At 33.3% G+C, this 60,948-nt stretch overlaps 8 protein-coding genes across 22 annotated transcripts in view; 3 read left to right on the forward strand and 5 right to left on the reverse strand.

Annotated features, from left to right (window-relative positions):
- LOC101213266 (pentatricopeptide repeat-containing protein At2g22410, mitochondrial) overlaps positions 1-3,667 on the reverse strand; it is a 5,571-nt gene extending 1,904 nt beyond the window's left edge. The window contains exons 1-2 of one of the 2 annotated variants that reach the window (XM_004139064.3): positions 634-3,667; positions 484-548 (exon numbers count right to left, since the gene is read on the reverse strand). In XM_004139064.3, the coding sequence (XP_004139112.1) occupies positions 1,248-3,293 (2,046 nt within the window). In that variant the 5' untranslated portion in view covers positions 3,294-3,667 and the 3' untranslated portion in view covers positions 484-548; positions 634-1,247. Of the gene's footprint in view, positions 1-204; positions 549-633 lie in introns of both variants that reach the window. The other variant, XM_031880299.1, reaches the window with a different exon arrangement.
- A 1,979-nt stretch (positions 3,668-5,646) lies between these two features.
- Positions 5,647-6,984, forward strand: LOC101211081 (cytochrome c-type biogenesis protein CcmE homolog, mitochondrial). Its single transcript, XM_004138977.3, has one exon. It carries the CDS (start codon positions 5,914-5,916, stop codon positions 6,691-6,693), a length of 780 nt encoding a protein of 259 aa, XP_004139025.1. The 5' UTR covers positions 5,647-5,913; the 3' UTR covers positions 6,694-6,984.
- An 8,714-nt stretch (positions 6,985-15,698) lies between these two features.
- Positions 15,699-18,549, forward strand: LOC101211329 (zinc finger A20 and AN1 domain-containing stress-associated protein 4). Of its 2 annotated transcripts, XM_031880285.1 has the most exons (4): positions 15,731-15,900; positions 16,028-16,095; positions 17,005-17,075; positions 17,664-18,549. In XM_031880285.1, exon 4 carries the CDS (start codon positions 17,676-17,678, stop codon positions 18,192-18,194), a length of 519 nt encoding a protein of 172 aa, XP_031736145.1. In that variant the 5' UTR covers positions 15,731-15,900; positions 16,028-16,095; positions 17,005-17,075; positions 17,664-17,675; the 3' UTR covers positions 18,195-18,549. The 2 variants fall into 2 exon arrangements, with proteins under 2 accessions (XP_011660127.1, XP_031736145.1); XM_011661825.2 differs by lacking the exon at positions 17,005-17,075 and having other exon boundaries at positions 15,699-15,900.
- Positions 18,550-19,659: 1,110 nt separating this feature from the next.
- LOC101211742 (protein slowmo homolog) lies at positions 19,660-23,527 on the reverse strand. Of its 6 annotated transcripts, none has more exons than XM_011661829.2 (5): positions 23,170-23,527; positions 22,996-23,047; positions 22,840-22,917; positions 22,150-22,219; positions 19,660-20,512 (listed from the first exon to the last, which is right to left on the reverse strand). In XM_011661829.2, the coding sequence occupies exon 5, from the start codon at positions 20,495-20,497 to the stop codon at positions 19,940-19,942; it is 558 nt and encodes a 185-aa protein (XP_011660131.1). In that variant the 5' UTR covers positions 20,498-20,512; positions 22,150-22,219; positions 22,840-22,917; positions 22,996-23,047; positions 23,170-23,527; the 3' UTR covers positions 19,660-19,939. The 6 variants fall into 6 exon arrangements, with proteins under 6 accessions (XP_011660131.1, XP_011660130.1, XP_031735993.1 ...); XM_011661828.2 differs by having other exon boundaries at positions 19,660-20,536; XM_031880133.1 differs by lacking the exon at positions 22,996-23,047 and having other exon boundaries at positions 19,660-20,536.
- A 5,219-nt stretch (positions 23,528-28,746) lies between these two features.
- On the reverse strand, positions 28,747-42,037 carry LOC101211977 (xanthine dehydrogenase 1). 3 transcript variants are annotated; one of them, XM_031883476.1, is made up of 15 exons: positions 41,650-42,033; positions 41,349-41,493; positions 40,654-40,753; positions 40,449-40,557; positions 38,588-40,093; positions 37,631-37,873; positions 36,971-37,285; positions 35,797-36,036; positions 34,879-35,163; positions 34,538-34,759; positions 34,285-34,446; positions 31,884-32,018; positions 30,568-30,804; positions 29,666-29,839; positions 28,747-29,128 (listed from the first exon to the last, which is right to left on the reverse strand). In XM_031883476.1, exons 2-15 carry the CDS (start codon positions 41,482-41,484, stop codon positions 28,886-28,888), a joined length of 4,107 nt encoding a protein of 1,368 aa, XP_031739336.1. In that variant the 5' UTR covers positions 41,485-41,493; positions 41,650-42,033; the 3' UTR covers positions 28,747-28,885. The 3 variants fall into 3 exon arrangements, with proteins under 3 accessions (XP_031739336.1, XP_004139029.1, XP_031739338.1); XM_004138981.3 differs by having other exon boundaries at positions 41,349-41,502; positions 41,650-42,032; XM_031883478.1 differs by lacking the exons at positions 28,747-29,128; positions 29,666-29,839 and having other exon boundaries at positions 30,620-30,804; positions 31,884-31,993; positions 41,349-41,502; positions 41,650-42,037.
- Positions 42,038-42,920: 883 nt separating this feature from the next.
- Positions 42,921-46,814, reverse strand: LOC101212218 (pentatricopeptide repeat-containing protein At1g08070, chloroplastic). 5 transcript variants are annotated; one of them, XM_011661832.2, is made up of 3 exons: positions 46,261-46,814; positions 44,377-45,161; positions 42,921-44,271 (listed from the first exon to the last, which is right to left on the reverse strand). In XM_011661832.2, the coding sequence occupies exons 2-3, from the start codon at positions 44,651-44,653 to the stop codon at positions 43,100-43,102; spliced, it is 1,449 nt and encodes a 482-aa protein (XP_011660134.1). In that variant the 5' UTR covers positions 44,654-45,161; positions 46,261-46,814; the 3' UTR covers positions 42,921-43,099. The 5 variants fall into 5 exon arrangements, with proteins under 5 accessions (XP_011660134.1, XP_031745768.1, XP_031745752.1 ...); XM_031889908.1 differs by having other exon boundaries at positions 42,921-44,882; positions 46,271-46,814; XM_031889892.1 differs by having other exon boundaries at positions 42,921-44,935; positions 46,271-46,814.
- A 1,449-nt stretch (positions 46,815-48,263) lies between these two features.
- On the forward strand, positions 48,264-53,358 carry LOC101212624. The gene is made up of 5 exons (XM_004138984.3): positions 48,264-48,599; positions 50,355-50,669; positions 51,153-51,354; positions 52,344-52,572; positions 52,828-53,358. The coding sequence occupies exons 1-5, from the start codon at positions 48,501-48,503 to the stop codon at positions 53,075-53,077; spliced, it is 1,095 nt and encodes a 364-aa protein (XP_004139032.1). The 5' UTR covers positions 48,264-48,500; the 3' UTR covers positions 53,078-53,358.
- Positions 53,359-54,912: 1,554 nt separating this feature from the next.
- On the reverse strand, positions 54,913-60,033 carry LOC101212860 (nuclear transcription factor Y subunit A-1). 2 transcript variants are annotated; one of them, XM_004138985.3, is made up of 6 exons: positions 59,794-60,033; positions 57,834-58,112; positions 57,234-57,349; positions 56,966-57,037; positions 56,142-56,303; positions 54,913-55,704 (listed from the first exon to the last, which is right to left on the reverse strand). In XM_004138985.3, exons 2-6 carry the CDS (start codon positions 58,099-58,101, stop codon positions 55,513-55,515), a joined length of 810 nt encoding a protein of 269 aa, XP_004139033.1. In that variant the 5' UTR covers positions 58,102-58,112; positions 59,794-60,033; the 3' UTR covers positions 54,913-55,512. The 2 variants fall into 2 exon arrangements, with proteins under 2 accessions (XP_004139033.1, XP_031735950.1); XM_031880090.1 differs by lacking the exon at positions 59,794-60,033 and adding an exon at positions 59,531-59,776.
- Positions 60,034-60,948: the final 915 nt, after the last annotated feature.

Below are 60,948 nucleotides of genomic sequence, written 5' to 3' on the forward strand. Positions count from 1 at the left end.
CTATTACCTACAATAACCAAAAATAACAAATATTAAGTTTGAAAATTCAAGAACTCGGATGTTACCAAAGTTCTACTTCTAAGTCGAATCTTAGGATCCTTTTTATGAAAAAAAAAACACCAAAAAACAAGTAACAACAACGAAGACTAAAAGGTTTTTCACGCAAAGTTTGACTTGAATATAATGTTCTAGGGTTGAACTTACCAAAATCAAATGTACAAGAAAGTTCTGAGAACAAAATAGAACTAAGTATATTTGCACTTTATCTCCCCTCATTTTGCTTCATGCAAAGGAATTCAAGAAAACATGGTTAACACTAACAAGTATAAAAAAGTTAAAAATTTGAGATGCTACTACCATGTTGAGCACGTAAACCTTAATCATCATAACCCACCAACCACCATTAGATGGAAGCATATAAATAAAAGTCGCCGGTGACTTTGCTTTAAAAAAGATGAGGCAAGAAATGAGCTGAATACGAACCTGACTAACATTTCAGTTCAACTGTTTGAAGTTCTTCCCAAGTCCATACCATGCTTCAAATATAACTGAGCAAAGGAATGCAAGTTAAAAGTCAAGAAACTGAAATGTCTGGAAGGAACTCATTACATACATTAAAGAACATTTTCGTACCATTCAGAAGATTCTTCAAATCAAGATCTTCCTGCAGAAGCACTTTTTGGACTACTAGAGGTAGAACTTCATCATCATTAACGAAGAGAATCATATCAATTTGGGTGTGTTTGGCACAAGGTGATGAGAAGTAGAAGTTGTGAACTCCACTCTTGTGGATCCCACTACTAAAAAATATCAATTTTATACCTTGTCAACTCATTACATTATGGGTCCAAAAGTTCAAAACTCCCTGTAAGTTATAACTTCTTGGAACTCACTATTCAACTCCTTGCCCCAAACATCCCAAACTAAACTAGAAAACTTTCTTTTATTAACTAACCTTTTCTAAACTGGGTGACGAAGGGCCCGGCTCCTTGTATTATACTTATAGCCCATCTCTCATTAATCTTCAGATAGACATCACCCACTCAAGGTCTATCTGTGGGAGATATGAAAGGGTTTAAGTCTCAGAGGCTTGAACCCAAGACTTCAAAGGATATGTCCAAATTTTCAAATCCTTATAGCCTGGGAATCCTTCGGGGTGCTAGACAGCTATCCATGATTGTTCTTTCAAGCACAAGCATGTGAGAGCGAGCTTGGTAGGTTTCTCAACTCAAATCTGGTAACCTAGATTAACACCAAGAGGAAAATTCTTTGAATAAAGAAGGATCGACCTCAATAACTTCAATCTGTCTTGTTAACCGTGTCAAACACTCGTAAATTTTCTCCGATTGAGGATGTGACTTGTCACGAATTATAAAATCATAAACTAAACCATTCATCTCAATTGAACTACAACCTGGTGTTTTCTCTACCCCTCTTTCTTCCATCATCTTTCTTACCTTCCTTGCCTGCTCCCACATATTAGCATCACCATACATATTAGCAAGCAAAACATAAATTCCACCATCATGAGGATCCAACTCAAGAAGCTTAGAAGCGGCTCTTTCTCCCATATGAACATTTCCATGAATACGGCTGCCAAAGAACAATGCTCCCCACACTACAGCATCCGGTTCGAAAGGCATGCTCCTAATAAGCTCTTCTGCTTCTTCCAAGAAGCCAGCCCTACCTAGAAGGTCCACCAAACAAGAATAATGCTTAAGTTTTGGGGAAATACCATATTTAGAGGTCATTTGGTAAAAATAGTCTCGTCCTTGATCAACCAGACCACCGTGACAACAAGCTGATAGGACCCCAATGAAGGTGATCTCGTCAGGCACTAGTCCAATGCTAATCATCTCTGAGAAGTAAGATATGGCAGCATGTGGTTGTCCATGAAGTGCTAGACCACAAATTATAGCTGTCCATGTCAACGAGTTTCTTCCTGGCATCTCCTCGAAAACCTGTATAGCCTTTTTTATGTTCCCACACTTAGCATACATGTCAACTAGAGCAGTTCCTAAGGCAACATTCATAGTAAGATTATGTTTATCAACATAATGATGCATCCAAATTCCAACATCAAGCGCTCCAAGTTGAGAGCATGCAGATAAACAATTAACGACAGTAATCTTATCCGGGGCAACGCTGCTCGCCTGCATTTCATGAAACAAAGCCAAAGCCTCCTTACTACGCTTGGCTTGAACAAAGCCACCAATGAGAGCATTCCATAGCACAACATCCTTCTCTGGCATCTCATTGAACAGCCTCACAGCACTTTCCAACAACCCAAATTTGGCATATCCAATAACCATTGTAGTCCATGAAACAACAGTTTTCTTTGTCATGTTCTCAAATAGTATTTTCGCAGCCTCAATATTCTTACACTTAATATACATATCCATCAACGCATTGGCAAGTGGAACGGTCAAATTCAAACCCATTTCTTCAATGGATTGATGAAGCTTTCTTCCCAGAGCTAAATTTTCAAGCTGAGCAGAAGCTGAAACGACACCAATCATTGTGACCTCATCTGGCATCACATTCAGTTCCCCCATCTTGTAATAAAGATCAAACGCCTCGTCTGCCAGGCCACACCGAACGTATCCATTGATAATGGAGTTCCAAGAAACCAAATCTCTCACACAACTTTCATCGAACAGCTTGCGTGCAGCCAACAATTCTCCACATGAAACCAACACATGAATGATTGCATTGTGCACAAACAAATCCGAATCAAAACCCAACTGTATTACATGTCCAAGAATCTCATTAGCAGTCCAACTCAACGAAAAACCGGCACAAACTTTGAACAACAGAGGATAAGTATAATTATCAGGAATCGCACTACCTTTTCTAAGCATATTCCTATACAAAAGAACGGCATTTATGGGATTTTCACTCTCTACATAGCCCCTAATCGCCATATTCCAAGAAAAAACATTTAGATTTGCAGCATTGTTGAGAATTTTGTCACAATAGTCCAAATTTCGCCATTCTGAAATCGCACAGAAAGCAACGAGGCGACTCAGAGCAAACCCATCTGAGATCAAGCCAGTTGAAATCATTTGGGCGTGAATTTCCTTCATTTTCGCCATAGAAGTGCATGCTTCTAAGAGGGAGAGAAGTGGGTTGGATTGAATCAGAACGTGAGATGCGTTCCAATTGGTGGGTTTATCTTTGTGATGTGGAAGAGAGCGAGTGTGGAGTAGGAAAATGAAGGGGATTTGAAATGTTGATCTTGGGACGAAATGCGGATATCTAAAGATGAGATTGCTGACACTAAGATTGATCATGAAGCCCAAGTTGAAGGGAGAACAATACGAAGGATGCAAATATGGTGGAAAACGATTGATTGAAGAGAGAGTTCCTACACGTTCGAAAATTGGATCTTCTATTCTCCAATGCAACTATTAGAAACAAAAAATAATTTGTTACAAATATTGGACTGAGAGACTTTTTTGACATAAATATTCATATCCAAAATTCATCATATGCCTTAATGCTTCATTCGAATCACAACCACGCCTGTTCACAACTCTAAGACCGATCCCAAACACTTAATCGAATCTGAATATTTACCTAAAATGTGTTCAACCTTGTTGGACTTTAATCAAATACTTAGACATTTACCTAAACATAACAATAAATGAGTTCCAAGAGTTCAAAATAAAACATTCGAACTCAACTCAAATCAAAATAAGAGTTAAAGCAACAATTCTTGTTAGATCGTGTTGCTGCGCAATTGGCCAACAAGAAATGATATGTTGAGAAGCTTTAACCCTAGACTTAAGAGCCTAGACAAACCACGTGCTAGCTCGGCTTGTATTTCTCTTGACGATTTAGTATCTCTCCTTATTGAATCAAAACGCTTAAATTGATCACTTGTTGTCTCACCTTAGGTATTGCAAAACATCTAAGGATCAACTCGCAGGGACTTGTCACATATCCGCCTAATGATTAGTTCGTCTAGTCAAATCGCCTACTGCGAAATAATAATAAGTTTTTTAAAAAAAATCTTAGTCACAAATCATGCTTTCTTTAAGATATTTTGTGGCTTGTCTCCCAAGGATAAAACAGTCGTGTTCTTCAATCAGTTTTTGCACTGAAAACTAATTGGAATCTCAACACTCAAATTGACATTTTTTTTTGCTTGAAATCTCACTTTTCTTTGTTTTTCTCATATTTTAAAATGAAGAATGAAATGAGTTTATAAAGTGGAGGAAAAGAAAAGAATTGTTGGTAATAAACATGAGATTTATTTGTGTAAACATTTGTAATTAAAGAAAGAAACGTTTGTAGTTAATGGAGGATAACATTGAAATTAAATGTAAAACGTAATAAAGATTCTTTTATAACACGAAATTGTCACAAAGATTTTGTAGAAAAGTTACAAAGATACTGTCATTATTACATCATATCGTCTAACCATCTCACCTAGGATGGTGGCAAATGTGTGAAGTATACAACAAATCTTGTAGTCATCTCGCTAGGATGACATATTGCGTGTGGAGATTAGTAAGGCTAATCGCCTAGCTATCTAGTCTGGGATAATGGCATCACGCAACTTATTTGTTTATCTTCTCCTCTCCAAAATCACACTTGGATGAATATTTGATAATAACAACTTCTTAAAAAAAAATCATCAACGGATCTTACTATAAAGGTTGTGAATCATGTTGGTGTTGGGGAATGCTATCAAAGTTCCACATTGGTTAAATAGGAAGATGATCTTTGGTTTATAAGGAAGGATAATTATGTCAAAAGTTATATGCCTAATATGAACAATATCGTACCAACCTTAAACATGATGAGTAAACTAATTGGATCGGGAAAATCAAAATGTGAGTGAAAATTTTAGGAAATTAGGACGTGAATATATTTTTAAATGTAAAAGAATTTGAAAAAGTCATCAATAAAATAATTTTATTATTGAAACCTATAGTGATTTTAACATTGAAAAGTACACAAACTAAACGAATATATAGTATAACCTTTTACAAAATTTGATGGTGTTTATTATCAGCTGGGTTTGATTCTTTACCTTTTTTAAGACCACTTTTGTTGCACAACAACTACTCCTTTTCACATCATTATTTTTAATGATAGAAAGTTAGAATTCCAAATCTTTAAAAATACGACCATTCACTAATATTTGACTCGTATTCTAAAATTTGTAGAAATAGCAAAACTTAAGTCCAACACGAGATTCACTATTGATATATACACTTTATTTATCTGACACTTGATATACCTTTAATATACACTAAATATTCTTACTTAAAAAAATGTTTAGATGTTTCATATTTCTATATATTTAGAAATCGTTTGGAATAAAAGATATCTAAGTAAATATTATTAACTATCAAAGAGTCTTCAATTAACTACATTAAACACTATTTCAAAACTTTCAATAATTTGTCACCTTATCAATTTTTATAATTGTCTACACAGTAAACACATACATGTTAACCTAAACTAAAATAATTTACACACAAACACAAGTTATTCTAATCAAAGTATAATAATTAACTTACCCAATAAAAATGATCATAAATCAGTTTAGCATTAAAGTTGAATGAACTTGTTTTTATAGTTTTGTTTGAATATGAAGTCAGTAAAATGTTAGACTTGATTGAAAAAGAAAATCATTTTATTGAGGAGAAAGTTGATTGATTTTCCAAAAAGTCGAGTTCTTTGTCATTCACCAAAAGCAAAAATTTCAATTTTCCATTTTAATTCAACGTTTGGTTCCACAAAGGAAGAAGAAAATTTTCCATCCGGTCTCTTCTCCACGGTGTTCCGTTTGCTCCTCTCACCCGTCTTTGATTTTGATTTTCCGAATCCTTTACCAAAACCCTAAACCCTTTCAAACCCAAATCCAAATTCTGTTTTCAGCCTTCAATCAGTTCTCCAATGGCTACAAATCTTGCTCTCCGACTCCGATCACGCCTCCTTTTGCAATCTTCATCTCGTTTCCGCACCACTTTTCATCAATTTCAATCCCCCCACATCCCCAAATCTTCCCCTCTCATCACCTCTGCACTTTCCGATCTTCGTCGAATTCCCAATAACCCCATCTTCAATCTCTCTGGATTTCGCTTCTTCTCAACTGCACGGCGGAATCTGACCCGTCCCAAGCACGTCGATATCGGAGCTCGTGCCAGGCAACTCCAGACGCGGCGGCTCTGGACCTACGCTCTGACTTTCAGCTGCATCGCGGGATTTGTCGTCATCGTTCTCAGTAATTTTCAAGAGCATCTGATGTTCTATGTGACACCCACCGATGCGCTGGAGAAATTCTCTGCGAATCCCTCAAAGAACAAGTTTCGTCTCGGTGGTTTGGTACTTGAAGGCAGTGTAACGCATCCAGCATCGTCTTCTCAGATGGAGTTTGTGATAACGGATTTGATTACTGATATGTTGGTTCGACATCAAGGGTCGTTGCCGGATTTGTTTAGAGAGGGGCATTCGGTGGTGGTGGAAGGTTTCCTTAAGCCATTTACCGATGAGATAAGGAATGAGATCTCTACGAAGAGTGTTTCGGGAAAAGCGAGAAGTGAGAAATATTATTTTTCGGCTATTGAGGTTTTGGCAAAGCATGATGAGAAGTATATGCCGGCGGAGGTTGCGGCGGCAATAGAGAAGAACAGGAAGAAGATCGAGGAAGGAGAATTGGGGGTGAACCACGCTTGATTCAATGGGTACAATTGTTCTAAATTATTTTTTCCCCCTGATATTTGTTTCAGTATACATACAACAATATCTTTGGAGAACATGATGAATTGTTGTACTCTATAGTTAGAACTTGCTTAATCAAAATTCTTGTGAGGTAGTATATCCTTTGGGTAGGGTGAGAGCAATTGATTTTGTTTGAATTTGAGGCATCTGGTCTGACCTACATCTCAATTTTTCCTTGTAATACCAAAATCTTTGGAGATTCCTTATAACATTGAATAAAATGAAATTACTGATGGATGTTATGTCTTTTTCTTACAATTTCCTTTTCATTTTTGAACTGGTTTCTTTATTCTCATATTCAGATCATATGTAAGCATCCTTTTATTCTGACAAACCACCAGAGAGTGAAGGTTGTATGCAATTATCCTTGCATTCAGATGTCCTAATTTATAATCGAAAATTATTGATACACGATGAGAAAACGTCTAGCATAATTTATATATTCAGATGTATTTCAGTGTATTTAATACTTTTTGGTGATATACAAATTCTTATAGTATGTCGTTAGAGTGGTGTATTGTTGTATCCTTGTCACTTTTTTTCCCTCTTGTGTGTATGTTTATGGTTTTTTACTTTCTAGACTATGGGCAGTGTTTTGAAAAGCCATCTCGGGCATGCGCCTATGCTCAAGGGGTGGCTCACAAAATAAGGCACACGCCTTTTGTGAAGCCCCAAGGCTCAAAGCCCTGGGCTTTGGGGCTTTTTCATTTCTTTTAAAATCAGTAATAATTAAAGGTTTTCCTTCTTTAATAACTAAAAGAATCAGGTTTACTAAATGCAAAAATTCTTGTATTTAATATTTTTATATGTAGTGCACCTTAATAAAAAAAAAATAATAATAAAAAAAAAAACTGCGCCTCTCTGTGCACCTTGGGCCTGTTACGCCTTGGGCATTTAAAAACACTGATTATGGGGTTGGAAAAGTGAATGGTTGGTTTGCAAAGGAGAGAACCTCAGTTTCACCATCTTTCTAATTTTGTCTTTACTTCGGCTTATCTAGCATTTTTTACCAGTATGATCTATAAATGGTTCTTATATATGGCTTTTCAATGGGGCACTATTTGTGGTATAGTTTTTACATTTTTATCTATTTCTCTATATATGGTTATGGAAATTCTTTTTGTCATGAAATGGTATACTTTAGATTTTGTTTTGAACCTTCTCTTCTATTTGCTCTAGTTTGGTCACTTGTTTCTATTTTTATTTTTATTTTTGCCTTCGTAAGAGAGTTTCCCACCAGCTTCTTTCATGTAAGGTCTCACATATTTATCTAATTTCTTATTGGCCTATGAAAGAAATTACCTTGAATAATTTGGCAAAAGAGTTTCAAAAGAGGAATTCGTTTGAAAATTCAGTTTCACTAGGTTCCATAACTTCATATTGCTGAGAATATGTTGTATTGATAGTCAGACATGCTAACGATGGCTGGGTACGAGTCAAAATTGTGCTCTTTTAATGGCCTTACAGAGCTTTCACTTCAATTTCTGTTACCATTTAATGCTATCAGTTCAGATTGAAGAGTATTTTTAATCATTATTTTAAGCTTTATTGGATGTTTGGTTTTTCCTCTTTTGATATTGCTTGCTGCATTAGATCCTATCGACAAAATAATAATTTGAAATAATCCTATACGTGGCTCTCAGGCATCAGGTTTCGGTCTCTCTTTCTTAAACACAAAAATTGATTTTAACGCAAGATTCTGAAAATTAGTGGTTGAAACTTGAAAGGCCCGTTGTTCTCCTCTTGCACTTTATCTTTACGTTCAGCTGTGCCTATTGAAAATGATGTGCTTTCTTTTTCTGAAAGTTACTCATCTCCTTATTTTATGCATTGTTTGAGCAACAATAGATAGATAGATAGACTGATAGAAGTGATTGAACTTAGATTCATACTGTTGTATACTCCTCTGACTCAAGTGGGTTGCATTATTTTATCTATTACATGTTTTAGAACCTTGATTACCAATATATGTTTCTCTAGGGTCTTATGATTGTAGCTAATCATCTTGACTCTCAAGACACTTGCTGGTAATTGCGAAATTTTGATTTAGTTTAATGGTATTTATTGATAGTAAACCTCTAATGATTACCGATTAGATCCTTTAGGGAGTTCCTATTCTTCTGTTTGGTGATTTCAACTTCAGTACTGCATTGTTTGGTTTGTTGGAACTTTGACAGAAACTCTTTTCTTCTCTTTATAATTGTTCTTTGTTAGCACTACCAGATTCCTATCTGAGTGTTATCATCCTCTGAAACATATTTTTCTTTTTGGAGAAACTCAATGTCAAGAACAATTCTTTATTGACAATACCCCTGAGGTTACAGACCAAAAGCATGTAGAATCATGCCCCAAATATATGGCCAAAAATAAACAAAAAATAGTGCCAGTACAATGACAACAACACATACATACAAAACATATAAAACCAATCATACTGATCAATGAGAAAGCAGGAAGATCTTGTATCTAATGCAAGAGAAGCACAACGAGGGAGATGAACATTGATAGCAGAATTCCACCATTTGAAAACGTCACCTGAAATCCAGTCCCAGCATCCATAGCAGGTAATGGTGCAAGTCCTGCACCGTCTTGAGCTCTGGCCACTGCAAGCAGGAGCACCAGAGTCACCACAAACAGCCACTTCGCCCTGTGAATGCTGAATCCTGCCATTGATGTCTGCACAGAAAACTCGAATTGAAGGTAATATATCAAATTGCTGCCGGAGATAGGAGTGAGAGAACCAATATTTATACAAGCATATGGGAGATGAATTAGAGATTAAATTGTTAGTGATTCATGAATTTGAGTTAATTGATTGTGATGTTGCTTCTTAGATGGCTTACAGCTCCATTTGAAGATGACATGTCAGCTTACATTGCTGCTCACAGGGCCCTATAATGTCTCTCCCACAGCTAACTTGAGTAATTTTGTGGTATCAGGTAAGCATTTTTGTGTTTCTTGTGTTTTGCTCCTCATTTAATGCCACTCTACCTTAGTACTTCTTTCCTTTTAATTAAACTTTACTTAATAATGGCCAGTGAACTTTGTATTCATCTTTTTGATTTTATTGCTTTAGATATTATTGAATGTAAATAGAATCTTTTTGTACCATGTTTTTTGGTTTGCAGCTTCAGTATAGTTGTTACTAGATTTGGAAGGTGCTGAAAACGCAAAGCTTAATCTCAATCCACTAGGGTAAATAAAACCTTGCATTGAGTCTAATACCAATTTTAACATTTCATCGTAATCCTTATTACCTTCTGGTCTCTTAAACAAACCATTAAAGTCCGTCAAGTTTTAGTTCAAAACTATACTCTTCATGTGTTTGGTAGTGTATTAATTTGACCATTGCATTTTGAAAGATGCGTATGTCTATCTCATATTTGCTCACCCAAACGCCCAGTTACACGTTGATACGTAACAAATTTTTCGTTCCAAGTTTTTTTTAATAGATTTCTCTTTGTTATTGAAGGGGATGCCTGGAAAGTTGTACAAAACTATTGCTCTTTTGTCTGATTTTTTTCTTCTTTTTGTTTTGATATTTGAGCTTTTAACACTTTAGGAGGCGTTTCGAGTGCAAAGCGAGGAATTGTAAAAAATAACAGATTTGACAAAATATTTATAATATATAGCAAAATTTCAGATTCTATCGTTAATAGATGTTGATATACTTCTCTAAGGGACATTGATAGAAGTCTATCATTTTTTAATCTAAAAATTTACTATATCTTGTGAATATTTTAATTTGTTTTGTTATTTTTATAAATGTCTCTTTTTTAAAAACATAATTTAAACTATAACTTCTACCCATTTAATTCACATGCTATCAAATTTTATAATATAATCTCTTTTGTAGAAATTGATATGTGATTTTTGTTTTTTTAATTATGTTATTTATTTAATAAATCTTAATAAATAAATAAATATGTATATTTATTGGTTTTGATATTTAGATTTTACTGGGTTACTTTTTGTCGTAACTCTTTTGAAAAAAATCATAGTTTTTTAATAGGAGCATTTTAAAAATAGAAAGATAAATTAAAATATTTAAAGTTATAGCAAAATTTTAGATTTTATTACTAATAATCTTTTATTACTATAGCATATCAATGACTATCATCTGGAGTGAAATAAAGAATAGATCTGTCAGTATTTGGACCAGAAACCATAATCAAACTATGTTCATTGATTTTACCTAGATTTTGATAATGGACCAGTTGCAATTTTCCGGCTTTTTTGCTTCTAAATAGGACTAAATCGAATATTGGTATTCTACGATAATTGAGTGAAAAAGAAGGAATTTTCATGATTTCTTGCTACTTTATAGGCCCAAAACCTAGCATTTTCTTGTATTTCCCTCCGTCTTCAATCTAGCTCTTCAATCTAGCAGATTCATAATTCTTCTTGAATTCGAGTTATTCAATCAGAATTCTTCTTTCATTATCGTTAGATTTTATTACTGATAATCTTGTATCACTATAGCATATCAATAACAGAATTTGTTATAGGTTGTAAATATTTTTTAAAATTCTCATTTTTAATATCATAATATTAAAATAAACTAGTGTTTTAATCTTGAATTTATTTATTGAAAAATTATAATTTTTTTTCAAGTTATATTTTAGAAATAAAAAAGATCATAAAGTTTGAATTTTAATTTTTATTTAAATGGTAACACTTTTTTCAAAATGGTAGTTTTTAAATTTGAAAGATAATTCTATGTATTTGAGGCAGTTAAATTGACCCTCGGAAAAAAATGAAAAATGTTAAACTAAATAAGTGATTTCCATCCATATAGCTTAAATAAATATACTATATATATATATATATATATATATATATATATATGTATATGTAGTACAAAGAGAAGAATGCAAATGAAGTTCATTTTATATGTATATACACACACTAGTATTATCCTCTAAACTCTAATTTTAAATACAAGAAAAAGAAAAAGAGATCATTATAAAAAGATAACTTAATAATGATAATAATAATTTAGAAAAAACATCATAAAGGAAGAGAGACTATTATTGTTGTTAAGTTAGAGACTATTTGGAATAACTTTAAAAAATGTTTCTCTAAAATATATTTTTATTTAAAATCTATTGATAAAATCTTACGTTAATTTTGAAAAATGTTTCTCTAAATTCATTTATCACTCCCTGAGTTTTTAATGTTTTCTTCTCTAGGTACTAATCAAGTTCCAGACTTTCCTTGAGCATCTCGCCACTGATTGTAGATTTCTTTTTGCCTTGTATGGTTGTATATTCATATTTTGAGTCCATTATGAGGTTAGCTAGGAACGGTGACGGTTGTGTTAAGGAATGCACTTTTAAGAAAAGTGTTGTTGGGTGTAATCCTTGTAACTATCCTTAAGATCGTATTTAAACTTTGTTTGGGAGTCGGGATTATTTTCGATGAGTGTGTTGTGAGATACACTCGATGACATTTGTGTTTGAAAAGCATAGAAGTGTGATTTTCTTTCTTTTTCAAGTTTGGCTAACCTATATTTAAGGGAAGAAGTTGCCGAAATTTCGGTAGAATTTCACAATGTGTTCCATAGAAGTTAAGTTGGAAAAAGTTGTTTTAAAAAGTGTTTTCATAAAACGTAGAACAAAGTGTGACATCTATCAATACTTATAGTAGTGATGGAAACTTAATACAAATTTATCATTGATAGAGGTTGATAAATGTCAATCAATGATAGGTACAGATAGAAGGTTATCAATGAGTATTAGTAATAATAACTGTACAAAAAGATACAAAGGTGTTGGCATTTCGACACAACTCATCATCCGACTTCTTCCACTTCACTTTCATTCTTTCCTCTTGATTCACGTTCACATTTCACAGTCTCAATCAATAAACCAATAGAAATTCATAATCAAAGACAATACCCAACAATGGAAAAAGAAGAACCACCTAACTATTGAAGAAGAAAAACCTAACTACTGAAATTAATACATAATTGATTTTGTATTAATTTCAATTACATTCTCTTTTTCTTGTTTCTGGAAAAGAGTGAACTATCGCTATTTTATCCTTCCATGACGGCAATCCATATCCATACCCACAACTGTTCATCAATTCTTCCCCTATTAGTTCTTTTTTTCTTTTAACATGCTTCCTATGTTTCTTTTACACCTTCCAGTTATGGTTATTGATCATTATTTTCTAATCTGTTCTTATTTAGAACCGTAATATCCAATTGTGTTTAGTTTAGTCAAAGAAAAAAAATGAAAGATACCATTGATGAAGAAGAAGAAAAGAAGCCGCGCGTGAAAATGAAAAAATGGACTATAGAAATCTAAATATATTACGAACATTAGATGTCAATTAATCACATACATTATTTATATATTTCATTTAGAGTATGTAGACTTTTTTCGTCTTTTAAATGTTTTATACCGTGTAAATATTTTGTAGTTTGTTATATTTTAAAATAGACCTCTTAAATTAGTATATGTTATTTTGTTGAGAAAACTTACAAATAAATTAGAAAACTATAACAATTTAGAAAAATACGAATTAAAAAAACAACAAATATGATACATAAGTTTAAAAAATTATGTAGATTTGTGACAATCTCATAGTAGAAATTCTAAAGAAAACAAATACACACTTATCAAGTATTCTCAAACATTTTTTTAAAAATAAATATAGTTATTTAACGAGGATATTTTGTTTGGTTCGTGATTGATTTTCATTTTTATATTTTCAAAAACAAAAAATACACCAAACATAAAAAGAAATAGCTCTTGAAATAGACAATTTTAAAAAACAATTAATTGTAGTTTTATTTTTATTTTGTTAACATGAGATACTCTATTCCATTTTCAAATTTAGTTCGAGCACAAATTTTTAATTTTTAATTCAATATTTTAAAAGTTTAAATTGAAACAAAAAAGTGTTTTCAAATAGGATGAAAAGAATTTTCATTTTTATTTTGTGTTTAATTCCTTATCTTCTAATACAATTTTAGAATCTCTTACGAAACAAAAGCTAAATATTGTAGGCATGTTCAATAGAGTTTTTAATTCTCGTATTTTGTTTTCGTTTCTCATTTTTTAAGAAACATACGTGTTTGATAACCATTTTCGTTTCTTATTTATAAAATTTTAAGAAACACTTAATTAAAATTGTGCCAAAAATGGAGAAATTATTGCTCTTAATTATGATTCCATTTTATTCTATTTCCACAGTAACATAAGTTGTTTAGTTGGCTCAATCAATGGAGATTATGCCTATATTCATTTTTTTGCTTGTTTTGGTTTAATTTCCAACTTTGATCTTTTTTTTTTTATTTCTTTCTTTTTTATATATATTTATTAACTTGTTTTATTATTATTTTTCTAAAATTTAGATAAATATAATAAAAGTTTTTTTTATTTTTGGTAAATTTACATAAATATAATAAAAGTAGCGTATAACAATTTAAGAAAAGTTTACACAAAATCGTACAAGAGACATTTCCCTGCATGGTTTACGACCTGTCATCCTTACTATTCTTAAAGGCTTATAAAGTGAAAGTTCTACCAACACGAGTTCTTTTAAGTCTTTCTTCACATAACTTTCATGTGAAGTGGTGTATCCATGATTAACAACATAAATCATATGTAGGAGGGCACAATTAACAAAAAATAATTGTAGTGAATATGTTTTGAATCCAAGACCTTGAAATTTCAAAGGGGGCACAATCACTATACCAAAGACAGAATATAATAAAAAAAAACGCATTTTTTAAGATATATTGTAATTTTGCACTTCAAAATTAATATTAAAATACAAAAATCAGGAATGTGAGGGAGACACATGCCTCCCTGGCTCCTTAATAGATCCGTCCATGTTCATGTCCTCAGGATCCCTCTCATTCAGATATGGTACCGGTTCATTCATGTCTCCCTCCTATTCTCGGGCGTTACAAGATCGTTTAGACTGGGTACAAATTTGTTTTTCATGAGTGTAATCGATTAGTCGTAGAAATATTTTTGTTATTTCACGTTGTGAGTTTTTTTCTTTTTCAAAATTGTGTTATACAGTGTAAATATTTTTGCACTTTATTCTATTTTTTTTAAAAAAAATCCTTTATTAATTTTTAATAGTTCTTAATTCATTTTTTCCTTCCTTCGTTAATTTTTCATATTTATATGTTATTATAACCTTTCAAATTTAAATTGTGAATATATTTATTTAAATATTTTCTAAATTTTAAACTATAAATTTCACATTTGCAAAGTGCATGTATATATATATATATATATATATGTGTTATTTTAAATTTAAATTTATTATTTTTAGTACCACCATAATTATTTAGAATTTTACATTATATAATTTCTTTTTACTAAGGTAATCATTTATGTTATCTTAATATTTTACGACTACAACAATTATCTAATAATATAATTGAGTTGAATTTGAGTCAAAGACGATAAATGAATTGAATGATAAATAATATTTCAAATCAAATTTAAACAACATATATGCTTAATAAAAATGATTGTATTGTAGTTATTAATTTTACACAGTAGTATTTATATGTACTCGACGATGTTAATGTTTTATAATTATTTTTCTATATTTTAATGAATTCTATATATTTTAATTTTTATATAATTAAATTATCTTTAAACTAAAAATTAAGCAAAATATTAAAGAAAACACACACAAAAAACAAAAAAACAAAATATATTTTCAAAAGAAATTTTTTTTGCTTCTTTTTCTAAAAAAGAGAGAACAGAAATAATTATCAAATGTAGTACCATTTCTTATTTTTTAAAAAAAATAAAAAAATAGAAAACGAAAACGTCGTCAAACGAGCTCGTAAGAAAACGTCGTCAAACGAGCTCGTAAGAAGATTCTCAGTAAGTCAATAAAAAATCAACATAATTTTAATTGTTGTGAGAGAGGAAGGATAGTTTTATTTATTTTATCCTTTTAAAAAATGTAATTAAGAGTAGAAATGAAAAGATGAAATTAGATATTAAAAAAGAAAAAGTTGGGTTCTCGTGGTCGCCATCAATCAGTAGCCACAGTTGTTGTTCCCTCCGGAGAAATTCAGCCAATTCGAAAATGGAGATGACGACGCATCACACAAACACATAGTTCTCTCTTTCTTCCCTTCTTCTACCTTCCCCTCATTCACTTTCTTCTTCTACGGTTAGGGTTTCCAATCCCCTTTCTCTTTCCTTTCCAATTTTTTGCATCCTTCTTTTTTTTTCTTGGTTTCTCTTAATTTTATTCCTTTTTTTTTTCTTTTTTAAATTTCTCCTTTGAATTACTACAGGGGTTTGCTTGCACGCCAATTTCATCTTGAAGATCGATCGAAAACCCTTGTTTTTAAGGGTTAAAGGGGTATGATAATTTCTTTTTTCCTCTTCTATGCCTGTCTTGCAACGTTTCTACTGATTGAATAACTAGATATGTGTTGGTATACATGTTTGAATATGGATGTTATTTATGAGCCTAGTGCTGGAAGTATTGATATATGTGTGTGTGTGTGTTAGGATTGTTTCACTCTTGAATTTTGATTGTTTAATGCGGACTCTGTGGGTTGTTGATGGTATACTGATCGAGGCTCCGTTAGAGATGATTTGGGAAGTGTTTAATTTTTCATTGTAGATTTGGATTTTTTAAATCATAGTTGGTTGGTGTCATTTTTCTGTTATGAGTTTATGTTTTTATGAGTACATGAGCCATTTGATTATGGTTCAGTTGTGGATTCAAGCATCCTTTTGTTGTTATTTTTATAACCCACGACATGTTTTGGGATCGAAGGTTGATTGGGATGGATAATCTGTTGCTTTGGAGTTAAGATTAAATTTTTTTTAAAAAAATTTCTGATGAGTATTGTATGAATTTTTTATTTAACTCAAGAGTGTTCAAGATATGAAGACTGGGGATTGGTGGCATGAAACTATAGGAGCATTGTTGGAATTTGTTTTTATCTCTATAGTTATCAATTAAATTGAGGTCTTCTTGGTTTTTAGCTTTTGATAGTTATGCTGGTTTTCTCACAATTCTTTACCAGTCTTCATCTTTCCTAATAAACACTTGAATTTTTAGCCCAAAAAAATATATTATTTTTATAGTTTTTAAAACGTGGCTTGGTGTTTGAAAACACTCCGAAAAAGTAGATAACAAAACAAAGAAATTGATTGATGGAATTAGTGTTTTAATGTTTAATTTTCAAAAACCACAAACTCAAAACCAAACGATGATCAAATGGCGCCTAAATCTCTTGATTCTTTTGGTCATCTTTAGGTATCTTGGTTTCTGCTGTTGATGTTGGAAAGACAATTCGTGGATAAGATGTGAATCTCTTTCGATACGAAGTTTTGTACCAATCTTAGGACAACCTTTTATGGCTACTTGTTCATACTTTTCTTCTCTTCTATTATTTATGATTTAAACCTCGTTGCAAGTTTTATTCTTCCTCAAATTCCAATTTATAATTTGTATAGTTTCTCCATTTTCCAGACTTGTAGTTAATGGCATCTGTGTGACCTATGAATGAGATTAGCCTAAGAATTATTCTTTACCTTTCCATACCCCTAATTAATTTATAATTTGTATAGTTTCTCCATTTTCCAGACTTGTAGTTAATGGCATCTGTGTGACCTATGAATGAGATTAGCCTAAGAATTATTCTTTACCTTTCCATACCCCTAATTAATTGCATTACCGGTACCTCAAACATGCATAAATAACATTCTGTGTTCATTGTCATATGTATGGTATAGAATTTGATATCCTCGAGCTCGTACTAGTAATAGCAGCTGTATTTGATATCAATCATGGCATCATCCTGATTCCTAGTACAGTCTACCTATTGAATGAAATTATGTGTAGTTTTAAGCATGTGTATCTGTCTGTTTCCCACCCAAAAGGAAAAGAAACAAATTAATGTAAATGTGTTGCAGGAGATTGATAAGATGGAACATGACGAGGCAAGCTGTCAAGCTCCCCCTGAGGGTCCCTTTCTATGCATCAACAACTGTGGCTTCTTCGGAAGTGCAGCTACTATGAATATGTGTTCTAAGTGCCACAAGGACTTGATGTTGAAACAAGAACAGGCTAAACTGAGTGCTTCGACTCTTGGAAGTATCATGAATGGATCATCTAGTTCTAACCAAAATGAAACCTTTGCCACCGCTAGTGTGGATGAGCCAGTTAGCTTGGTGGAGCCTAAGATCACGTCAATGCAGGCATCCCCCATGGTTGTTTCTGATGAGAACAGTGGAGCGAAGCCAAAGAACAGGCCTGGACGTTGCAACAGTTGTAACAAGCGAGTTGGATTAATGGGATTTGACTGTCGTTGTGGTAACATCTTCTGCGCCGTTCATCGTTACTCTGACAAACACAATTGCCCCTTCGATTACCGCACTTCTGCTCAGGATGCAATTGCTAAAGCCAACCCGATTGTGAAGGCAGAGAAGCTTGATAAGATCTAAGTGCAAATCAGGCTAAAGGTGGGTTCGAACCCTTATAATGTGTTGATCATTGTCATCATCATCGCCTAGATGATTTCTGCTTTGCTGCATGCATATCTTGTAACCTGTTGTGTATTGTTATATTTGGAGGGGAGGGTATGGCAAAATCGTTGCATCTTTGCATCTTTGCAGTCTGAAAGAAAATGTAGGAAGGCAGTAGGCCGGTTTCGTTATTTTTCTTGTTCTTACAACGGTTTAAAGTTATCAACATTAGCGTGTTACGTTACTGTATCGTCATAAAGTGTCTTGAGGAATACATATATGAATGCATGCTGTCCTTGTTTGATTTGTTTATGAGCATCAGTTGCACTCTAAATTGTTAACTGAGTGTGAATTTTCTTCTCGGACATCTTTACATGGTTGCCTCAATCCGAATCAATAACAAATAAATTGGTGTGGTTAATCAGATTGATTCAAATGACGGTAGTATTGTAATGTAATCACTAGTTCTTAATCTTGGTACGTGATAATTTCTACTAATGCTATACTTATAGCAGTAATAAAAACCTGCTTTGGTATTAATGATGAGAAGTTTGTGTGTAATTTTACGTCTGTATATTTTAGATATCTTAGAAGAAAAAAAACATCATTCACCAATTAATTTGCTCATTGGGATGTAGAAATGAATGGATTGATTGAACTTCATGTTGTTGCTTTGTTTTATTTGAAATTTTTATATATCAAAATATTCAAAGCCTATTTTAATCCTTTTAAGAGTTTGCTGTTATTATTATTATTTTATTATAACACCCAAAAACCTTATTTTTATTTCTAATAACAAAGTATAACCAAATTGATCAAAACTCCATTACATAAATTTTATTATATTTTATAAATAGTTTTCTCAACAATTTTTCAAAAAGTTTTTTTATTATTATTATTTTATTTGAAAAAAAAGTAAAAACTTAAACTAAAAAATTAAGGAGAAACAAGCAAAAATTTCAAATACATCAAACTGAGAATGAAATCAGTAATTAAACAGAAAAATGTGGAAATCAATAGTTCTGTTAACTCCTTCCCTTCCGTCCCTTGAATGCTAAAATAGAAAATTAGCAACACTAAATAAAAAGGAATACTAATGCAAATTGTGAAACACAACCAGAATTCTTAAGAATTTATAAAAGGCTAACGTACATTTACTTATAAAGCATGAAAGTTCTTTTATCTTTTCTTTAAAAAAAATGAAAACACAACAAAATAGTTGCAAACCATTTGAAACAAATCAGTTAACTTCTTGTTTAAAAATATTCACCAATTCAAAAAAATCAGCATGAAGTCAATTTTGTTTGAAACATCACTTTCAGCCATTGCTCAAACTTTTGCAATACTAAAATATGAACAAAAATAGAACAGATCTGAAGCTTTTTTCCTACAGATGGAACGAAACAACAGCAGAATATCATAGCTGATGCTGCCAGAGAGCACATGAAAAAAAAGTACATATTCTGTAAGCATATTTATTAGAGGTTATGAGGAAAATCAAGGTCATTTTACAAGCAATCAACTAAAAGCTGGAAGATGACAGGAAACATCAATAGTACATGATGCTCTATAATTAAATCTCATCTTATCAAAACTTGGGACGAGTTCTAATATGATGCTTTCTGCTTCTCCATGAGAATTATTTTGGCATAAAACACCTTGTCTCTGGAAATATTCTTATCGATCCCTTTGAACCGGTGCATAACAGGGAGAGGAAGTAAAAGTTAGATTGCGAATCCACTTGATTCTGCTTCAAGATACTTACAAATCCTCTCCATCACTTCTCTACCTTTGGCACTGTTTTGGACAAACTTCTCGGCACACCGTTGCTCCACTTTTTCAGCCATCGATGCCAGTGCTGACAATGGCTTGATTTGAATACTAGTCTCCTGTTTGCAAATAGTCCATCCGTTCGGATTTTCTGGGTGAGGTTCGTACCTAATTTTTTCAACCACTTCTATGAATTTCTGGAGACTAATATTCCGAGTGGTGAGTTGCATTGATTGTGACCGAGCATCTACGACAGTAGATTCAACACAATGGCAAATATCCTGACCAACAATTTTACGGACAAACCATGGTCCAGGGGCATGGATGGTGATAGCACGAGTTGTATATAGCTTCCCAGATTCAGCATCTACCTTTCTGTTCAAGGTATCAACTTCAAGAATATGTGACAATGTACGCTTGTTTTCAGGATCGGCAAATTTACGCCAAGATGCACAAGTTACCCGTTCCCACGGGTGCTTGTAAGTGTACTCCTGAGAGTATGCTTTAACCATTACGCTGTTCTCAGACTGCCAAAAGCAAAGTTAACTAGTCTGCATATGAACAAACCGCTAAATTAAATGTACACCTACTAGTTCAGCAGAGAAGGAATGGAAAAGGGAAAATAAAAACATCAATGAAGATAATGAATATGTACCAGACGTTAAAATCAGGACAGAAGAGAGCACATACAATGTAACATTGATAAAAAAATAATAAACCCTATACATCATCTAAGACAGCAACAAGGAAAAACTAAAGAACTTGGGCATCACCGGTGCATAAGTCAAATAAATGGGAACAGTAAAATTTTATTTGATCAAACCACCAAAAGTTATTTAAAATTCATAATAGTTCATTCGCAGAAACAGATTTTATAGTCAAATTGTAGTTTTCCCTGTAACTCAACACATTTTCTGAAGGGAGGTGTTGGCGTGTTGCTTCTAATAATCATTCGTGTAGTTCTGTTCTTTCACTATTTGTCCAATACATTCATTCAAGTGATTCTCATTTTTAGAGAATAAATAAAGTACCAAACTGAACAATTGTTTCAGATCAATCCAAATAATGATATGGTACAAAAAATGTTATCCATTCTTCGAACAGCAACAAAAAAAAATCCACAGTAAAACATGAAAATAGTTTTGAAACCTAAGATGCAAGGAACATAGTTAACAAACTTGAAGATTTTGTGAATCTAACACCGTGCCACACTACTCATGTTATTTTCTCACTAATAAACATCAACAGTTGTTTGTAGGGACATGTGAAAATATAACGCAACAAATCAACTTGGCTTTGACTTTTAAGGGTAGTTTAACACAAGACAGTCTTCCAACTGCATCTAGCCATTAGAAGAGAGAAAACATTGGTAATAAAAACTGAAGTAGGAAAACGGGGAAAAAGAGAAAAGGGAAACATATCTTCACCAATTTAACAACCGAAAGAGGAAGAGAAAAAAAAAGAAAAAGAAAAAGAGGACATCACTTCTAGATTTTGAGAATCTAACACCATGCCACACTGTTCAAATTCCCATTATGTTATTTCTCGCTAATCAATATGGATAGTTCTTTGTTAAAACTTGTGCAAATATACCATAACAAATCAACTTAACTTTGACTTTTAAGGGTAGTTTAACACAAAGACACTTTTGAAACAGCATCTGGCCATCACAAGTGATAAAACTGTGATAACAAAAACTGAAGTAGAAAAGGGGGGGGGGGGGGGGGGGGGGGGGGAACAGGTGTTTTCAACAATTTATCAAGCTCAAACCAAATGGCAAATACACTAAGTCAAAAATTTGCAAGTAAAACTGTACAACAAACAGTGATCCATCAAAAGAAGTGGCAGTCATCCATATAATTCTTTTCAGTTTTTTTCACCCACTCTCAATAACCACAATTCCATCCTTTGAATTTGAAGAGAGGAAATACAAAACTGGTCCAGTTTCCAGTTTCACAGGCAGCTAGCGCAGGTAGTTGAGAATTCAAATCATTGCTGGGTGGGTGCATATGAGAATCGCAATCTCAACAGCAATTACACAGAAATCCAAAGAAAGCAGTATAAAGGTAAGAAAACAAAAGCCCTAAAGATGAGCTTAACAAAATGGAATCAAAACCCATGTCACAGAAAGAGCTAAAGAGATGAAAGAAAAAAAAAAGTTCACCTGAGAAATTGAAGATGATGGGGTTCGTCAGCGGCAGGAGAAGGCAGTTCCAATGGGTCAAGATCTCAACCTTCAAAATCAAAATCAACAAAAAAGGAAAGAAAATTTCTTGGTAAATCAAAGGTTTGAGCAAGAAGAAAATCATATTAATTGGAGAGACTTCAAATAAAGGGTTTAGTGTTTTTATGACAAAATTGTCTGTCACACCTCGTTCTGGTTTTTCCACACTAACCTAGATTGAGGCATGAAAGTACCAATCAAAAACTGAAAACACATTTTTTATAAAATTCAAGCCATACAAATTCTTAAAATGATGAAGAGTAAACACATCATTTAAGTATTAATTAAAACACGAATAAAGAAGTTTAAGCAAAGGTAGTTTCAAAGCCATATCATAAAATAACACATATATAGATTCTACATAGAAAGCTTGAAAATGAACTACTAGCCATCAATAACGCAATCCCCGGGATAATAAACTTTTCCAACTTCAGATTGACTTGAAAACAATGATTGGGGTTACTAAGTAAACATTACATGGCAAGATGACACAACAATCTCCAAAACACTTCATTATGACAACTCAAGCTATCGATCTTTAAGTATGGTGAACAATGCTTTAGAATTCTCCAAGTCTCCAATCTTGTGGTAATGTCATGTCAAAACTAAATGGATATTCACGAAACTTACCCAAAATCTTATCGAACACTTATCAAAGTAGCCTTAATTCCAATGCACAGCACTCGAACAACCTTCTAAGTTCGAAATCTAGCATCCAATACCATAGATTATTCTACATTAGTACCAAACTTAGATGGGTGCTCGTCACCCGGCTTAGAATCTTACCCAACGCGTGCCAAAACACTCAATTTCGCATTTCCTAACGGCTGGACAGCAGCTAAAATCTCCCAAGAACCCAAATGTAACATCAAAATGTAATGGATATTGGAAAATAAAATCCGAAACTTAATGGGTAGTCGAAAATCTTCCAGAAATCCAACTGAAACAAATAAATTTTACCCCAAATCTTAGATTCCGTGTGAGATAGCCGGAAAAGAACGAGGCTACTGACGATTCGGCTAGCGGGATGACGGCGAAAGATGGTTAGGTGTTGAACGGCTCGACTGACGACGAAATCCGTGGAGGAAGTCGGAGAGAGCGACGCCGATCAAGGCCGGTTGACCCTTGAAATCGGCCTGAAGAGTTGCGGTGCAGCGTGGTGATCGTCGTCCGGTGAGTCGAGCGGCGCAACGGAGGTCGGATTTCGGTGGGCGGTTGAAGAACGATAGAGAGGAAGTTGAGGTGAGAGAGTTTGGAGAGGGGAGCTGTTGCATAGCACGAAGAAGACGAAGAAGAACTCTTCTTTCTCCGTATTATTATTTCCCTTTCTTTTATTTAAGAATAAATAAACAATTAAAGGAAAAGACTATAATACCCCCTCCAATCTTAAAACTAAACTTCTCTTTTGTCTTTTTCTTAATTCTTTCTAACCTTTTAATTGTAATTTTGTCAATTTTGAAACGTTAAATAAAAATTCAAAAAAAAGATTGTAAAGTCACGTAACTTATTAAATTAATTAACAATAAATATCTAAATTATGTTCTCATTCTACAGATTTAATTACGCTATATGAATCTTACATGTCATTCTCTCACGTTTGTGATAAAAGTCTATGGTAACAGATTTTACAAATCATTCTTCGTATTAATTTGAAAATCACAAAATATTATCGTCAAAATTTAGGATAAAAAACTTACTTTCGTTGACGTTTCTGAATTTACAAACCACCGAATTTAGGACACCACTTGGATGAAATTGGTTTGTTGGGAAGAGCAAAATACTTTTTTTCTTAATTGAAAACGGTCTTATTCGTGATATTTATAACTTTATTTCCTTTTTGGAATAGGAAAAAGAGTTGGTGATAAGAGTGTGATTCTATTAATTTAAAAAACATTAAATTAATAGATATTTCAAATCTACTAATCTATTAACCACTAATCAATCGGTTAATAATTAATTAAATCATATTTCATTTAAATCTTATTTAAATGAATATATGCATGATATCTTATAGATTTATATTAATATAATTAATTAAATCATATTTAATTAATATTTAATTTAAATCCTAATATCTTACAGATTTATATTAATTTAATTAAATAAAAGTAAATTATTAATTAATTCTCCAATTAAATTAATTGCTAAATTAAATATCTTATATTAAAATAAATTTGAATCATATTCAAATATATGTTTTTCTCATAACCAATAATTTAAATTTAAATCCAGTTCACATTAAATTAATATTTAAACTCATTCAAATATTTTATCTCTCATAAATTAATTTTGAATCATATCCAAAATTAAATTTATATAATAAAGTTTGATAAACTTTATATTAATAATGTATCACTATACATTAAACTAATTCTCAAAGTAAATTTGAACATTTCAAATTGCAACCAATATAAATAAATCTCATTACTCTTTACGAGCTAAGAGGGGGCCTAATGGACATACAGATCAGAAGCTACAACGATATAAGACTAATTGGCTAAACTCATTAATCAATATTCGTTAACTGTGTGTACACTTCATTAAAGACTCACAGTTGAACTTTTCTCACTATAGATATATTTATGTGTCCATGGATATAGACCAATGACAGTAAGTTAGTCCATTTACGAGTGTTCGTAACACCAGTTGGGTCAATTTGCCATTTTATCTATGGGTTACGTTTAATCTTTAAATACTAGTGCTTCTCTAATGAACAATCTGTTTATGATCCTACCAATAAACAAAAACCTTCCTCGTGCCATAAAGAGGGTAAGGGCTCTTTGTTCAAGTCTTGAAAACACTATTTATGGGGAAACTCATCTATTTACCCTAAAGTAGGGAATGAGTGAATTTCATCTTGTGTATTTATGTTTCCATCTCCCCACTTAGTCTTGTCCTCAAAATGATAAGCTTATTGAGTTGGTAATTTGGTCATTCTCACTCATACAAATCAAAGGACAATCCCTTGCGAACAAGAGTTCATAATACACTCAGGATTAAGACTAAGTTATTTAGGTCATCCTAGTGAAATAAAAATCTAACTAGTTAACAGAGTTACATCTAGTGGTTACTATTTCGCGGTTCAGTCTTATTTCATAGGATACCTTCACTCGCCTGTCAACTACATGAACGCGTTGGATCATTGTGTTTGTATCAAATACAAAGTGAGTCATATCCATAGTGTTACCAGGATAAGGTATCCAACATTATCCCTATAATATAGATCATTTAAGTTGATCTCGAACATTGATTCTTGTATGTATCTACATACTGTTCAAGACTCATTAAACGACTTAGGATGTTAGTTTATTGGATTTAGGTTATTAAGACAAAACTAATAATTTAATCAATAACAATTATTAAAATAATAACATTTTATTAACAACGGTCAATGGATTATATTTACAATCTATATGTTTTAGAACATAAATCCTAACAGTCACACCATTGAAGTATCAAGTCACAAAAACCAAAATAGAGGAATGAGGCACCAAAGGTCACTAGTTAGCAAAATTAATAAAGATTTTCATATTGGAGTATTGTTGGTTAAGGTAAGTATACACAATAGTTATTGGAGTAATATCAGAAATAGCTTATTTAAAAAAATTTATTCAATAAATAGTGAGCAAATGATTTTTGTGCTTGACGGATGCATATTAATTGTTACTCATGGAAATTGTTTTGCCCTTGTTTTATCACGTGAAGATTAAGGGATGATTGTAGAATTTATTTTTACTGGTTTTTAACACGTGCGATGCACGCGATATTTATGTTTCATTTTTATTTCATTGAATAACTTGATTTTTTTCTTCGCAACAAGTTTTTTTTGTTAAGTATCTCCATTTTCAATTGATTAATTTTTCTCCCAATTGTTGTTTAAGATTAAACTCTCATAAACAGTTCTTAAAATGCTATATGATTGTTAGACAATTCTACTTTGTAACTGTTAGAAAAATAAATTTAGTTTTCCATACTAAATTACGTAAACTTTTAGAGAAGAAAGTTGATGAATGAATAAAAGGTACAAATTAAGAGAATATGACAAACTAACTCAAAGTTTTTTTTCTTCTTATATACGTACATATTTATATATTCTTAAGGATATCAATTGATGAGATTTTTTTTTATAAAAATACATCAACTTCATAAATCACATACTATCAATTAAGGATATATTTTTCTAATTTCTATTGTTGTTTGTATTGGTATTTGGATATGCTTTCATTTTTATCGATCTTTATGGATTTCTTGGATCAAAGCCAACAACTTCTCGATTTGATTAACCTAACCCCTAGGTGGGTAGATTGATTGAACAATTGATGACTAATGAAGATGTTCTAAAGTGCATATTTTATGTATAAATTGTATTTCGATGAAATGTATAAAAATTTCAAAAGATATATTTTTAAAATAAACACATCCATAAAAGCATGAAAAACCAAAAAAGAAAAAAGATTAGAAAGAACATGAACAACCCACGAAAACATGCAATGAAATTGAGATATTTCTTCTTATTTGAAATGCTATTCAAATTGTGTGCAAATTGATATAGAAAAAGAGCTTTTATAAGCATCCATATTTTAAAATTCCTAAAAGTTCATTCATTGTATTTTGTATAAAATTTAATAATTAAATGAATTATTAATTATTTTCCGATGAACTTTTTGACTTCCTTAACTATGAAAGTGTTACTTAGTCACAACTTTTTGAGAATTTCTAAAGCCTTATTCATTGTATTTTATGTAAGAATTAGTAATTAAATAGATTATTAATTATTTTCATTCATAAGAGGAACTTATTTACTTATTTAACTCTGAAAGTGTTCCTTAGTTATAACTTTTAATTTTCTTCTGCCGTTAAAAGTTGGAAAGATTTTTGATTTTATTAAGCTATTAGTTATTCATAAGTTACTATTATCCTAATCAATTCGTAAAATACTCATTTTCTTTTTAATTAGCATAAAATTAAAAAAGGACAACATTGTCATCTACCTAATTAGAAAAGCTACTCCTAAAGAAATGTCAAAAATGAAAGAAAAAAAAACTTTTATATATACTATAGATTATATTTCATAATCCTAGATTGGCTTTAAAATTAATAATTAATAACTTATGGTTACTAGTATAGCGATAGGTAAAAAAAATACGCACACATATTTCCAACAAACTTTTTTTTCTATTTAAAAATTTATTATTCTAATAATTTACTTTATTTGTATTTTATAATATGTTAAAAATATTTTAAGAAAAAAATATGCTTTAACAACATAATGAAAAATATGATATACTTATTTAAAAATATAATTCAAAATGTTTAGTTTGTGTATATTATATGTTTAGTAAAATGGTTAAGCCTTGATGTTTTTCAAAATTTAGTGTTCAACTTTATAATTTTTAAATAAATTAACGTATATATTATTTATATTAGTGATATTTTATAACTTTTGTGTTTCTTAATTTTTTTTTTTACAATATAACAAAGATATTGATTCACTTCTCAAGTTGATATTTTGTTAGGGAACTTCTAGTGTTGATATTAAACCCATAAAAATGTGTAAATATCTACCTAAAAATATAATACGAATATGAATGAAACTATGAATAAATATTATGTTTTTGTTTGAATAGAGCAGTAAATTTTTTTTGTTAAATTGCAAATTTAGATTATATGGTTTGAACAAAGTTGGAGAACGTTGGTAGAAAATTTTAAAACGGATGATTTAACCAAACAAGATTCTATTTCATATTTTCAAATATGTATTCGATAGCAAATTAATTCATAAATTAAAATTTAATTCAAATAACAGTTTGGAATGTGTTTGGTACAACATAAAATTTATTTATGAAAATAAATTATGTTAAAAAAATTATAATTACTATTATGTAATATTATATAATTTATAAAACATTACATAATACATATTATATTATATTTGTAGAACATAAATGGAGTTTATAACATCAGATATTGTTTTTTCAAAAAGAAAGAAAACAACATGACATTACTTTTCTACATGTTTTGACTATTTATTTACTATAATACTTCATTTTAAAATTAAAAATTGAAAATTTAGAAAAAAAATCATGACTAATTCAAAATGGCAATAAAAGTTTAAAAGGGCAATAAAAGCTTCAACTTTTTAGAGTTTATAGTTAAATAAATTCATTGAAGGTTAGATGGAACCAAAGATTCAATTTTATGTCAGATTTATCTTTGAATTATTTTATAAATAATGAATGACTTATTTAGTACAAAGTTGATGTTAGAATTTGAGGGAAAAAAAAGGTAAATTACTTTTGGTAAATTTTTCATTTTGACAAGTGTGCATCCGAATGATATGATGATTTTGATGAGAGATGTAAAACAATAAAAGTGAAAAGAATTAAAACGTTTATATATTTACTTGAATATTTTCTTTTAATTTTTTTGTTTTAATAAATTTTCAAAAGTATCCACCCATGAAATTAAGGCCTCTAACATTTTTATGGAAGTTGATATTATCGATATCACGCCCAAGGATAGGGAAGAGCAGTCAGATTGTGGAAAAATGAAAAAGATATATTTGGCTTATAAGTTATAACCCAAATTTATTCCAAAGTTTTGTTATAAATACACATGAAAATATTTGTTCTGCATGGTTTCCTAAAACATTAGGACTAAATAATATACAACTACATTATATGCTAAGCTTGGGACGGAAATCCAGACCAGCAAATGGCGTAGTGAATTCATCCAAACAAGCCATTCGGATTCGCTCCGGTGTAGCAGGATTATCAAGAGGAAACCAATCGTCATGCCCCGATTCTTTCCTTGCAGCGATTATGGCATCCTTGATTGCAAAAAAGACGGCAGAGGCCAAAAAGAATGGAGGTTCTCCCACCGCTTTTGATGAATGAAGGGCCTTCACATTCGGGTGACCCTATCGATTATTAATCGCAGTGATTAGTATGCAAAACAAATGCATCTGATGAACCACAAACATTAAACCAAAGATAATTCAAACAACATCAAAATATAAAGATCACAACTGTTGAGCCGGAGCTTAAAATGATGGGTTACAATAAATTTGATCTTTTAAGAATATTTTAATACTTTCATACACCTTGTGAGCTTAGAAATTTGTAGGATAGTCAAGAAGTAGAAATCAATATCGATAGTAACCGAAGAAAAATGGTATTATTGCCAAGGCTCGAACACAAATCTTTATGCTATGACACCATATTAAATCTCTAATGAAGCCAAAAGCTTGAATAATCTATTAGAACGTGTACTCAAGTATCATGATGCATAATATTGCATCTAAGAGTAGTTTAACATTAATGTCAGAAATGTGAAAAAGACTTAGTTTCCAAGAACGAATAGCTATTTCTCTTTTTAGTGCAAACATTTTTCACATTTAGTTGCAACAAACAAAAAGAAAATGTGAGAAACAACGAAAGAACAGAAATTAGCGTACCTTCAAAAGAGAAACATTAAATTTGAAAGGGACATCGTTAATTGATGGAATTTTGTAACTTCCAGGTCCAGCAGTATACAAAGTACCAGGGGGAATCCATCTATGAGCTGGATCTCCCCATTTCAATTCTTCTAGAGCTACCCAACCCAATCCTTGTACAAATGCACCTTCAATCTGTTGAATAAAGGAAAGGAACAAAAGAGTTCTTCTAAGAGATTCTGACAACACATCACATCTACGATATCAAATAAATTTATATTTTGAGAATGTAAACTGAACAGTGAAGTCTCAAGCACCAAAAGGAAATAACAACTTTGAAGATTGAGTCAAATAGGATCAAATAAGAACTTGAAATTGCTACTGAATTGCTGTCTATCCTGTCGGTTGCTTAGTATCAAACTGCATTTTCTTAGCACCATAAACTAGCAACGAATTTATCAACAAGTTTATCTCTTTCCAAGTAATTAAGGATATACCTTATAGCATTCTCCTCTAGAAAGAGAGAAAATCTAATCAAATATTCAATACTAATATATAAACAAACATAGATTATGGAAAGGCTGCGACAGAATGCATCTAAAGTATATCAATAAAATAATAATGGAAGTTGGTTGTGTTTTTTTATGTTTTTGGGGAGTGAGAAATAATAGAATGCTTAAAGGATTAAAGAGGAACTCTTTTGATGGTTCCTTGTGAATTGTGATGTTTCTCTCAACTTTGGTTAAAAGTTTCTTTAGTAATTATTTGCTAGGTTTCATTTTGTTAAATTGGAGGCTCTTCCTCTAGGGTGCTCAGTTTGTTTATTGTATTCCTTTTTTTTCTTTTCTTTTTTTAACTCAGTGAAAGTTAGCGTTTTACCAATATATTAACACTAAAATGGAAGAAAGGAAATTCAGTACTACCTGGCCAACGTCAATGGCTGGATTGAGAGAATGTCCAAGATCTAGGAACACATTTGCTGACCGAGTATGAAAGTCTCCAGTTAACGTGTCAATTTCTACTTCCGAAAATGCAGCACCATAAGTGAAATATCTGAAGGGGATTCCTTTCCCAGTTGTCCAATCAAACCCGATTTCGGGTGTTATAAAGAAACCATGAGCAGATAGATCGATCCTTTGAGCGTAGCATGCAAGTGCCAGCTGAAAACAACGGATGACTATCACATGATGTGATATCAAAATTGAAAACAGAACAACGAGTAGCTGGATATTAAAGAGAATTGCAAGTGAAAGAATTGTGCCATTTAAAACAAGCAATCAGTACAGTGTTCCAGGTTTGCAATTTTTATTTTATTTCAACTTGATTCCCAAGCCTTGCAGCATGTGATTGTTGTAGAGGTGCTGGTTCGTTTGGATGTGATTTAGATATTACAAAGCTCACATACTACCATAATATTTGTAAAAGAACATTGAAAGTGCCCATTTTTTCTATTTCCCATATACACGAATAGATACACTACCATATATTAATAACTAATGGGTTTCATGAGCTATCTATACATTAGCCGTTCTCCATTATACATCACAACCAGCTGCTTCGTAGTATTGACAATTAAAGCATCATGACTATGAATAAACACTGTCATCAAATGATCACCCACCCAGAATTAAAATAGTTTCTGCTTAAAACATACAAAGGATCGTTAAAACCACAGTACAAACATTTCAAGTGGTAATTAGATGCTGCAATCCAATTATAAACTATTTGTAGGATAGATGTGTTCAACAGAAAAATCTTAAGACACTGTTCTGGTAAGGCTTTGTTTTATCTTCATTGTTTCTTATTTTCATTTTTAGAAAAACATTTTTAGTCATAACCGGTCTTTATACTTTGCTTCACAAATTTAAGAAATCTGTCCTTCAAAAGAATTTTAAGAAACATTCCTAAAGTTGTATACAATTTTTGGAAAAAGAAAAGGCTTCTTTTTACTATTTTTCAAGTTTCTAAAACGTAAAAACATTTATTTCATCAATTTGACCTATAAAATATATTATAAATATAAAAAAATCAAGAAAAAAAAATGAGATTACAATCTTGACCATTTTATATTTTAAAAATATTTTGAAGTAAAAATAATTATAGATAACGAGACAATAGAAATGGTTACCAAAAACATTTTTAATTCTATTTTCAATAAAATAAAACAAAAAACCTAAAACAATACCAAACATGTCGGTTCTTTTATCCTTTTTCACCAAACCCCTAGTATACACAATACCTCTGCAAAAGAGCTGAAATTATGCTGGGAAGCAATAGGTTCCATCCTTGCCTTGATTTGCTCACATGCATCCAAAACTGCAGCTCCATACATATCAGAGCTGGCAGAAGCTGCAGTAGGAGATGCATTAGGAACCTGTTTGCATAAAAGAAAAGGAGGTAAAACAAACCATCCATCAAACATACCAGCACTTTCTTCAATGTAAAATTAATATAGGTCAACTAAAGGCTTAAAAATCAAATGGAATGGAGAAAAGATTCATCTAGTCAAAATATTTTGAAATGCTATTGATCTATCAGGAAGTACAAACTTGCATTATAGTAACAAACTTCGAAGAAGTAATACTGTGAAGTATAGAAGATAGTTCCAGGTGATTCAAGAACCTACATACCTACCAACATTGAGCAAAAGTGGCAATATTCCGTGATTAAATTTTCAAGATGCAGCATTGTGGAACTTAGGAGACTTATGAACCAAAGTTCTTTTAGGCTTCCCATTAAGCAAGTATATGGAGGGGTAGAAAGGGGTTTTCACCCTTGACAAAAGGGTAGTTGTGGTGCCCCTTTGTTCTGACATGGCTGAGGTGAATGTTAGTATATATTTGGGTGTTTTGTGCTAGGATTAGTTATCTTAGTTTATGTGTTTTTCTGTGGATGAACAGTAGTTCATCATAGAGGGTACAACCCTCTTATTAGGCTGAGTTCTTGAGTACATCTTTTGTGCTGGAATTCTATCACTTGATGTGTGTGTCTTGTGCTTTTATTCCTTGTTGACTTCATGAACCATTGCAATGGTATTAGAGACGTTCGAAACTCTGGGGAGGTGGAGCAAGATGACACAAAAACAACTGAAAGATAGACTTGCAGCGACGAAGGCAGATATTGCAGCTATCAAGCAAGAGATACAGAGGATACCGATGTTGGAAAAGACAGTGGAGAAAATGCATGCTATGTTAGTTGAGATGTATGAGGATTGACTGCAGCAACAAGCATTGTCGGAAGTCATGAGGACAAGCACAGGGAAGAGAAAGTTAAGAACGGAAGATAAGCTGGACATTGAGGAAGGAACAGAAGAGGGAGAGACATCCCAGCTCAGAAAATCTGTAGCAAAGCAGGATCAGATCAAGTTTAAAAAACTTGAAATGCCAATGTTCAATGGGGATTATCCAGATGGATGGTTCTACAGGGCAGAACATTACTTTCAACTACATTTGCTGAAGGAACAAGAGAAGCTAAAGATTGCCATCGTGAGTCTGGAAGGAAAAGGGTTGAGCTGGTTTCGATGGGCCGAGAACCGCCAAAAGTTCAAATCCTGGCGAGTGCTGGGAATTCTAGAGAATGTTCTTACCAAAGGGAGCTCTGCAAGTGCTGGGAATTCTAGAAGAATAAGTGGGTTGCTTAGTAATTTGGGGGGTTTACATTTCTAGGTTGCCAATGAGAGGATGATAGACTATGCTCATATTAGGAATTCACCTCTTAACGGGTGGCAAGGATTATTCAATCTAATATTGGGTTTTACCAACTCAATCAATCTAGTAGCGTAATTCTACTTTTACAAAGTTTCACATCGTTTTAGGAAGCGACACAACTTCAGTCTCAAGCTCTCTGACTATTTCCATCTCTTCCCCATTATTTGTTGTACGAGATTATTGTCATAACTCCTAGTTTTCGGTTATTAATCCCAAGAAAAAAAGGAAGAAGGATTGAGGTCCTATTTTAGTCTCATTGTTGTCCATGTCCATGTTGTATAATCCAGAGTCGTTACTAGAAAATTTCCATGGTCCTTGAGTCCATTTTGTAACATTTCTCAGTTCTCTAATGATTGATGGTTCTAATGCCAGGAAATAGCATGCATATAACTGTGATCCAAGAATCCAGAGAGAGCGTTTGCAAAGCCATACGGAAGATTGATAAATATTTTATTTCTACTCACTTTTGAGAGTAAAAGTTAGAGGCGTTTGCAAAAGTAGCAAAAAAAATTTATGATAATAGGGTCCATGTCACTGCATTTCCTAAATTGCAAAAGTAACAAATTTAAAAGCGGATAGCTCTCTAATAGCCATTTGATAGCTCTCTGATAGCCGTTTGATATATCTAATTACTTAACATATTTGACATATTTGCAATATGCAAAAAAGAGGTGCTATGGACTGTTTTTTTCTAAATTTTTTTGTCATTCTGATGCAATTTTCCTAAAACTTAACGATGAGATGTCTCACAGAATTTTCTGTGATTGGGAGAAAATATTGAAAATAATATTTCTACAAATCAAACTTGTGTGAACTTATGGAAAATATAGTTGGTGTTTAAGTGAAATTAAGTTGAATTTTCTGTAAAATGGTATACATTGCTTAAGTATCCACCGAAAAAGGTATAAATATTACAAATAAATCCCATATTACCTTGTCCGTACTTGTCTCTGATATGAAGACAGAACTTAGAGGAATATTAAAGGCAGAAGCAGCAACCTGTGCAACTTTTGTATGCAATCCTTGGCCCATTTCAACACCTCCATGCGTAACTAAAACTGTCCCATCAGTATAGACATGAACCAGAGCACCTGCCTACGGTCAATAAAATGTATGAGGTCAGACTTCTTATGGATGAAATATTACCCAAATAATATCACGGTATTTTCAGCAAGTCTTTTCCCACCTGGTTCATTAGCTTTAGTGTAAATGATATGCCAAACTTTGTAGGAACCATAGCTACACCACGCTTCCTCCACCGATTTTGGCTGTTAAATTGTTCAACTTCTTTACGAGCATTAGCAAAGTCACAAGATGTCTTAAGTTGATCCCATAGTGGGGCCAGGGTAGAGTATTCAACTTGCTGACCATAGTGAAGCATATACCCCTCGCCTTGGAAATTGATTTCCTACATAAATATAGCGTGCTAAAGTAATGGTCACTGGGACAAGAGAGCGACGTTAAGAACAATTATCACTATTATTAACAAGATACCACAATAATAACAATCACCACTATGAAACTTACCCTTATCTCTTCCGGGCTTTTCTTGAGTTCAACAGCAATTCTTTGAATCCAATTTTCAGTAATAAGCATGCCTTGAGGTCCACCAAATCCACGGAAAGCAGTATTACTAGGAAAATTTGTGAAACAAACCTTTCCCTGAATCCTCACATTTGGTATCTCATATACATTATCCGAGTGAAACATAGCACGTTCAAGGATAGCAAGAGATAGATCTAATGAATTTCCACCATTGTTGTAGATTTCCAAATCAAGAGCCATCACTTTTCCCTCATTTGTGAAACCAACCTAGGTCAGTTGTTAAAAATCTTATTGTTATATGGTTTCATAACATTTCAATCAAAGAAAGGATACTTGCAAAAGCAAAAGCAACCAATTGATATGTTAAGAAATTATATTGACTATAAATCATCGACTAGGACGTCATGTGTTCAAACTTCTATTATGTCATTTTCTCATTAGTTAAAACTGATCCTCATTGGGCTTCATGTTATTTGTTAAACCACAAATCAGGGGAGGAGTAAAGAAACTAAATTTTCCGTAGTATCAGCTTGTGCTATTGAGTATATTGTTTGGTGGTTATTAAACATGATCGTTAGTACTCAATGAGATTAAAAAAGGCCCTGTCTTCTCCCTCTATGATTCCAAAATTCTTTCATATGTAAAAGATTTAAAATTAAAAAAAAAAGGCATTGTCAAGCATTTTTGTTTAACTATATGCCTAACCAGTTTATTGAGGAGGAAGTCTCTCACTTTTTCATACTGGCTGGCTGTATATTATGGTCCAAGAAAGAGGGAATGTTTCTTTCGAATTATATGATACAAGCAACATTGACCCCATTCACGTGCTTATTTCCCCAACTTCGTAAAGATCAACATCAAATTAAAATCCAACAGTTAATTCAGAGTGTAAAAGAACACCTTATACTTTCCAAGAAAGCTATGCCGTTGCCCTGTAATCATCATGTCTGTATCCCTGTCTAGTGTCAACTTCACGGGCTGATTCAACAAAAATGAGGGGACAGATGCTGCCGCAGAATACACAGCTGCTCTTGTTTCCTTCCCCCCAAATCCACCACCAATGCGTTTGGTCTTGCAAACTACTTTGGACATTGGAAGCCCAAGAACACTAGAAACATACTTCTGGTGCTTTTGAGGCGCCTGCACAAGGAAAATTGGGACAATAAGCTTAACTAGAAAAAGTACCAAATAGTAATATTTTCTCTTTAAAAAACTGAATAAACATCTTAAGAATGGACCAAGAACAAGAGCATTGAAGCTCAAACTGTTGGAAGAAATTGAAGACTAAAGGTAAAGGAGGTAAAAATCCATTAAAAAACTAAAATTCTACATCTTTATTTTAAAATAAATAAAAATTCAATACATTATATATAAAAAAAATATATAGCAGAAAGGGAAACCTATACAAGAGGTACTCGTTATATCAAAGAGAGTTATAGTGCCTTTTTTTCCTTTCCTTTCCTTTCTCTTCTCTTCTCTTTTCTGTTAAATAATTCAAATTTCTGATTGGTTGTAAATTTTCAAATGATACAAGGCTACCACTAGTGCCCCTTGTAATAAAGTTCACAAAGAAAATTAGTCAATCAAACATAGTTTTCAATGACTCAATACCATGTATAAAATGTTCAAACCGAAAACATAAGCAATGAAATACTGCAGGGGGGGGGCGTCTAGAAACAAGGTCATTTTCATCATGCTTGTTGGTGATATATAATTAAGCTTAAGCTGTTGGATGAATTGGTGGTTTAATATGGATATCAGAGAAGGTGGTCCAGGGAGATCCTGTGTTCAAGCACCTGCATTGTAGTTTCCTCTCCAATTAAAAATCAATTTCCACTTGTTGGGCTTTTCAAATATTTTGAGCCCACAAGTGAGGAAGAGTGTTGATGATATATAATTAAATTTGCCTTCAATCATAAGCTTAAGCTTTTGGATGAATTGGTGGTTTAATAATTCTTATATATATCATTATATTTCTCTATTTCAAAGAGGCTGTCAGAACCCATCATTCTAAAAGAGTGGTATTACGTCGCAAAAACAGGGGAAAACATGCAAGAAAGTAACACTACCATACTTGTGTTGATGACACCAGATGAACTTCATTACCAGAATCCAATGTCCATACCACACTACTATTTGGCTCCAAGTAAAAGTGTTCCTGACCTCCCACTTGAACTTCACCTTCAATTATCTTATCACACTGACCTGATTGGAAGCAAAATTCCACATCCCCTTTCTTCAAACACTTCTCAGTGTTGGGATGGAAACTGTTAGCAAGGATAGCATCCTCAATTGATAGTATAGCAGGGAGCTCCTCGTATTCTACATGAACCTTTCTTGCTGCTAGTTTTGCATTTTCATGAGTATCAGCAACTACCACTCCTATAATCTGAAAAAAAATTGTATTTAGTTCAGAAAAGTTAGAACAGAAAAAATTAAATTGATTATTAGAAACAAAGTACTCAGCATTTAGAGATAGTGACAGGTAAAAGGATTGCTGATGGGAGTCTTATGAAAGTGATTAGATACTAATTGCACATTTTCTCTAATGGACACTGGTACAATTGTAACAACAACAACCATCCCAATTCAAGGGTAGTTATTTCATTTTTTCCTATTCATTATTACTGTTTTTAGGGAAGAATAAGGTTAGGAATGGCAAAGAGAAGAAAAATATCATATTAAGTCATAAGTCATGGTATAGTTAGGAATGGCAACCTAGAACAAGCATTACCTGTCCCACGCAAGTGACAAATTCTGATGCAAAAAGTTCCTCGTCATGAATAACTGCCCCAATCTTATTATCGGCTGGGACATCTTTGGACAGGAAGATGCCGGCAAAACCAGCAGATTTTCTGGCTTCCAAGTCATCTATGCAACAGATGCGAGCATGGGGTTTCTTGCTCAGAATCAAAGCAGCATGCAAACCATGAGGAGGTAAAGGTATGTCATCTGCATATTCTGCCTCTCCTGTGACCTAAAATTATAAGTACTGTATCAATATTAATCTCCGTGATATATTCTACAAAATCAACCAAGTTTGTTATTAATCGATTTAAGTGCATTGAGAATTTAGTCAGTCAACATGTCTAGAAAAACCAAGCAATTACCCTCCATTACATATTTCTTCTTTTTTTTCTTAAGAAAGATCATTCCATAAATTAAAACAAACAAAACAATCAATTCAAATTCGAAATTAGCTTTCCATCCTGGTTTCACTTAAATAGAATAAACCAAGAAATATCTTCATGTTTTTGAAGTAAAATAAAAGATGATCCTTTACATAACGCCTAATCTTTTATGTTATGTGAGCATGTTTATGTAATTTTATATTGTTCTAGAAATTTAAATGACAATAAAAATAAAAATTTACTATGAGTATGTATCAAAGATGATCAATATTTTATGACAAAATGGTACAAGTGCATTGGTTATGTCCTTCCAGTGCAAGGGGAATGAGTCTAGAATACTATAAAGCCACCTACTGCAGGTAAATAAATTGTAATCTGCGTTCCCAAGGCAATAATGCAGTAATTCTATAGGACAATAACTCTATATCGCAAAAAACATTCATGCAAAGTAAGCATTCTGTTATTATTAAACAAGTGACCGTGGATGTATATCAGATGTTGGAAAGTTTTGTATGCATTTGGTTTATTTCTATAATATAAAGTGATACACTTTTACATACCTGAAGTCTAGCAGAAAGATGAACCTCAGGATAGCCAACAGCCGTCCCATGTTTTTTGATCTCATAGTCTTGACTTCCAATAACATGTGGCCGTTGAAATGACTTTACGGCCGAAAGATGCGACAATGGAACTTTCTCCCCGATAAGACTATGTCTCTCCATCTCATTAGAAACCCAAAGATAAAATTTAAAGAAGAAGCTTAAAGTTAAGGATTTCCGAAACTCCACCATACCTCCGGGAGCATTTTCCTGCAACAAAATATCTTCTTCTAAGACTTCCAATGCATTCTTGAGTAGCATTTGATCCCAGATTTTCCCAATTAGATACTCTTTAGTCCTTATTGCAGAAAGTGATAATGGAGCAACCCCACCATAAGCGATGGATGCATCTGAAACAACCAAATTTTTACCTTCTTCCTTAAGAAAAACACGCATACCAGCATTTACAATGGCAATGTCATCATCTCGCCTATGAGCCTGCTTAAACTCCTTCACATACTCAAAACGCCTACTCCATGGTAAGAATACAGAGAGTAAGAATTCATCATTTGCCAAATCCACTTTTCGATATCCCAGGAAAAAATTTTCAGCCAATGTTGTTCTAATCTTTCCCATGCAATTAATAATTCTGAACTTTGCCCTTGTAGCCATCCAGAGAGGGTTCAAATCTGATATAGGACTTGCTGTACATATGTTCCCACCTACAGATGCAACATTTCTTATTTGTGTCCCAGCAAACCATTTTAACTGTTCGATAAATGCTTTACAAAATGAAGTTTCATATGCAGCACGCTCCGCTGTAACCTTTCTTAGATTGCTTAGAAGTTCCGATAATCGTACGGCAGCTCCTATCTCAATGCCATCGTCTCCCACATTCATCATATTTAACTCAGGCACATGCATAACATGAACCAGAATCTTATACTGCATTTTCTTCAACCTCATTTCAATTCCTACCTCAGTATTTCCAACCAATAACTTGGCTTCAGGGTATCTGGCCTTCAATTCTAACACTTCTTGAAGTGTTGTGGGCCGAAACCATTTAATCCCATTAAACCCACTTAAAGTCAAGTAACTTAGTTTCTTTCGAAACAGCTCAGGAGGGAAAATAAGCTCCTTATCTGAGTATGTACTGCCATCAATCTCACTATAAGAAAGTGGCTCACGCTTATTGCCACATGTTATACCTTTTCTACAGTCAACCCTCTCACTCGCAGATTTAGATTTGCAAGAACATGGCTTCCCAGTTGAAGGGCAAACGAATTCATCTGTTTCACTAGTATTCAAAGAATTTGTGTATAATGCATCATCAGTTTTTGCAAAAACCCGAAAAGCATCAATAATTGGTCTGTAACCTGTGCATCGACACAAATTTCCTGCAAGACATTCTTCAATTTGCTCTTCACTAGGTGGACTTTTACTTGACCTTAATAATGCATATATAGACATGATAAAACCAGGAGTACAAAATCCACACTGTGAACCATGAGCGCTTGCCAATGACTCCTGTAATGAATCAATTTAGAGAAAGTTGAAAATCTGATTTGTAAAACTACAATGGTGGTTGAACATGGCTAGCTTAAAGTCTTCTTTGTTATTCCCAACCCTCTTAACAATGACTGAAGGATATAGCGTTTAGGGTCTTAGTCAACTTTGATACAGAATTTTAAAGGCAATAAGATCATTATTACCATCAAAAGAGAATAATTTGATCCATAATTACAAATGAAATTCAATAAAAGGATCAGAGTCTTCACAACAGAGTTAAAATTATTATCACTAAAACCAGTCTAATTTAATACTAAAAAACAACACAAATATTTAAAGCACTTGAAAGAGTCTGAAAGTTGGAATACGTTACTTGGATAGGATGCAATCCACGCTTATGACTTCCCAAACCCTCCACTGTTATTACATGCATCCCCTCTACAGAATATAGAGGAGCCAAGCAAGCATTAACAGCATAATGCCTGAAAGAAGATAGTGTTTATGCAAAGTTCAGTATGATGCTTTTAATACAATAGATTTACGAAATAATGCATGTTCGAAACCAAATAGAGACTCACATGCATTTTTTAGAATTTGCATCGTAACTAGAAACCATAACAGTGCATGCTCCACAACCACCTTCGCCACAACCAAGCTTCGTCCCAGTCAAACGATTATCTACGTCAGAAGAGAGAAAAATAACCCAATTTCAAAATTCAGAACAATAGCAGTGAGTTTCGGATGATTTTTCATCAAAGTATTTTTTAATACACACCAATCAGTGCTACTTCAAAAAGCAAATTCTAATCGTTTTTAGTATTTTCAAAAATTATTTCTCATTATCTAATCAAATTTAACAATTTCTTTGATAGTAATGTTTTATAGGCTGAAAAATTGTTTTTTCACCCTCTCAAAAGTCACCTGAAACTCACCTCTGAGTTCTTAAATGCTTTCAAAATAGTTTCAAAGTAACCAAACCAGCAAAAAGGGTTTCTAGTTAAACTTTATACCAAACTTGATCTTAAAGTACACTCCAAGATCCACAAACTCGAAACGAGGAAAAGGGATCATATAAACCTAAAGCAGAGAGCAAGCTAATTGATACATTACATCAAACCAAGGCAAATAAACAAACACTTGGTGGGCAGACAGGATTCCTCATAAATGATACATAAGAACCATTGATGAAGCAAGTTACTCTTAAACTACGACACAAAACTTCTTACCAAACTTATTAAGAGCCAAAACAGAACAAATCCAGAAAACCCTTTACCTCTAAGATATTCAAGAAGAGTTAAATGGGCTAATCCGTTAGGAAGAACTCTCCGAACCCCATTAACGTATACAATGGCCTCCTTCGGATCCTCCCCAATCTGTTCCATATCTTCTTTACTCTTCAACGATCCCATCTGGGTTCACTAAGAAGACTAGCCAAAGGTATCAAATTCTCAGAACCAAGAGCAGTTGAAAAGAGTACTTCAATGATAAAAATGATAAATAATGGGTAAGACCCACATGCCCAGAAATCAATCAGAACCGAACTAAACGATGAGAGGGAATTTTAGTATTCAAACCTGAGGTGGCGAAAACGAAATGGACTGTCTGTTCTTCCTCGCAAACATTGAAAGCTGAGCTGTACATTAACTTATCGATAAAAATTAGAGGAGCATGCCATTGAGAGAAGAAGATAAACTCCACGCCCTTGCTGACGCATAAAGTCATCAATTCCCAATCAATTGGATGAAAAAAAGGTTGCTCTTTGGTTTCTAGCGATATTAAATGGTAATTTTGTTTCGGGGTATTAATATCTTTAGTGCTTGATTTTTCGTGTCATGTTTATAAACTATGGTGGTATGCGCATATGTGTTATTGAGTCCTTGAGATTTGTTTGAACTTTGGCTCTTTTTGTCCGTATGTTAGACTTTTGCAATTGGACGTTGTTTTGTTCCTATTCTTTCAAGTGTTGTTCTCTTCCACCTCCCTGACTTTGGTTAGGTTTCTTTTTTGAAACACTTTTAAAGTCCATACTTTCCTTCACACTTGCATTCTTGTTGTTTATTGAATTTTGTACCTAACATACATTACCATCTTCATTTATTCTTTGAGATTGAATCTAAAAAAATAATATACATGAGCTAAGGTCATATTGGTAAATTACAAATTCAGTAATTAAAAATAAATTTTTGTCTTATTCAGTTGCACCTATTTCTTAGACTATAAGAGTTTGTCTAAAAAAAATTATCACTCGCTAGTTTTTCTGTTATTTTAAACCAGGCCAAGTATCCACCATTGCCAGCTTTTTTTACTTGGTTCAACTACTAATAAGAGTGAGATATTTAAAGTTTGGTTAAAATATTAATTTTATCACTATATTTTAAATATTTTTTAGTTTTAGTTCTTTACTTTCAATAAATTTTATATGCTTTCTAAAAGATAAATATTATTTAAGAATAACTACACATTTTAAAAACATATTCATGACAAAAATGACTCATTCATATTTTGATGTCCGATATACTTAAAATATTTATTTAGGTCTATTATTTTTAAAAGATTCATTTCAGTCCTCCCACGAAATTAAATGTTAAATACATATTATTGCTTTATCTAGGTAAATATATATATATAACCTTTATTATAAACAAGTGGGTGATTCAATTTTGCTTTTGTTCCATTATAGAAGAAGTGGATTTCAGAGTTAGAATTTTAGTTGAAATGATAAAATAAAATGCATGACAATGACCAATAACTCACATGCACACTGTTGCAATGTTGACATAAGCAAAAGATCAACTTTTTAAGAATCGAGTCAAATTTTAGGTGTGCTTTTAAAATGAGTCATCCATATGAAAAAATCTATTCTCATTATGGAAATAATAAATTATGAATAACAATACCCACGAGTGTAGTGGTCTTTAATATCTCTATTTGCATAGAGATATCTCAATTATATAAGCATGACATCTGTCCCTACAAGCTAGAGGGTTCAATCTTTCACCCCAACTTACACCATCTCTCTTATATTTATCTTAAAGGATACGTAGAATCGACCATTTCAATCCAACTACGTCCAGCCATTTTCTTCAACCCTCTACTTCTCATGGCAACTCGAACATCATTAGCATCATTCCATCTATCACAACAAGCATAAGTATTTGATAACAAAGCAAAAGTTCCCACTGTAACCCCTTTGCTTCCAAGCAACCATTCCCTAACTTTCTCATACTTCTTCTCATTCCCATGAAGTTGACAAGCATGAAGCAAAGCTCCCCAAACTGGGCCTTCAGCTTCCATAGGCATCTCCTTTATGAATGCCTCTGCTTCGTCTAATAGCCCAGCCTTTCCATACATGTCCACCATACAAGCATAATGCCTCATTTGAGGTGAAATATTATAAACATCTTTCATGGCTTCAAACACCATCATGCCTTGATTGATCAACCCACCATGGCTGCAAGCAGATAACAAACCAAGAAATGTTATATCATCTGGAGAAACGCCATGGACTAACATGAGTGAGAAGAGAACAAAAGCTTGCTTTCCCAGGCCATTCATGGCTAACCCACTAATGATTGTACTCCATGATACGATATCCTTGTGCTCAATAGCTTTGAAGATCAAAATCGCCATTTCCATGTTGCCACATTTGACATACATGTTAATCAAAGCATTTCCAACATTTCCATCAATTATCACATCATGCCTAGAGTTGATATATGAATGCACCCATTGACCCAAATGCAGAGCAGATATGGAAGAACATGCAGATAATACATTAACTAGAGTGGCTTCATTGGGTATAGCCTCTCCCACATGAACCATGTTTTGAAATACCCTCACAGCCTCTTCACACAATCCACTCTGTGCATAGCCCCCAATCATTGTCGTCCAAGACACTACATCTCTTTTAGGCATTTTTTCAAACAGATTCTCTGCACTCCTCAAATACGCACATCTAACATAAAAATCAAGAAGGGCATTTTCCAAAATAACATTTTCCTCATTCAAAGTCCTCATTCTAAGCCCATGTATAGCTTTCCCAAGTTTGAGACATCTAAGACTAGAACAAGCAGATAAAGCAGTGACAAGAGTAGTAGAATTAGGCCTCACATTCATGGACAAGAACTTACTCAGTGCTTCTTTTTCAAAACCGAGCTTGGAAAGACCAGAAATGATTGAAGTCCAAGAAACAACATCTGGGTCAGGGATGGAGTCAAAGATTAGAGAAGCAGAAGAAACATCGCCATCGAGAATGTAGAAATGGAGCAGAGAATTTTGGATGAAGATGTCAGAAAGATGACCTGATTTGATGAGATGGGCATGGATTTCGAGGCCCTTTTGGGTTTGATGAAGGAAGCAACAGGCTTTGAGGGCATAAGTGAAGGTGAAGTGGTTGTGGGAAGATGGGTAGCGAAGCATTTGGTTGTAGAGGAAGAGGCCATTTTCAGGGAAAATGGAGTTCACCAAAGAACCGAGCAAAGGGTTGAAAATATGGGGTTTTGGATTTGTGAGGAGTTTGGCATGGATTTGGGTAAATTGAGCAATCGAAATTGAGGGTTTCAGAGGTTTCAATGGCATGCTATTGCTCAACCATTCGTGTAGAACTTGGAAATGATGAATTGAACATTGAACCTTCGAAAAGTTAGGACTTACAACCGCCCGTATTTTCCAATACAGTTATTATAAAAATATGCATAAAACATAGCAAATGAAGCTTTTACAACTTACACACTTCAGCGGAAGCAACTTATTACAAATAAGTTCTGAGTAAAACTATCAAGTACTAAGGTAAACATCCATTGATCTCCTGCACCATACCATAAAACTTCACTTCATTCAAACTATCACCTTATCCTTTATCTGAAAGCATTTTAGAAAAAACAAAGATGAGTACAAAAATATTCAATAAGAAATTCCCATATCAGGCATTGAAATTCATTGTCTTTCAAAACTGTTGAAAATAAAAATACAAAACATTGTAGAACTCTCAATTAAAACTTGCTAGAAACAATACTTTAAAATTCAAGATCTTCCAAGCAAATAAAACTTCAACACCAAATGTTTCAAGCTGAAACTTCCAGATAGCCTTTAAAAAAAAAAAAAAAAAATCAAAACGTTCAAATAAACTTTTAGAACCTTTAATAAATAGAACTTTCATACTTTTTTTCAAATGCTAGCATTTCAATACTTTCAATCAAGCAATACATTATACAATCGACCAGAACAACAAAAATTCTGACTAACAACCGACCAGAACAACAGAAATTACTTAAGTGTGAGGTCATGTGAGTACAACACAAGCATGAATCTTGATTCCAAAGATGTATCTTCTCACAAATGAGTGTATACCGCCAATTCCAATTTTGGCTACAACAAAATACCATAGAATCCCCAAAACACAAAAATGGGCATATCTAGATAGCCCTAATTGAATCATTCATCAAAGTTTCAAATAACAATTTCAGCAGCTGAACTCATCAAATCCAAAACATGAACACTTTCAATTTAAAATCAGTCAAAACACTCTCAACTATCATTCAAAGCAATCATATATTTTTACTTGACAAATCAACTAAAAATATAACAAATACTTTCAGTTGATTCTCAATCACATAAAACGTGATTTCTAATAGGATAACATTTAAAACATCCAAAAACAAATTCATTCAATTCCAAATGGTGCAAAACATGCTCTCAAACATCCAACACCCATATTCACCCATTTAACTAATCACAACAGCCAAAACATATCTTTATCAAAATTTACATTGTGTAAGGGATGTGGAAACTATTTAGCCCGATCAACAATCCTATAATTCTCAATCCAAAGAACCACTTCCTTGAACAAATGTCAACTTTTAGAAAGCCTAAATGATAAATCTCAACCTTGATCAACACCGAGAGATTTTCAAAAGTAACATACTTATCCAAAATCCACCATAAACCTTAACTAATCACTCCAAATTAATCCAGAACTACGACCAACAAACTTTCACGGTTCAAAAAATGATCTAAGACATCTTAACCAAGTCCGAATTAGTCCAAAATGTGTTCAACCTTGTTGAATCTTAATCAGACACTTAGAAATATACCCAAACATAACAACAAACGAATTCCAATAGCTCATATTAATCTTCAAATACTCAAATCCAATTCGAAAAAGAAATTAAAGCAATAATCCTTACCGACTCTTACCGAAAAGGCTCGGATCCTTGCTGGTTGATGACCGAAAAACTGTGAACTTACAGATATGAAGCTTAAAGTAAACTGATTTGAAGCCAATGGAATAGCAATCAAAAGCTTACGTCCAAGTCGAAAAGTTGCTGCAAGACAAACCAGGTATCGAAAACGTGACGCATCACGCTGGAGTCTCAAACGGAGAAGAAAAAAATGCTTCAAAACTTGTTGGAAGTGGGTGTTTACGTGGTTGGCTAGCTCCGGTGTCGAACGTGGATGAAGAGCGTGTCGGTATGAATCGTGTGAGACGCGAAAACTGGTCGTCTGAGTCTGTTAACGACACTACTGCTCGTCGCCGGGGAAAAAGTGAGAAGAAAACTTTTTGAACAAATTATTTGAACAAATTTTCGAAAATGATGCTAAATTTTTTAGGTGAAAACTTCGATTGTCTACTTCATATCTTTAACCATTTCTTCCTTATGGAAAAGTGAGATGAGAAGGATAGAAGGAGCAAGAAGCCTTATGCGACATTCTTAAGACGAACTAGGAATTTCACACGTACTATTGAGCCTATCTTTAATTTTATTTTTAGGTTTCAAAATATTCAATTTTAGTTTTACCATGTTTTTTAAAACCCAAGTTTAATTTTGAAAACTCAAAAATAATTTCTAAAAACATTTTTGTACTTTTACAATTAGATTGAGAATGCAACTTTTCTACTTTTTAAATACCAAAGACAAAAAAAATTAAATGATTATCAAACTACGTCTTTTAACTCATTTCCTGCCATTGTAATTTATTGAATTATTCTTTCCTCTTTTTTCTAATGCCTTTTTCTTTTTGGGTGCATCATACTTGTGTTTTTCTGGTGTAAATACCCTTTGTTCAATTATAGAAATATATGAAATTTTAAACACTCCATCGATGTGCAAACATTTCATGAAGCTTTTATTTTTCTTCTACAGTGCTGACTCTTAGCTTATTTTTTAGCCGACTCTTCCTCTACCCAAATGCAAAGTGATGCATTGACCAACCAATTGTTGTTATTTAGAAAATCAAAATGTTGTTGAATGGAGTTTAAATATTGGTTTTATAAAGTATATAGTAGCTTTTAGCTATATAGTCTTTTCTTTATGAAATGTGCATAAAAGGGGAAACAAAAAGATTATATAGTTATGGAGTTATAAAAAAAAAGGTCATTACTAAAACCTAACACTCAATTAAGTAGACCATTTGGAATGGAGAGGATTATAGCAAAAAAAAAAAAAAAAAAAAAAAAAAAGAGAAGCTTCGTTAGGAAATATAGCAAATGACAAGCATAAATGTGAATTTCAATATAATATTTCACTCTTATGCATTTACATTAGGTTGATAAATAGATTTGTTCCACAGTCACTCGATATCACCTGCCAGAATCTTGTGAAGGAGCCAATTTCATGAAGGATTAATTGTTTTTTAGTTTGAAGATCTTGATGTGGCAATAACTTTCACCTCCCAACAAAAGGGTCCGTCGAAGTAAACACCATGATACCAATTTTTTTGACACTCCCCCTTGGTGCAAATAAACAATCAACAACACTAAAGTGTATTACTCAATTCTTATCAAAAGTTTTGGTAAAGATGTTAGCAACTTGCTCTTTGTAATGTATCTTCTCCAACTGGATGTCTTGCATCAAGACTTTCTCTTCACAACTTCAAAGAGTAATAGAGAATTGCTTTTTACGTACCATGAATAAAAACCTGAACCTATATTGAAACAATATCTTGGTGTGGAACGTCCGTCGTTTACGTTGTTAGCTCAATCTGCATTAACAAAACCACTTAAAATAAATGATGTAATTTGTTTATACGTCAAGTATTAAGAGACGATATTACTCGACGCCAAGATCGATATCTTGGAAAATTAGAAGTAGAAGAAAATAATTTGAAAATCATAATATTGAGATTTTGAAATATAAAAGGAGATGTTGGTAGGACAAGATGGTGAAATGGCAGAAGTTGATTGGTTGTGATGAAGAGAAGGGGGCGATGCTTGTTGGTGTTTGTTGGTGGTGAGAAAAGAGGGTTGAAAGTGAAGAAATTCAATTCATTAACTTTATTTTTTCTATCATTTCCTCATTAAGCTTTCACGAGCGTTCCCCAATTTTTCTTCTTCGCAAACAAAACGCACCCACGGGGGCGAAGTAGCAACGGGAACAAATCAAAATTTCCCCTTTTTTCTTCATTTTTAATCAAATCGGTTTGTGAGATGAGGAAAACAGGAGGAACCGAGAAGAAGAGGGTCAGAAGGCAATCAACTGCTGTTCAAAATGCTGCCAAAGATCCCAATTCCGATACTCCTCCTAGGGTTTGCCTTCTTTCCTGTCCTTTTTTTTTCCCTCTAACATCTTCATTTCTCCTCTAATTTTTTTGTTTTCTGATCTGGGTTTTTCTTGCCTTCAAGAGAGAACATTGCTTTCAGTGTGATTATTTGTTTGATTCTACCATGACCCAATTGCCGTATCCTTGCCATATGGACATTTGATGTGTTTTTGGACATGTTCTATGAATCTCTCTTTTGGATTCTTATATTTGCCTTTTTGCTTTTCCGAGAAATGATTGATGGACGTAAAGTTTTCATAATCTGAAATGGGTGGTGGCGTGTGATTGGAGGATTCATTAACTCTACCATCTATTTCCAAGATCGTGCTAGCGAGCATCCATTGTTTTGGTTCCTTATTGAAGAAAATAAAGGAAAAGGGAGTGATTAATGTGAATGAACTGCAAAAGGGTTTTTGTAGTTTCTCAGTTTTGCAGCTTTGTAGTGTAGGTAGATGAGCAACTAGAAGTTCAAATTGTAAAAGTAAAATAGCCTGGGCTTCAATGGATCGGATTTACATTCTCCCATGTGGGCGTTGTTAATTGTTATTTTATGGTTTGAATGTAGAAAAAGTGTGACTTATGAGGTTCCATCACTCTGAATCAATTTGCAGTTTGAGCATAGTTTTATATTTTAGTTACGAGAAATGAATTGTAATTTAATCGTAATTTAGCAACAAGCAACAATATGATATGATTGTGCTGAAAGCGGCCATTATTTTTTTACAATGTGGGGTGTTTGGGGATCCATAATAGGATTGGTTTGTCATGTAATGTGATCCAAATCCCATATTTAGATTAATCCGACAATTTTTAAGCCAACCTCTTTCTCACCGTTTTCATGCTTTACAATCTCATTTTCATTCCATCTTCTACCGCTAACATTTTCCAGCACTCCTCTAATTTCTACTAACCCTGATGACATTCTAGCTCCCCAAATAGCCCTTGATTCTTCTTAGTTTCCTTAGATGGATGAGAAACGTCTTAAATTACAGTGTGATGGTTATTAGGAAGTGAGTTCTTGAGTTAAAAGAGAGGGTAAGGTTAAAATGTGTGCGTTTTTGTTTCTAATAAGTTCTATTATCTCTGTAACGCTATGAGTTTAGGAGATAGTTTAGGGGAGGTTCATGAATGAAATCGATATCACCTCTGAATGAGAGAGATTCTAAAGACATGAAAGTAAGGTTAAGAAATGCTTAAAAGAATTAAAAATTACTACCTATACCAACAAGGTGCACCTTCCTTTTCGGTGACTCAATCAGAAGAACTCCAAGGTTAAGCGTGCTTAGGTTGGAACAATTCTATGTTAGGTGACCTCCTGAAAATTTTCCTCAAATGCATGTAAGTGAGGACAAAGCATGCTGAAAGAATCCGTGTAGGTTCGTGGAAAAAATTTTCAAAAGCCCTTAAGACAAGTAAGGATGATGTTTGTTACAACCTCTATCTGGTGCGTTTTTGTATTGGATTTTTCTGCCTTTTGGCTATCAATCACCAAATAACTATCTCCAACATTATGCTGAGTAAATAATCTTTGTGTGACTATCTGAGTATGATAAGGATTGGGGATGGTTTTGTTTATTTTTCTGAATTTTAACTTTCCGCGTCGCTGCAGGTCATGAATTGGTTGTTGGTGTCTACTTTTTTTTTCTTCTTTTAAATCAGTTTTCTAAATTTTTTTATTTCATTTTATCTGTCGCTGTTATCTCATCGTGGTTATCCTCACATGTATACTTTTACTTTTCAGAAACAAGCTGCAAAGAAGGATGTGTTTCAGTTGTTTTCTGAGAAAGTGAGAGACCACAAGGATTTAGAATCAAGATGGGCTGTTTTACAAGAGACACGTGTTGAGTATTTTAGAGGCAAGGATTTTGTTAGTTTTTTGAGAAATCATCCAGAGCTCAAGGATATTCTCGATTCAGATAAAAATTTGGAAACTGAAGATATTGGCAATGCATTGCTAAGTAAGAATCTCTTGGTTAGGTGTGATCGTGTGGTGAAAACTGTTCGTCCTGGAAAGAGAAAATTGTCTACATGGCCAGCACATCTGGAGATATTCCCGGTGCGGATTTTTTTTATGCATTATGTATTTCTTTTAAAGTTGGAGGTCTCATCCCTTTTCTCTTAAAAAAAAAAAGAAACTAGCTTTCATAAGGAAAAAGCCCACAAAGGGCCTCCGATCATGTAAAACAATCCCTATTTAATAATTATGAGAAATCTTGATAACTAAAGTAAGAATGGGAACATGAAATCTAGCCAGGGACCATACACCCATCATATCCCTTTTCAAGTCTCTAAACACTATTGTTACTCTCCCTCAAAGATCCTCATATAATGCACCCACACCAACAAGCCACGCTTCTCTCTTAAATAGATGATATTCTTGCTGATATGGATGTGTTTATAAATTCAGCCTCCTTAATGCAAATCTAAGCAATTGAGCAAGAAAGTTAATTATCAACCTGTTTCATAATTTAGTTTAATATCGTATATTCATATTCTCCGACCATTTTCCAGGTTCTGAATGTGCAACTCACTCTTGCAGGATCAGGTGTTCTCTGAACAGGATGCCTTTTTTGCTTGGACATTTGTTAAGCGGAGGCCATTTTGGCAGACACTTCTTTCATTTTGTTGGCCTGTGTTGACCCTTGCAATTTGCTTGTTTCCTGTATATCCTCATCAGTGCAAGCTTTTGATACTTTACTCATGTGCTGGGGTTCTGCTTCTTATACTCTCGCTTCTTTTATGTAGGTCATACAGCCCTTTTCACTGCCTTATTTTTGTGTTGTTCTTTTATATATTTATAAGTCATTCATATGCCCTTGTATTATTTCATTTTTTTCTCAATGAAGTAATTGTTTCTACCCAAATAAATCATTCATATAGTTTTGTTAATAACTTAATTTTGGGAGTGCTGCATCTGAAGCATTATGGTAGGATGCTATCAAAATTTTTTTAATGTGTCTACTTTTATTGGCTATGTTTAAGTTATAAATATGTCTGCTTTTATCGGCTACGTTTAAGTTATAAATGTGTCTACTTTTATTGGCTATGTTGGTTGACCTTTCTCTCTCTTTTTTATTTTTATTTTTATTTTTAAATTTTTAAATATTGTGAGTGATTGAGTGAGGTTTATGTGCACCTCGGCTATGAACTTTTTCTCCTTTTTTTAGTCAACATTTTTTTGGTCCTTTTCTAGAAGTAGTGTATGGGGAGAGCATAATTTCGTTTTATATTTTTATTTATTATTATTTTAAAAATAAGAAGGGCGGAGCACAAATCTTTTGACCTCCTTAAGTTGTTCCTTTAAGGATTGGACAACATCATAAAGTAATAATTGTTGGATAGCTTGGGTGGCAAAGTCAGCGAATGATTGCAACTCTTTCTAAATTCTTGATTGTTATTTGTGGTAGCTTGGTTGGTCTTGGTTGATTTGTTGATTTATTGTGGTTCTTCTTTGTACGTATACATTAACATTCACTTCGCTAGCACAATAAAAGGTTCTCTATTATTTTAGGGGTTCCCAATTGGCTTGAGCATTAGTAATTCATGTTTTGAATTGCTCAACTGCTCAAGTAAATTGGAACTTCTTTAGCCTTTACTGTCACTTTGTGGTTCTTATCAAAATGGCTTAGAAACTTTTATATATGACAGCAATTGTTGCATTAATGAATTAAACATCAGCATACCTTTGAAATGCTTATGCTGCATCTTATGCTTTCGTTTAAATTTGTAGTGAGGGGAGCAGTTTTTGGTTTATCGTATATTCTTCTGGGCAAACGTATGTGGTTTTTCCCCAATATTCTCGCGGAGGAAGCGACGTTGCGAGAGCTATTCCGGTTTTGGCCAAGTAAAGATGAAGAAGAGAAACCGAAATGGACAACTAGACTTTTTTATGCAGTGGTGGCTGTACTCATCATATTGCTGCTGAGGCACCATGCTCCCGATGAGGCTGCTAGAGCAAGGTTTGTGTCATACTCATACCTTTCTGAACTTTTATACAACTGAAGATAGAGTAGAGAAGTCTATAACAACAATCTATTAAGAACCGGCCTAGCAGGTTAGAATGTGGATCAGTTGCACATCGGTGTAGCATAAGAAAACAATTTGACAGCCAAATGTTATCTGACTTGAAAGTTTTCTGTTATGTATGGGCATCTGCTCCATTTAATTTCTCACTTGCTTTCTGTTCTTGTCATGAACTGCGTTGGCCAATGCAGATACCAAAAGCGTGTATCGAATATCATCGATGATGTTCTCGAATGGTCTCCAAGACTTGCCCTTTCAGGGATGATGGAGAAGCAGCAAACAGTGGTCAATGCCACAAATCCGGACCCCAACACGGCTGAGAACCCAACAAGTGACAGTACAGGTCCAGATTCTATCCCCGACCAACCTGAGCCTGAAACTATTGACTATGTAGAGCATTCTGATCAATATAATCACGACGGTGATCATACACATCAGTAGGCCTGTGAATCTTTTGAGGAAGAGAAGAACCATGATAAACGTGTTCCTATATGAGCTTTGTTTAATTATTATTTTTTGTTTTAAAAAACAGTTGGTTTTTGTTACTTATAACCTTTTTTAGGAGTCACAGAAGTTGGTTTATATCTAAACTAAAGTGAGCTTTTCTTACTAAATTCCTTCTTGATTTACACCAAAAATCATCTGTGAGTTGTGTCATGTACATGTAAAACTTTTCTTTGAAATGCTTCCTTCCAATCAAGTCACCTCTTTTTTTTGTGGCAGTCGTTTTCAGTGTTCGTTAGAAGTTTCTTCAACCTTGCCTGATTTCGATCGTTCCTTGCTGAGTTTTTCTTCTGTGAACCTGTCTTTCCATATCCTTGGCTTGTAATTTTGTCATTGTCCAGATTTATACAACTCTCCCAACCTCTCTTCAGGTTTCACTCATACAGCACTCATAGGAGGCAATTCTCTTTTTGATGGATGAGGTTTTGGGAATAAGAAACATCAAACAATTTTTTGGTGAAGCTTGTTGTTTCCATGAAGTTTCTTCTCACAGGATCTAAAATGTGAGGGATAGAACTTTCAACGATCTATAGAACTCAAGAACATAGTTGTACAATCTATAAAATAGATCCTCTTTAAGTAAAGGCATGATAAAACTTATGATATGATGGAACAAGATAGCATATGCTATGTGGTAGGTTAACACTAGTACTTGTAATTGGATCAATTTGATTATCCCAATTTGATTAGATGTGATAATTTAGTTCATATCAATTTGAAGTTTGAAGTTAATAGTGGAATGAATTATTATAATTTGTCATTTTGTTCAAATATAGCGATGTTTACTAGCTATTTATAACTTTTTCACGTGAATTTACAACTTTATAACTTTTTCATGTGAAGATTGATAAATTATTTAGGATATAGTGTAAGTAATTCCATGAGAACTATTGATTGAGATTTTTATGACGGGATGCTTACAAATTTTTAAGTATATATAAACACTAATCGTTTAACACTAAAATTTACGATATAAAGTATTATATATTTAATTATCTAATCTATAATTATAATTGATACCGTGAAAAAAGAACTTTGTTGATAATTTTATCCCACTCTTCCATTACTTGAAAGAGTTTCTTGATACGAATAATAATCATTCAAAATTTATACTGTTAATATTTTATTTAAGAGTAATGTTTTATTTTTACTCTTCATCGAGTAAGATCGTTGGAGCATCGTGTTGTGCACAAAGCTTTGGAGTATCGAATGTCAACAATTCTCTATTCTCTTTATCCTGTTTTGGTCTTTCACGACTTATGTCTAGTGATGTTTAGCTATTTTAGTAGGACTTTTGCCTATATGTTCTTGTCCTAAAAAAAATGTTTCATTTTGACAACTTATTTAATATAAAAATAAAACAATCTAAATCAAACTAAATCAACTGAAAAAAGAGAAAAAAAAACTATTTACTAATATAGAAAACCTATCAAATTCAACCAATTTAAGTTTTTTTTAGTTTCAATGTTTTTTTTGTTATTCATAACAATTTCTAAAAAAAAAAAAGAAAATTTATACTCTTTGTTTGTATGTAAAATCTAATAAAAATATTTAACAAAATAATAAGTTAAATTACACAAGAAAAGGCAGACTTGTACTCTTGTTTTCATGGAAGGAAAAGTAACAGTAACGAATGATAAAAGAGAAGTGAAAAAAAAAAGTTGGTTGCGCATCCAATTTGTAAAAGAGAAGGTTGAGAATGTAAAATCTTCAATAAAAAATAATGTGGAAAGACCCATGAAATAGTAAGAAGAATAGATTGAGCCATCCTGTTTCAAGGTGGATGAATTCCAAATGGGTGAGATGCATCCATTAATCCTTCCCTTCCATACACAAAATATCCTTTGGCTTTAAAACAAGTCATAGTCAAAGCTGAAGGAAGCCATTTAAACTCTATCCATTTCTGTACCTGAAAACTATAATTTGCATCAATAATCCGTCAAACCTTAGATACTCAAATCTAAAATCTTTCAAGTCTAAGCTTTGTGAATCACAATCACTGTATCTATCCTAAGCCTTATGATTCATTTAGTTTCACGCACTGCTAATATAATACAAGAGACCAAAGTTCTCACTCCCTTACGTCATCATAAACTATGTACAAAAAAGGCAAAAAAGGAGAATGGAATGAAGAAATCTCTTAGACTTTTGAGGAATCCTTTGAAGAAGTCATGAGATCCTATAAGTCACACATATCATTCACCATCCCTTTTTCTTTTTCTACAAAGCAACAGAACAACAAAGCCAAGAATGATTTGCCGCCTAGCATGCTTTGCTAGGAACTCAGTACTTCTAACAAACAAGCAATTGATCCCTCATTCCCCACTGAACAACTCTGGCCATTGTCTTGGCATTCAGTGCAGGTTGCTTTGCTACTCAGAGGCCTTGTTCGTCAAGGAGCTTCCGTTCTGCTGTTCAGAACCGTCATTTAGGCGGTAATCACTCTCGTTTACTTTATCAGAATGCTTTTCCTTTCCCTCAGCTTCGCTTTTCTTCGCAAAACGACCTCCACTACTTCTCGACCTTCTAATGGCATGCTGGTGTCTAGACTCATGAAGGTATGGCTGTTAAATAAGAAAAGTGAGCAACATAACCCAAAAAAAAAATGGATTTTTGCGAGTGAGGTTAACTATGATTGATTTAGTGGTTGTAAAATATGATGAGCAATTAAGCCTAAGCGTTTATAAAATAACTCCTGGGCTATTAACTAAAATACTGGCAGTTGGTTGATTTTTTAACTTGTTTAGATAGCAAATAGAAAACTAGAACAATAACATGTCAACTAGTGCTACAAGTTTTACAAGATATTAAACATGAACCAGTATGAGCTAAATCTATATCCCAATTCTACCTATCGATATTGTCTATAAGAGCATATAAATCTTGATTTGATAATTGCTTAAAAGATTACTCATAAAAATTCAGAAAGTCAAGCATCCCCCACCCCTTACACACGCATGCACAATAACAATCTAGTCCACTCGAAAGACACAAAATCCACCTTTCTGGCTTTTATTGATTTCTTCTCAGCCTCAGCTTTTGCACGTGCTTGCCTTCGCCTCAAAATTCCCTGGTATTGCTTTGCATTCACAAAAACGGGGTCTTGTGCTATCTCAATGGGCAATGGCATTCTAGCATGTGGTCCTCCAACCATGGGATAGCCCTGTCCATGACAAAAATAAACTACAAAGCATGAAAATTTTGTTAAGACTTCATGCAATGGAAACATCAATGCTATGTGTATTCCAAAGCTATACTGGATGACATACGTTTCTTTTAGGATTTAGAAAAAACATATATAAAAAAAAAAAGAGCAGCCTTCATTAAATAAATGAAAATTGAAGAACAAAATGTAAAAAACCCCTGGAGACAAACTACATAGTGAATAATAAAATTTGAATGAGAAAGTATAAATTTCACAAGCATTGTCCTTTGAGCAAGCTAATCCTGGTTTGAAGAGCATTGGATGTAAAAGTGTAGGTCCTAATTCAAATCAACAACATTTTACCACTCCACAGTGAATATAATATTTCATGAAATATCCACGAAAACAACCTTAGAAGAAAATACAAAAAGTTAACTGATTTTTGACAACATTCATTTCACGGATATAGAAGCAAAAGCACCAATTTTCATGAAGTTGGACCTGAACCCTTTAGCAGTGGGACTTGAAGTTCCATTTCTCAATAGGGTCAATGTGTTAATTAGAAGTGTCATTTTTCTTTTGATTTCAAAAGTATAATAGATGAGCACAAGCAAGTAATGGCAAAGATCATGACAGTGAAACCAATCTCTCGCATGTATGAAGTCGAGATAATTACATACCAAGGGCTGATGACCATAGAAGGCCATCATTCCTCCATAATATGGATCCTGATAAGGATTTGATGCACAAGCCTGCAACAGTACGTCAAGAAATTATTCAGTAATATAATACAAAATTGTAATTTGACCTTCTCTTTTTTGTTCTTTTTTTTTTTTTGTGGGGTGGGTGGGGTGGGGTTGGAGGGAACTTTAAATCAGGGAATAAATGCACAATAGTTTTAGTAACAAGATAAAGTACTTCCTAAGATTGGACATTAATTGAACTTACAATAGAGTGACCAACAAGTTCGAGTTGTGTAGACTGTGCCAGACATTCACCGTGCATTGCCGGCAAAGTGGATGAAACATGCTGCATCTTCTGAGGATCCTGTCTGTAGCTTCCCGCTGAAATCATTGAGATGTTACTGTTAATTTGGGGGGGATTCGGTGTTTTTCTAAAATATATAAAATAAAATAATATAATGATAATAATATTTCATCGATTTGTGAGTTCGACCATCCATACGAAAGCTTCTTACCCTGCACATTCCTCTGTTACCTATTTTTAGTAAGTTACAATGTAGTAAAAATAAATCCCAATATGGTAAACCTAATAATTATCATTGTGAATGGAATTGCTGCTTTTGAGAACCATCAAACACAAATATCTGAGAACAGCCAAAAGTCAATCTCTTGCTATATATTTATTTTCTTTTCTTAAGAGAGTTTCCCCAAAATAATTCTACAAAAGTTGTTCTCTCCATTTTCATAATAACCCCTTCAAATAAGATAGATTCAATATTGTCAGACACAAAACAGAAACTCAAGGACTGTGAGGTGCTAATCGGAGAGAGAATTTGCACTAATAAATATGGATTAAAAGATGTACCAGAATGTGGAGATCCAGTAGCTTGCACTTCTTTAGAAACATCATCTTCTTCATCATTTACATCATTATTAGACACAGATTGGCCATCATTTGACTCCGAACCACCATTAGGGAATTCAAGAGAAGTTGAACTGGAAGCATTTCCCCCAACCACAGGTAATGGAAAAGTATTGTACCCCATGCCACGCCACCAGGGTTCATAATAGATACTCGTCGATGGTGCACCATTTGAATCGAGCTGATTATTGGTTTCAGACTTTGACTGCATACCTTCAGACCCTTTGAAACAAACAAAAGAGCCTCAAGTTCTCAATTACCACAAAATAAAAACTTTTATACCAATGGTTAAAAAAAGAAAAAGAAAAGAACACCCTTTCCTAACTCCAGTTACTTATTTAAGTATTATTCCATATTGATTGAAATCTTAGATTCCGACATCATCCATCGCTCATTGTTTCGAGGTTTTTAATTTATGATGACTGTTAAGCTAACACAGATCCTTATCATGGAATTCAAAATGAAAGAACCCCATCGAACCAAATTGCACAGCTAGTTGGGGTGCTTTTAAACAAACTCTTTAGTCTCTTTCTTTAGAGAAAAGTTTTCTTCTTCCTTTACTTGAGCAAGTGCAGGGAGTAAAAAGTAATTTCAACTGCGAGAGACATAAAAACATAAACAGAAAAATAGCATATTTCTCATGATTCAGTCCTGTACTATTACATCTTTCCAATACCAATGTTTTTCATGATTCAATCCAGTACTATTACATCTTTTCAATGCCTTTTGACTAAATTGTTGTCCACGTTTCATTATTTTTATGCAATATGTCAGACACAATTTAGATCCCTGGATGGCTACACTCCCCTATTCACATCTCTTAAAATTTAGGGTTAAATTCTCCCAAAATTAATTTAACAATGCAAAGCACATTAAGTTGGAGAGACAAAAAGACAGAAAAAAAATCTGAAAACACAACTCATCAAAAAAGTATTAACCAGTAACCACATCATGTCACTGAGATCTGTACCAAATGCATATTTCCCACCAACAAAAGCAAACCTAAAGCTAACCCAGAATTTATTCCAAGTTAAAACTGAAATTAATCAACAAAACCAATAAGGAAGACTAACTTATAGATCCTATTCTTACAATCAGTTAATACCCAAAATCAATGAACTAAGTAAAACCTGAAACTGAAACATACACAATCCTAGAGAATTGATAAAGCTTCACCTTCCAATAGAACTATTTATCCTTGTTTAGAGATCCAAGAGAACACAGTCCCAGGTCATGCATACTTGGTGCATGATTAGAATTAAAATAAACAAAGAAGAGAAAGAATTAATCTCAGGTAATATAACTTCAGTTCTGGTCCCCCTTTCATATCGCATTTAAGTTGTTAAAGTAGAAACTAAAGTACAAATACATTCATTCACTAAATTCCCATCAACAGCTATCCTAGTTTCATAAGTTAAAAGAGTTTAAATTATTTCACCCGCTAAGTGTTGTTTGTAGTAACTCGAACTAGCTAGAATCGGGAAATCCAGACACACACACACACACAAAAGTAACAAAACAATCTTCAAAATGCTTTATCCAGTTTCAAACCGGTGATCATCTGACACATAATTATCCAGTAACCTTACAAAAACACCCCCCCACCCCCCACCCCTCCTAAAAAAAAAAAGAAAACCCACCTCAAATCCTCCCTGAAAGAAACCCAAAGAAGCACGGGAATTGTCATCCATAACAGACATGAATCAGCTAAACCAAAAGTAAATCCGAGAAGAAAAAAAACCAATCAAACCAAAACCCGAAAAAGAGGAAAAGAATCCCTAAAAAGGGAATTGCGGGAATACCCTAGAAATGTAACACCAGATATATTAGAGAAATAGAGGAAGCAAGAGGCATAGATAGCGAAAACAAAAGGAAAAGAAATTGAAGAAGAAAAATAGGTTACCGGAAGGAATTGGAGCAACGTCCAAATGGAGAAAAGGGAAAAATCTGATGGGGGAGAAGAGAAATCGGAGAGAATTCAAAATAAAATAAAGAATAATAATAAGAATTAAAGGAAGGAAAAAAGAAAAGTAGAAAAAGAAGAGGGAGATTGAAATTTAATCGTTTTGGTGAAATCCAAAAATGAAAAATTATAAGTAAGAAGACTCTTCAATGTTTCAACTTTAGAGAGTTTTTAAATCACAAAGCTATGGATATGATAATCTCACCCACTCTGGGTCCTACCAAAGCTATTTCCCTCCTTTCCTCTTTGCCACGTGGACGCTTCCTCCACTTCTTTGGCCTTTTATATTGGACCAGAATCTTCCTCTTTTCTCCCTCCTCATCTCTCATCTCTCATCTCTCATTTCTTTTTTTATGTACTTCTACCCTTCTTTTTACATCAACATTGGGTACACGGAAGCTGGGTTGGGTGGGGCTCAACCTTTGACATACAATACTGTTGTGGTTAACCGATGCTTTGCTTCTTGGTTTTTGGTTCGAAATGGATCATGAATTGTGTTGAATCTGCCCGATTTTTGGTGCTTATTGACTATTACTCACAACCTATTTTCTCGCCTCAATCAAGGTTCTACTAACGAGATCTTTTGTTGCCTTATTTATTTATGATATGTGCTTAGGGTCTTTCTATAATTCATAGAACTGGTGATAGAGGAAAAGTTGGTGTGATGAAGAGTTCTATAGCAAGAAGAGTTAGGTGATTGAGTGAAATAACACGAAGAGAAGTTCAGAATGAAGTGGGCGGTTGTAGTTTGTCACAAGGAAGAAAAAGGTGGAAAAAATGAGTTTAGCTTCCTGAAAAGATAAGACAAGGAAGAGTTTGGCTTCTCGAGATGATAATTAAGGTTTACGTCTCGAGGGAATGTCAAATCGGAAGTTGACAATTGGCTTACCTGTCAAACTTGATTTGGTTGTATAGTGTGGCAAAGTGGTATAGTGACACGTGTAAAGTTATGATTCAGAACTAATAGGCAAAGAGAGTAAGCAATCCAAAAGATGATTATATAAATATGGGTCTTTAACTCATATAGCTTGATTTACCATAGAATATTACAAAAAAAACACAATTTGCTAATATTTTACACAAATGTACCAAATG

The sequence above is a fragment of the Cucumis sativus genome, chromosome 1 (assembly GCF_000004075.3).
Source record: "Cucumis sativus cultivar 9930 chromosome 1, Cucumber_9930_V3, whole genome shotgun sequence".
In the NCBI taxonomy this organism is placed as follows: Eukaryota; Viridiplantae; Streptophyta; class Magnoliopsida; order Cucurbitales; family Cucurbitaceae; genus Cucumis; species Cucumis sativus.

Coding starts and splice junctions, on each gene's coding strand:
- LOC101211742 (XM_031880134.1), bottom strand. CDS start 20,497: ATGGTTAAAGCATACTCTCAGGAGTACACTTACAAGCACCCGTGGGAA.
- LOC101211081 (XM_004138977.3), top strand. CDS start 5,914: ATGGCTACAAATCTTGCTCTCCGACTCCGATCACGCCTCCTTTTGCAA.
- LOC101211329 (XM_011661825.2), top strand. CDS start 17,676: ATGGAACATGACGAGGCAAGCTGTCAAGCTCCCCCTGAGGGTCCCTTT.
- LOC101212624 (XM_004138984.3), top strand. CDS start 48,501: ATGAGGAAAACAGGAGGAACCGAGAAGAAGAGGGTCAGAAGGCAATCA. Junction 50,670..51,152: donor CACATCTGGAGATATTCCCG/GTGCGGATTTTT, acceptor TCACTCTTGCAG/GATCAGGTGTTCTCTGAACA. Junction 52,573..52,827: donor GATGAGGCTGCTAGAGCAAG/GTTTGTGTCATA, acceptor TGGCCAATGCAG/ATACCAAAAGCGTGTATCGA.
- LOC101211977 (XM_031883476.1), bottom strand. CDS start 41,484: ATGGGATCGTTGAAGAGTAAAGAAGATATGGAACAGATTGGGGAGGAT. Junction 32,019..34,284: donor CAGAGACAAGTACGGACAAG/GTAATATGGGAT, acceptor TTATGCAAACAG/GTTCCTAATGCATCTCCTAC. Junction 29,129..29,665: donor TTAATGTTTCTCTTTTGAAG/GTACGCTAATTT, acceptor AATAATCGATAG/GGTCACCCGAATGTGAAGGC.
- LOC101212218 (XM_031889908.1), bottom strand. CDS start 44,653: ATGCCATTGAAACCTCTGAAACCCTCAATTTCGATTGCTCAATTTACC.
- LOC101212860 (XM_004138985.3), bottom strand. CDS start 58,101: ATGCAGTCAAAGTCTGAAACCAATAATCAGCTCGATTCAAATGGTGCA. Junction 57,350..57,833: donor TACTGGATCTCCACATTCTG/GTACATCTTTTA, acceptor CAATGATTTCAG/CGGGAAGCTACAGACAGGAT. Junction 56,304..56,965: donor TCTATGGTCATCAGCCCTTG/GTATGTAATTAT, acceptor TGTCATGGACAG/GGCTATCCCATGGTTGGAGG.